Source organism: Juglans microcarpa x Juglans regia, chromosome 3D (genome assembly GCF_004785595.1).
Source record: "Juglans microcarpa x Juglans regia isolate MS1-56 chromosome 3D, Jm3101_v1.0, whole genome shotgun sequence".
Lineage (NCBI taxonomy): Eukaryota > Viridiplantae > Streptophyta > Magnoliopsida > Fagales > Juglandaceae > Juglans > Juglans microcarpa x Juglans regia.
Window position 1 is genome coordinate 10327917 of NC_054598.1, and position 71413 is coordinate 10399329.

The window sequence follows — 71413 nt, forward strand, 5'->3', positions numbered from 1 at the left end:
TGATATAAATAATTTTCCTTATTTTTATAACCGTGTAAAATGAGTTCTGTTTTCCGTGTATTCACAAAATCCAAAACTCAATAATTCAGACTCAACTTTATCATATGATTACACCGTCCTTTCTTTGTATACAAATAATTACATATCTATGAGATACATACGTTGAACTTATTTCACCAATTTCGTTCAATAATAATATTAGATACAGTTTTAAAATATATATATTTTATATATTTTTTTTAAAAAGAAATGAAAGATTTATCATAAAAAAATCAATTTTTACAGGGGTCTCAAATTTCTCGTATTTTTTTTTAAATATGCAAAATTTGTATAGTTCAAAACTGTATAAATAATTTTATTTTTAAATATAATTTGCCACATGTATCATTTTTAAATAAATTATAATTTATAAAATCATTTAAAATATTAGTAAATATAATTAATGACAACAAAACTTGGTATGAAAAGTTGCGTCTTTTCAAAATTTGCAGGTTCCACCGTACGTAATGGGATCTCTAAAACAAATAACTAATGTTGAGTGTGTAAGAATTAAGATAGCATTAATGCATTTTGTTATGACTGACGGACGGTAAAATAGGAAGCCCGAACAGAGACAACCGTTGCTGAAAGAAAACGGCACTGACTGACTGACTGATCTGGTCCGGTTCGGTTCGCTCCACAAACTTTGGCGGCTATGATCAATTTATCATTCTCTCACATGATTTTGTTACCGCCGTCAACTTCGAGTTTTTTTTTTTTTACCCTCCAAAAGAGCAAAAAACAAACGATAAGGTTTTTCAAAAAAAAAATGAGGAAAATTCAAGCCCGGCGGCGGAACTTTAGCATAAAACCCTCTTTCTTTCTAAATTAACGATGGGTAGTTCGCACTCGACTCGACGATCTGTTTATTTCTTTTTTATTTTTGGGACTTTCTTTGTAAGTACTTGAAAATACTTGAAATTGGAAACAGAGCATAGGCTAGGAAGAGGGGAGGGAGAGAGAGAGAGAGAGAGGGAGGTGCTATGCGGTACTTTATATTTGGTCAGGTTTTGGAGCATCATGTCGGGGAGAGGTTTGATTTTCTGAGAATAAAATTATTTTGTTTCCTTAGCGAGGGTGAAGGTACAGAGAGTGGTTAAGATCTCCGAGTGCGGGTGTATAAATAAATAAATATATGTACACTGCTTTTTGTGAACAGGCATACAAGCCTTTGTGTTCACAGAACCGAGAAAACTTTGGCGTAGCGGATCACAAAATCTTTTAGGATTTGTAATGGGTAGGTTCCCCATCCCCCTTCCTCTGTTTCTCGTGCCCGTTCCTTGGATTTGTGTCTCCTGTTCTGGGTGTTCCTTCATTATCTTGTGTTTGTTTCTCTGTGGTTGTAAATCCTGGTTTGCTTTTGGCCGGTTTGTGCTTGTCCCCAAGTAGGATATACAGGGATCATGTCTGTATTTTAAAGGTTTTGTTTTATGGTTTTGAGAAGGGTTGTGGGATGAATGCTTTCGTGCTTGTGCTTGTGTTTTATTTTCGGTTGGTATTTGGGAAACTTTGGGTGTTCACTGAAGTGAATTTGTCGTTTCGGGGGAGGGATTTGTTCTAGTTCCCTGTTTCTTTTTCTTTTTTTCCTCGGAATTTGTGTTCTTTTGGGGTGCTGGATTGTTTTACTCGTTTTCTCTGCAATCTAAACCAGATCCTGGCGGGTAGAATCTGTGCTCCCCCCCCCCCCCCCCCCCCCCCCCCCGCGCCGGGCGCCCCGCCGCCCGCGCGGCGGGTTTGCTCTCTCTCTCTCTCTCTATCTCTATTGCGATTCAATAGCTTGGATGGTAATGGGTTTTTCCCCACCTCACATTAGCCTCTTGGCCTACCAACAGACGCAACATTCACACACGCCGCCACAAAATTTTCGGTGGAGGTGGCTTTTCTTAATTGGCTTTCTTTGTGTTCTGGGTAATTCTAGAATTTGTTGAGCTCTTCGTGATTGGTTAGTTCTCCATTAAAGCCCCCACCGCGTCTCTGTCCTCTCTCTCTCTCTCTCTCTCTCTCTCTCTCCCCCCCCCCCCCCCCCCCCCTCCTTTCTTCAGTGAGATTCTCAAGCACTCGAGAGGATTTTGGTTTATGGCCTTTTCTTTTCCTTTTACTCTTCACAAAATCCAGTATCTTGTTTTGATTGGCTGTTGTGGCTCTCCATAGATTCCCTTTCTTCTCTGACTGGTTAAAATTTAAATCTTATTCCCACAGCTTATATTTCAGAGGTCAACACGAGCTTTTCACAAGACATGGATGATGAATACGAGAAACTCCGTCGGAGAATGAATCCACCCAGGTATCTAATCTTCTTATCTTCTTCAAAGTCTCTGAAAGTGGCCTTTATATTTGCCCCAACCCGTTCTGAGATTTTTACTCCTTCGTGCCCACTTACCTTTTTTCTCAATCTTTTTCCCCTCTCTCAGGGTTGTAATTGATAATGAGGCCTGCAAGAATGCAACCGTCATAAGGGTATAACTTTAGTTACCTTCTCTTTGTTGGGGTGTATTGGACTCTTTTTTCTCTTTAAGAATCATTTGGTACTTATTCCGTTATATGATGCAGGTTGACAGCGCAAACAAACACGGAATACTTCTCGAAGTAGTACAAGTCCTTATTGACCTTAACCTTATCATAACCAAAGCTTACATATCTTCTGATGGTGGATGGTTTATGGATGGTAAGATTCTTTTAGGGTTTTTGTAACTTGTTCTCTGATATCCCCTATGTGTCTTTGGAAGTCAAAAACTGATTTGATGAACTTTTTTTTTTCCCCCTTCAATCAGTCTTTAATGTCACCGATCAAGATGGAAATAAGGTTAAAGATGAAGGAATTTTGGACTATATTCGAAAGGTGAGTCTCGTTGGACCTTTATATGTGTTTCTCTAATCTTCTGCGAATACCCAGCTGATTATTTGTGTCCATCTTCAGTCTCTTGGTCCAGATTCATGCTTTACATCCTGTATGAGATCTGTTGGGGTTAAACCATCAATGGACCACACTGCAATTGAGCTAACTGGAAGTGACAGACCGGGACTCCTTTCTGAAGTGTCTGCTGTGCTCACGCATCTTAAATGCAATGTAGTGAGTGCAGAGGTCTGGACACACAACACCCGGGCTGCAGCCGTGATGCACGTGACTGATAAGGAAACAGGGTGTGCAATTACGAATCCAGAGAGACTATCTAGGATCAAGGAACTTCTCTTTAATGTACTTAAGGGCAGCAACAAATTCAGTGGAGCTAAGACTGTGGTTTCCTATGGGATTACACATACTGAGAGAAGGCTTCACCAGATGATGTTTGCCGATAGGGATTATGAACGAGCTGACGATGATGCCTCAGATGATAAGCAGAGACCTAATGTGAATGTTGTCAATTGGTATGATAAAGACTACTCTGTGGTCACAATCCGGAGCAAAGATAGGCCGAAGCTTCTCTTTGATACAGTTTGCACATTGACAGACATGCAATATGTGGTTTTTCATGCAAATATTGATGCCGAGGGGCCAGAAGCTTATCAGGTAATGCCAGTTCCCTCTTTGGCTTAAGTAGCCTTGTGACATTGTTGATGGGGTAGTTTTATTGGTTTCGTTATGGTTGTAGCGTTCTGACTAAATTTTGTGTGAATGTATTGTAGGAATACTATATTCGGCATATAGATGGATCCCCTGTGAAATCTGATGCTGAGAGAGAAAGAGTGATACAATGTCTTGAAGCTGCCATCGAGAGAAGAATATCTGAGGTGAGTTTTCTATGATATGATTGGGGATCTGTTTGCTTGGCTGATTGTGATATATTGTATGTATCTTGTTTATCAATGCCTCATTCTCTTGCAAGCATAGTTTTATAATCCATATCTAAGGACTAAACATTCAGTAGAACACGTTGATAATAACACTTGGAAGTCTTCTGTTGTTGCACCGTTCCTTTGATAATTGAGAGGTTCCTTCCATTATTTTAGACGCTTGACTTGTTTCTTCCTCATTCAGGGCTTGAAGCTAGAACTCTGCACTACAGACAGAGTCGGGCTGCTGTCTGATGTCACTCGCATCTTCCGTGAAAATAGCCTCACTGTCACAAGAGCAGAAGTTACAACTAAAGCGGGCAAAGCCGTTAATACATTCTATGTTCGTGATGCATCAGGGTATCCTGTCGATTCTAAGACCATAGATTCCATCCGGCAAGCGATTGGCCAGACTGTGCTTAAAGTGAAAAGCCCCGAAGACTTGAAACCTGTCTCCCAGGAGTCTACAACTAGGTTCCTCTTTGGTGGTCTCTTCAAGTCTAAATCCTTTGTTAACTTAGGCTTGGTTAGGTCCTATTCTTGAGAAACTCAAACTGATCAGACGTCTCTCCCCTCAGCCGCATACTGCATTACAAATCTCAAACCATTTTCAGTGGACATGTGACTTAATTTAGGCACATATATATTATATATATCTCAGAAGAGGTAAGGGAAGCATAGTGAGAGTCATGTCATTGTAGGTACCACCCATTTGTCCTGCTTTAACCTCTATATGTTACAACGAATCTAACCCCACGTTGGATTTATGAAATCAAAGAAAGAAGGTCTTTCGTGTAATGCGATGGAACTATCAGTTTTAACCTAACGTACATAATTTTTCTCTGCCTTACTGTTGATATTCTTGTCTGTTATTATTTTATAGATAGGCTAAAGTGTAATGTTTTGAATCTAGTTTTGGATTTTTGTCACCAATTTTAAATTTCTTAGGATAGATGCGTTGTGTTGTTATTGGAAACCCTCGTTGCAAGAATCTGCAGCGAAAGAGGCACGCAAAGTTGTTGAATTTGTGGATCAAACTACCAACCTTGACCCCCCATCTTATTCCAATCCGTCACCCATTGGACGGGTAATTGGAGTGGCGGCTCATCTTTCCATAGCCTATCTATAAAATTCAAATCCATTCTGCCTAAAATTCAATATGCGGGGATCCTGGACATCGCTCTCTGATAAAGACAGCCACTACAGACCCGAGCCTGCTTTGGGAGGCAATAATTTGGTTTGTTTCGCACTTTGACAAGTCCCATCATAGACGCTTTTCTCTTGTGGAAGAGTTCAACTTACAGCTGGGCTGGGGCAGGGCGTCTCGCTGACCCCTCTATCTCTTCACAGCCTTCCATCACGAACGTGAATCTCCCTTATTTTCAACATTTCGTCGCTAGCTTACATATCCCTTTCATGTAAAATACTACAGATTAGGATGAAGTTTTCTAACCAGTTTGGATAGTAACACTTCAGTCTTCACCCATCCTTCTTTCCCTGCAGACTTTTCTGGTCTATTCCAAATCAATTTGAAATTTCTTTTTGACCAACCGTTGAGAGGTGGGGGAGGGAGTGGTGTGAAAGCAGAAAAGAATGACTAATACGGTCTTCTTTTCTGAATTTTGTAGCCCGCACACCTTATAATTCTGCATCATCATCACCACCCTGCATGATTGGCGCAATCACGAGGGGTGCCTCCACGTGGCTTCTCTTGCTGCTCATCCAGGAGCTGCCACCTCATTAGTAAATCCAGATGGATAAGTATATACAGTAATACATACACACATTGATGATCAATACGTGCAGGTTGGAAAAATAATCTGCAATATCCTCATTGGTTCTAGTTTTCTCAAAGGAAGTCCTTATTTAAATTTTGAACTTTCAACGTGATGGTAGTGATGATGACTTGATGAGGAAAAAGGAAAGATTATCGAGTACACCTGACTAAAATCAGCACAAAAAGCTTCCCATAAAGGAGCTTTAAAACAGTGTTAATATCTTCATTGAATTTGTATGACCAGATAAATTACTTCTTCTTTTTTTTTTTCTTTTCTATATTTGTTTTGCCAAGATGTCGGTTCCGCTTGAAAGATCTAATTTCTACACCAGAGCACGTGCACCCTCCTGTGGAATGTTCGGAGCTAGCTGTTTGTGGGTAGAATTTCTCGAAAACTTTTACTAGCTGAAGTACTACATGCAGATGGCACTTGGTTTCACTGCACTTCTCTTCCAAATCAATTATTCAGCATTACCCAGTAATGTTTCTTGATAAGATCAGCCAAAAGCTAGCTAGGCTAAGCATTATAATCATCATGCATGCATCTTCCAAGGCAAAATAATTAAGAAACATACACAGACGTGCACAGAGGTGATGCATCAATATAATTATTGTTTTTGTGTTCTGCCACGACTAGTCAGCAGTATCTTTTATATATATATATATATATATAAATATATTTTCTCTCTTGTATATTTTAAGTACTGGTCAGCAGTCAATGTTGCTAACATGTCAAGCATCGGGGGTGTAATTGTAAAGAATATAGTACTAAAAGGTTTACTGGATCAGCTTGGTTGGAATGACATGATTCACAGCCTCATGAGAAAGAATATAATCAAGTTTTATTAGCGCCTTGTTCTAAATTATAAAATAATTAATGTGCATGATTCTCATGTCAAGTCCGGAAAAAAGGATTAAAGAAATTCCGAGTCACCGACCTCCCCACTTTCCAAAAGTAAATTTGAACAAGAATGATGCAGACTAATTAAAGTGTCATGTGCTTGATGATCTGGACTATGGAGTTTGCTGTCACTGAAAACTTCTGGCTTTTTCATGTGTGCATTGATTCTTGTTTCACATGGAGGCCGAGGATTGGAAATTGGAAGTTTTTTTTCTTTTTTTTTAAAGGGAACCGCAAATCAATGGGTAACCTCTCTGGCCTCCCCTCACATAAGCTGAGTCAAATCCTTTATTATTTTTATCTACTCATCATGTCGGTAAGATAAAATAATTTAACCTATGTCTACATATGACGTGCCTTTCTCCCACTGGTCACATATGGGTCATTATCATCTGATCGATGATTCCACAATGATCACTTGGAAACTTACTGAATACAGCTTCTGAATTGCATTATAGTTAGAGACCTTCATATTTTATGCCTGAGCTCTCTCTCTCTCTCTCTCTCTCTCTCTCTCTCTAGGCTACTAGTAAGAAAATACATAAGGAGGTCCAAAGAACATTAAGATCAAGAGCTAGGAACCCCCAATGGAGGAGTCTAGTACTGCTGAGTTTCCTGGCTTCCAAACATTTCATAAGGATGACTTCATATTTGGAAGATCTTTAAGCCGTTTGCAAAGGCGAGCTCCCTCCCCTCTTCAGCTTAAACCTAAAGTCCCTTCGGCATGCAATGGTGCAGCAGCGAAATCATTTGTGGGCACTTCAAATTCCTCTTCATCATCATCTTCATTGAACTCGTTCTATTACAGTAATAAAGATCCCATACCTCTACTTTCGCCTCTGGTGTTGCCTTCTTTGCTTGAATCTGCCTATGTTCAAGAGGGAAATACAACCAAATCCCATTGAATATATATTCATGAGTAGGTCTATATATTCTGTAATCTATGGCGGCATATGTTTGATCTTAAAAATGTCCTGTAAAAATTTGGCCAATGGTTAATTTCTTGTATATTTTTAGCAGAGCTGCGGTAAGGCCTTGTAATAAATTCTGAAATTATAGGGTCCATATGTTCATCTTAGAAGGTAAGTCCTGATGCAATCTTCTCCAATTTTCTACTTGCCTTTGTGAGATAACAACTATGTACGGATTTATTAGTACCACTAATATTCAAGGCCTAGCTGCAATTATTAAGTACTCTCTAATTAGCAAGTTGCTTTCTGGGGTCGTCAAAAAAGTTGCTCAAAGTCTCCTCATTGCTTTCTGGGAGAGCTTCTTTTAATTAGGAGCACCATTGAGTAAGCAAACTGAAACTGAGGTTTTTAATATAGGACTAATTTATAATATTATTGCTAGCTGCTGCTCTTTGAGTGCCATGCAGAATCGAGTGCCACATTAATTTGTTTAAGGTCCCGTTTGGATAGAGAGTTGAGTTGAGATGAAAGTTAAAAGTTAAATAAATTATTGTTAGAATATTATTTTCTAATATTATTATTATTATTTTGAGATTTGAAAATGTTGAATTGTTTGTTATATTTTGTGTAAAAATTTGAAAAAGTTATAATAATTAGATGAGATGAATTGAGATCACTCTTATATCCAAATCGGGTCAAAATCTAATTGTGATAGACCTTAATAGTCTCATTAATATATAATTAATTCGTAAGGTATTCAGGATATTAATGCACAAACCATGAGTACATCATGAGAAGTTTTTAGACAATGTCGAGATCGGAGTGATCAGAGAATATATCAAAAGAATTAACCAACAATTAATGTAGACAATCAAGCAATAGGGCTTACATCTGCAAGTTTGATATTAGACCATTGGCTAAGATACAATTCACAAATTTGAGTACTTCATCTTCGATTTGCACATGAGATCCACGCGCAGTTGTGTCGGAATTCCATTTTTGAATGGTTTCTAAATTTTTTTAGCCCTACCTATATAAACATCTTTATACACAAATTTTTTTATGATGGGAAACATTACTTCATAAATCCTTATTTGCTTTAATATAGAAAAAACCCTGCATGAGATTGTTTGCTTTTAGCCACTTTTTTTCCTCTTCTTATGTATATATATATATGGATATAGTATTATCCTTTGTTCCTATATTTGAAGAAGATTGTGTTTAAGTTCATTAGTTTGTTGGAAGTTCTGATGAATTAGAAGATTTTGTTTGTGAATTAAGTTACATGTTAAAGTTCTAAAACTATTGTGATGCAAAGATCAAGTAGGTTATTTGTGATTATTACAAGTTGGATATATATAAATTTAACAAATACTTTGAGAGTGTCAAGACTAATTGTAACTAAGACCACCAAGCATAGTTGGCGATCACGTCGTATACATCAAAAAGATCTTTCCGAATTGAGATTTTATGTGTGATTCTGATATCCGTAACCAAAGTTATGGCCAAAATATTGACGCTTATGCAACATTACTCATTTTTTTTCTCACCCAACTAAGGAATGTTGACCTTTCCTCGCCGAATTGATGAATATTCATCTTTTCTTGCCAGATTTGCATTAATCTGTATTCTTGAGATAGTCCAGTGCTATTAACGTTAAATCTTTTATCTTTGCATCATCAGACTCGGATCCACTGCATCACTATGTGTATTTCAAATATATCCTAAGAGATTTCTCAAATACATATAGATCCTTATAGTAAATTTATTAAGGAGATTATTATTAAAAAAATACTGTTTAACTCAAGACACTAAAAAACAGTTCGATTCAAGTCTATCAGAAACCGAATCAATCTTAGACTGATTTATGCTGATTTCAACACGATCAAATTTTTATTTATTTTTTAAACTGTGTTTCATAAATGAGTTTTTTTTTCTTATCCGAGAATATGATAAAATTGAATATGTATTAGCTTCTTCTATTATTGTATTTAATAAGGATCGTAAAAAAAAAAAAATTAAAAGATAACATAATATTATTTACTTTCTTTACTTGAATTGAAAGTATTAGAAGATGAATGCGTAATTAAACTTCTAATTATGTAAAAAATATTACTATTTTCGTATGCTTATAACTTAACGATATTTATCTTATTTGAATATGAAAATGTTCAAGGCAAAAGCACATGATCAATTGAAGTTAAAAATACATGAATTACATGTATATTAAGACTATCTAGATTTATAACATATTTTTATTCGAACTAGTCAATGAATTCATATCTTTAACTTTTTTTTAGTGTAAAGTTACCTACCATAATTTTTATGATTATTCTCACACGATATTAAATGATTATAGTCGATTTTCTATGTTCTGCCTAGACCCAAGAATGTTGAGATGATTAATATAATTTTTTTTTATTTAATTTATAATATTAAATGTTTGTATTATATATGATTTTTAATATATTTTTTTAATAATACTGAATAATCGATTTAAACGAGAGAGCACCTATTTCCCAAATTTATGCTAAAATAAGTTTTCCCTCCTCCTGAACAACACACGCCTTGGAATTTCCCGCTCGCAAACTTTTCTGTCCGTGCTCTTGGTCTCAGCACTCAACAGGCTATGGGCTAACAGTAGGGGTGGGCAGCGGGGTCGGAGCTGCCCCGCCCAGCTTCCGCCCCGCCCCCGCATGGGCGGGCGGGCTAACCCGCTTCGCCCATGCGGGGGTGGGGTCCCCCGCCCCGCATAGAGAGGGTATAGCGGGGGCGGGGGGCAGGATGACCCCAGCGGGGCCCCGCCCCGCCCCCGCCCCCGCCCCACATTAAAAAATTTTATTTATTTATATATATTAAATAAATATATTGTATATAGATATACACAATTTATAAAAGACTTAAAATTATATTCAAGTCATTGGATTGTTTTGGCCTCCTAGGCCAATCTTTATATAAGTCCCACATTGCTTAAGGATGACTATTGTATTGCCTTGGCCTCCTATATAAAGATTGGCCTAGGAGGCCAAATCAATCCAAAATCTAACTCTAATGAGTTTAAATTTTTTTTATATTTATAAATTTTAATTTATTATTTAAAATATATTATAATTTTGGTCTAAAAAAATATTTTTAGACCAAAATTTTTTTTTTTTTTAACATAATAGCGGGGGGCCGGGCGGATGGGGGTTTTTCCCCCGCCCCCCGGCACCGGGGCGGGGGACCCCGCCTCCCGGGGGCGGGGGGGGGGGGGGAAATCCCCAACCCCGCATGGTGCGGGGCGGGGTGCGGGGAAGGGCATCCCCTGCCCCGCACCATGCGGGTAGCAGGCCTAGCTAACAGCTAACGATTGAATCATTGATAGACAATTTTAAATATAATAATATCTTTTTTTATATTTAAACACATCAAATAAAAAAAAAAAATAAAGTAAAATTTAAAATAATATTATTTTATTATTTATTAGAAATTATATCTATTCATCATCTCAATTCTCATCATTCTCCTATCATTTTATGATGTGATATTAGATAGTTTGAAATTATTTATTATATTTTACATGTGAATTTATCATCTATTATCATATTATGAGATGATAATAAGATAATAAAAAAAGAGACGATGAATAGATTTTTATTTTTCTTAAATTATAAACGGATCATTGTTTTTTTCTAATTTTTTAAGCGAAGGATCAATTCTTATTAATCATGGCCTAATAATTATTATTGTTTTATTTTTGGTGAAAAATGAAAATAATTATCCTTTACGTCAAGAGTACTATTTTGGGAATTAGGTTTTGGCTTTCCCCTTTTAGTACCAAAAATTTTCAATTTTGAAAGTCCTTATTACGTACTCGTACCCGGCTTGCCTCCTCTAATTTCGGTCACTTTCGGATGCCAAGAGTTTCAGGTTTTTCCTTGGGAGAGGTATGCTTCTTTACTCGTTGTTACTTCTGCAATTGTTCCCTGGATGCGGAATCTCTATTTCCTTTTCAGCGTCTGATGTTCGTAATCTCACTTCTGGTTGTGTTTTTTCCCCTTGGAAAATGTGGTCAATTTGAATGATTGAGAATCCGGATAACTATGAAGCTGCCTTGTATTTGATTCAGAGTTTGCGTTTATAGTTAGGATTGTCATTTCTCAATTCGCGAAACTTCTTCCTCGTAATATGTTCGGAGGAGACGATTACTCTTTCTCATCTTTCCTTAGGTCTGTTTTGGGTGTTTCGATTTGAATGCTATTTCTAGGGTTCAGAAAATTCAACAAACCCAACCTCAAAAAATAAAAAAAAAAACCTGAATTTCCACATTGCTAGTGAAGTCCAATCTCCTCCCTATCTCTCAGTTGGAAAATAGGTCGTACTTAACCTGTGTTAATTCTTGAAATGCGCCATTAAAAAAATGGGTACTTTCTTTCGTTTTTCATATTCCCCTTGAAATGGGATTGACATACCATCATTATTGGACACGCATAGCACACATTGAGTACCAGTCTTACATGTTTTGTTTCCAGGAAGAAGTAAATGAGAGGAAAAGGAGTATCAAGAGGTCATTCTCAGGCCGGGACTTCTGGGAACAAAAGACTAAAAAGTGGCAATGGTAAAGGAACTCTCGACGATGTTGTTCTCATTGATGTTGACAGTGATATGTCTTGTAACGTTGTTATTATTGATGTTCCCGAGCCACCCATACATCGGAGGTTAAGAGGTTCTAGTGTACAGAGAAAAGAGAAAAAGTCTCATCATCAGGATGTTATTAGCCTTGATGATGATGAAAGTGATGTTTTGGACCATCCTGGACTTGGTGAGAAAGGTGGTGGGGAGTTGGATAGTGATGCTACCTCAAGCAAAAGATCTTGTCCCACATCTAGGAATATGCAGAATTCTGTAGATGTAGATGGTGATGAATGCTTGGTTGTGGATGAACAAAGATACTCGTTCAGGTTGTCAAAGTGCAAGCAAACATACTCTAATAAAGCTGCCTGTGGGAACCGCCATGGTTTGTATCTCGAGTCTGAGAGTGGGTCATCTGAAAGTGATTGCTCTGATTCTGAGCTTATGGAAGGTTCTTTTGGAAAACTTCATGAACAGTGGAAAAAAGCTTCGTTGAAGAGAAAGCGTGATCTTCACAATGGTCAATCAGGTTTAGATGATCAGAGTGGTATCCCTGTTTGTCCCAGTTCAAGTATTACAGATTGTGAAAAAGAAAATTTGTCTACCTTCTATGCCAGTGCTGATGGATACATGGGGGTATTTCTTTCAATCCTCATATGGAAAGACCTTGTGTAAAAGATCAGAGAGGTCACCAGACATTTGCAGAAGATCCTCCTCTCAGCCATGAGTGGCAGAGTTGTAATCATGTTAATGGCCACGGTGATGATTTTTGTTGCAGTGAGCAAAGTCCTCAAAGGCCACGTTTGTCGACTGATAAAGAACATGGTGATAAACAACCTAAACGTGCAAGGTCCAATCAAGAAGGTGAAACACATGCTGATCTTGACGGGGCTGTATTGAGGAACAAAGATGATGAGTTTCCTGAGGCACCTTCTAGTTGCTACACTTCTGATGAAACAAATGTAAATCCTAAAAGAGTTGTCTCAAATGAAGCTGTTGGCAATGAAGAACAGGTTAATGGTGTTGGCAATGGTTTTTGCAACAAAGAAGCACGCAGTCCCCGTGGTTCTTTTTTGTTGTCCAATCAAGATCAAGGTTTTAAACGATCTAAATGTGAAAGGTATAATAAAGATGGTGGAATACATGCTAATCTCGATGGTGTTGTATTGAGGCAAAAAGATGAGGAGTGTCACCGGGCATCCAGTTGTAATAATAGTGATGAGAAAGACAGATTTGTATTAAATTCTCCATTATCTGATGAAATGCAGGTTGACTGTGGTGGTGCCCATCCAGAATACAAAGAAGGAACTGGTCTTGGAGAATCCTTTTGCAACAACCCTTTGGAGGGCAAGTCTGGAGTCAACAATGAAAAAGTTCTTTTTGAGGACAAGGTGATAACAGATTCTGAGCAATTATTTTTTAGCAACAGTCGACGTAATGAAACACATTTGGTGGAAGCAAAGGCCGCATACGATGTAAGGGATCCAATACTTGCTCAAGATGGTGATGCTACTCACTTGAGTCAAAAGGATATAATTAATGAACGAGAAAAGCTCAAGGAGACTGATGAATACAAGCGAGCAATAGAAGAAGAATGGGCATCCAGGCAGCACCAGTTGCAAATTCAGGTTTGGCATGTTTTTTAATAGCTGGTGAAGTTTCTTCATAATGCTGTTCTATTCTCTCCCATGCTCTAATTACCTCTTGCAATTGAATATGCTACCATGTATTTGCATAGTTAAATAACCTTTTTTCCTTGTCTCACGTTTGCTCATTTTCTTAATCTCTTAATAGAATAGGATCTAATCGGTAGTTTAGGGTGCAGTAGACATTTTTGTTAGTTCATGGTGCAAATTGAAAAGATAGTGGTAGTTTAAGGGAGGTTTACTTGGAGAGTTTTTACTGATAAGGTGGCCCACCTTATTGGGAAAAAGCTGATGATTTACCCTATTCGTGTGATGTGGTTGCATTTGTGATTTGACTTGGTAAAATACATGTTGCATTTGCAGTCTCCACGGTTCCTCATCATTAAAAAAATTAAGATGTAATCGTTCAAATTGAAAAAAAAAAAAAATAGAATGTGCAGTACATTTTTAATGGTCAGATCATTTTTTGCATATTTCTTAATGGCCAGATCCTATTTTACATATTTTACCATACACAAGCAGATAATCATTAAAAAACACAAAAGCTGCTTTTTACATATTTTCACCCCTTTTTTTCACTTATAGAAGAGGGTGAAAATATGTAAAAAGCAGCTTTTGTTTTTTTAAACGATTATCTGCTTGCGTATGGTATGGGGCCTTTCCTTTTTACCATATTTTCTTGAGTTGCTTTACAGTTCTCATTCAAATTCAGAGGCAAAGTTCTGTCAAATTTCTTTTGGCCTCCTATTAATTATAAGGAGATGACTTGGCTCGGTCCCAAAGTATGCCAATGATATATATATATATATATATATATATCTATATATAGAGCTCACAAACACACTAAAAATATGTGTTTTGATTTGGGGGCTATTTATGCCATGAGGTCAAACAATAAACTTTGTGTTAGTATGTGTGGTGGCTCAGAGGAATTATATATTGCATAAAATGCCGAGATTTTTTTTGCATGATATATGCAACCTTGGAGAGTGCGGGGATGCTTGGGGAATGAGATGAGTTGAGAATTTTATGAATAATAGTGAAATAGTTTGTGAATAGTAGTGAGATGGTTATGCCTATTTCTATGAATATATTATCTTTGATTACCGATAAAAAAAAAGGTTATGATGTTTTATTGGATTTTGAGAAATGAGAGAGAAAAAGTTGAATAAAAATATTATAAAGCTAAAATATTATTAGAATATAATTTTTTAATATTAATTTAGTTTTGTGATTTGAAAAAGTTGAATTATTTTTTGAGTTTTGTTTGGAAGCTTGGGAAAGTTGTAATGATTAGGTAATGATTAGATGAAAAAGTTGAAGATTTGAAATTGAAAAATGTTTGTCTTTGAGTGATGTTTGGGAAGGTTAATATGATAAATTTTGAGATGAGATGAAATCTATTTCCAAACAACCCCTAAAACATTTTTGCAAGTAATCATTAACTTTGACTGAGACTAAATTATTTCCTGTAATTCAAGATTGTAGTCGTAAATGTTATTGTATATGATGGATGCATCTATCTATATACTCCCTGGACTCTACCACTTACGTGACACTCCCATGAGTGGAAAATGTTCATAAATTTGACCTGATCAACCAACCCAATCAGGAAAAAAATCGAGATTGGTCGGTTTTGATGCTAGTTGCCCCAAGTAGAAAAAAAAGAACCAATGGGATTAGGTCAATGGTTGGTCATGGGTCTTGGGAAATCAATCTTTATGACTTGGCAAAATGTAGTTCACATAAAATATTTTTTAGGGTCGCGTCTTTCCCAGTAATCTCTCCATGATGACCACAAGATCCTCACTCACCTTGTAAGACATCATTTTGTTGTTTGTTATGTCTAGGATCACCGTTGGGCGTTGAGGTCCCTTGCCTTTTCCTTTCTCTCCACCGTTTTATTTGAGGCTGGTGATGTTGATGGACCAACCAGCAAATTGACCCTGGTAGCCATTGCTGTTGCTTTGGCCGGTGGGTTTTGGGGTGACTTCCAATGATTGACACCTGTTAGTTTGGCTATTGAAATGGCTGGCAACTGACTTGATGGGTTGGAGTGCCTAGTCCTAGACACTACTTGGACGGGATGACAATTTCTTGCTGTCCACAGATCTTGTAATATTTGTGTTTCTTGTACACTTCCTTGACAGTCTGCGAATGTGCAATGAGTACATTGACATTGTTATAATTTCAGTTCAATGCTGAAGAGCTGAAATTGTAGAGAGAGAAACAGTTGTAAAAAGGGTCAATACGAGAACCATAACAAGTTTCAGCCAACCTCGAACGATTCATCATTGTGGTATCATGTCTCCCCCCTCTTCTCCCTTTTATTTGAATTAGTTTTTTTTTCAGTATCTCTTGCGTCATATGCATGTTCGTATCCTTGTTATTTTATGACTCTGTTTACCATACCTCCATGTGGCATGCATAACTATAAGACAGTTGCAGTGGTTATGCAGTGCATTGCAAAGATGTTTTGTCGGCAAGGGGTTGTATCATCCAAAGCTTAATGTAGTTTCCCTTTTACAGGCAGAAGAGGCACGTAGGTTACGAAAGGAAAGAAGAGTTGAAAGGCATTTATTGGACATGCAGAGAAGGCAAAAGCAACGTGTGGAAGAAGTGAGAGAGACTCAGAAGAAGGTTTGGATTTAGTATCATAGAATTATTTTTGACTCGTATTAAAAAAAAGGAAAGTATAGTAGGATTATTACCCTTCATTTTGCAAAACTATTTATCTTTCATCTTTGGTTTGCCTTTTTTTTAACCGACCCTGTCATATATTTGGTTGTCTATATATATCCTTCTCAAGTTTAGCAAGATATGACTTGCTGTTTCCAATGCTCGTACTTATTATGTTTTTCCCACCATCTATTAACTGATGCCAAAACCAGGATGAGGAAAATATGAACCTGAAAGAGCAGCTTCGTGTTAACATAAGAGAGGAGCTTAATAAATTGGAAAGTACGTGCATTGACATGGCCTCATTGCTTCGTGGCTTAGGAATCCAAGTTGGAGGTAGCGTTTATTCGTTGTCACATGAGGTTAGTTAGTTGCATTCACATCATTATACATATACACATACAAGTGCAATATGCTGCTTGTAGATGTGGATGGAGATATATTGTTGGCTGACTGGTTATTTATTGTAGTTATATACTTTAGGAGTTTTGTGTGCATGCAAGGGTTTTTTTATTTTTTGTAACTAGCAGAAGCATAAAGACCGACCGCATACCCCCCAAGTGGAATTCTGGTATTTCATTGCTGGTTTTGTAATTGATCATTTCAGGTGCACGCGGCATATAGACGAGCTTTGTTAATGTTTCACCCAGATCGGGCATTAAAAGCTGACATACGCCAGCAGGTCGAAGCAGAAGAAAAATTTAAGCTTATTTCTCGCATGAAGGAGAAATTTTTGGCGACTTGATGTCACTGAATGCTCACACAAGGCTTTGTTTTTTGTTTTTCGTTTCAAAAAAGAATAAAGAAAAAGAACTTGGTGGTATTTGATTGTAGGTTATAGTGATGGTTGTCTCGGAGCTCTTTGGTCTGGTACCCGATGTCCCTTAGAGCATTGGCATTGTATTAACCAAATGCTAGTGAAAATCATATTTTAGAGAATGTTCATTGAATTGATTCTACATTGGATACTAAATACAATTCATCTCAAATATTAGCTACAGTAAATTCATCTCACTTTTTATATACGAAGACTGTAGCACCTTCATGTTAATATTTTCTTGTAAACCAGTTGAGCAGACGAAGCGAGATTTGAATACATTTGACTTTTGTGTACACCATGCATCGGATGTAGAGGCCGATCGAGATAGGTGCCGGGTGCAGATCTCCATGCTGAAACCCACCTCCCCACTCAATCTCCCACTCGAGCTTCCATATTTCCAACGCCTCTTCATATTCAAATTATTTCTCTTTCGGTTTATGATTACCTTAAAGCTTTTCATGCTATAAGTGACGTTACACTGACCGAAACATCGAAAATAAACGTAGAAGATTGACCGGCTTGCCTCGTTCGCGCCAACTCCAAGTTCCCAGAGAGAGTGCCCTTTGCTATAAATTCTCCGTAAGCTCTCTCTTCTTTGCACATCTGAAGAGAGAAGATAGGAGTGAAGAACACACCTGGGCCTTAATGGGTAGCAGCGAAAGCACGCAGAACAAGAAGAACAACGGTTGGGAGGACAATTAATAGATGATGATGAGTCTGTAGATGATGATGCGTCTGAAAAAGCGATGGTGGTTGGTGGTGCGATAGTTGCAGCAGGTCTGATAGTCTGTGGTTTAACGGCTCTACTGTCAGGTTCTGGAACAACATCAAACAGGAAGACTATGAAAACTCCCGGAAGGAATGCTCGCATATTCAGGGATGACTTTGAGAATAACCCGGCTGCCTACTTTCGCGACTTGCGCAAATAACATGTTTTCTATATATGTGTATGGAAATATGCACTACTGCTTTCATTATGAAATAAGATCTTTACTTTGATCTTGTTATCTTAATTAATGGGATATTGGAAATACTAGTGGTTGAATTTTTATCTTTCAATGGAGTAGGTGGGTTGCATTGTCATCTGAATTTTTATCTTTCATGGCCCGTGGAATGGACCACAAACCGTGGCTTCAAATCTGCAAACTGAGGTACATAAAGTTCAGGCCCAAATTGATTTTTGACGGAGTGGCTGTCTCAGAAAAGCATTTGTTAAACTCAACAGGGGCCCCAAGTGAATGTAAGTTAACAGCAGTCCACCAGCAACTAGCAGTATTAAATAAACACTTGTCATTCTGATGATAAACTTTGCTCTTTGATAAACTTAGCTTATGAATTGATCCAATTTTCACGCACAAATAGTTGCTATGGTGAAAGCGATTGGAATTCCATGAACATTCCAAGCTCCATAGTGATTAAAAGATTCTTTTACTAAGACATAGCAGCAGCAGTCCTAGAACAACCATAGATGCTCTTTTCTCGCAAACTGAGAGTCTTACAAATTGGTTCGCTTTGGTTAAAACAATGTGGAAAACATCATAAAGTTGGTGACAACCAAGGACAGTTCCAGTTCCAGTTCCAGTTCCAGGTGGATCCAAAGTGTCCCCCAGACCTATCAAATTTTGGTTCCATGTGCCATCAAGCAAAATTGTAGCATCCGGAAGAGACCCTAAAGAAACCAAAGGGACCCCATCGTCTCTCCCTAAGCCATAATAGCCAAATGGCCTGAATAATGACACCACACGCCTTTTCACTCACACCCAATTCTCTTCTCCCTTCTTTTTTTTTTTTTTTTTCATTTTCTGAATATGGTTTATCATTTACAGACAATACGGAAACAATCATACAGTTTCATGTGGTAAGATTAGACTACACTTTTTTTTTTTTAATGATCACAAGACAAGGACAAATTAATATGCACTTATAATATGCACAGCTTAAACGCTTAAGCCAAGAGCCAGAAATCTTTCTGACGCTTGGTGGTGATCAAATACCCTCCAAGCTTCTTACTTTTCCTCCTCACTGCAATTGCCATGCAATCTGCATTTTGGATGCAGTACTCCACCACTCCCCCGGCGACCCGGTTGCCTGCCCACATCATCAGAAGACGCCATGTCGTGGAGCGTTTCTTCTGTCCTAACACCAGCATTGACACCCCCTGTTTTCTTGCTTCTTCCACTATTGTAGGTCCTTTGTCCTTCCCTTCCACAACTGCAACCTCAAGTTCCACCTACAAGGACCATTCACCACCAGCCACATGTCGTCATCAGATAAACGATGAAAATGTAAAAAGTACCATATGACTGGAAAAACAGTAAAGATAAAGCTGAATTTTGTTAGTCCATGGATAGAGCTTAATTACATGTATGCTACAAAAGTTCAGAATATCACAAGAGTTTTAGATTTATACCCACCTCAGGTTTCTTCGACTGACACATTTTTTTCAAAGAGTCGATAAATTCACAGGCCCTGGGAACAGTCTTCATGTTGGAACCTTGACTGGTGCCTGTTAGAAATATATCAAAACCATAATAATTTAATTTAGGTAATTAAATCAATCAACTTATATGGAATAACGAAAACTAATAAGAATAAGAAGACTCCTGCCTTGCTTAGAAGGCTTAGTTACACAGAGAAGAATTACTGTGTCCTGGCTCTGAACAGTATGAGAGAATGCCCACTGCAAAGCTCCCTTAGCTTCAAGGCTGGAATCAACCACAACCATTATTCTCCTGCTAATTACCAACCCGGGTTTCGCCCCATCACCAGATTTTTCTTCTTTGACATTGCCAGGACTCTCAATTTTTGTATCTGCTTTACCAGAACTGACAGTCTCAGGCTTGGATTGTGCTAGAGGGGAACGAACTCTAGCATGAGGCCTAATTCTGTTTAGGCAGAAACCAGGCAACCTAGTGCCTATTTTGGCCATCTTCTGGAGATGTGATCTTAAGTGAGGCACCAATAATTATAAGAAACAGAAGAACAGAATAGCAAATTTCTAGGTGTTTGGTCTGGTCCATGGTTTGATAGCTTTTATCTTTTACTTTCTTTAGCTCATAATCATGTCAGTTCTTTTGTTTCTTTTTTTTAATGTTCCCCTTGTGTGGGGGCTTGTTATTCCAGAACGTGCTTGTCATGAAGCCGTAGGCCCATCCCTCTTAATTCCAGCTGTGGAGTTGAGCAGCAGGGGGAATCTGGAATGCTTCTCTGATCAATTATATTGCTAAGTTACTTTTACTCTAATCGCTTAGTCGCCAAATGGTAATTATCTCTGACCACTATTCACAATTTCTGATATTTTTCTGCCTTTTTTTTTTTTTTTTTAACGGATAAGTGTCATAGCTCCAATTTTGACAATAACATATACGTTTGATGTCTTCTCTTCTCTTCCTCTTCTTCAAATGTGCCCACTAAAAATTAAAATAAATTAAGGAGATTATCAAGCAGATGCTGCCCATCCACTTTCGAATAGAATTCTGACCTATATATGTAAAACTTAGCTGTATCTGTTCGGCATTTGTTTTCACAAGTTGCCGTTTTTCTTTTTCTTTTTATTTATTTATTAATCTACTAGTTTCAGATTTTGGTGCATATACTAGAGTGTTAGTATATATGTTATGTGAGTCTCACATTGGTTGAGTAAGGCTCTTGTATATATAGTCTTTGACCTTGTATATATAGGCCACCTTATATAGCTCAATTAATATACAAAATTGATTAATACAATTCTAACATAGAGAGATCTTTATAACACTTTCCGGACACTAGGCGAATAAGAGGAGTTGAGATTTATTGCATTGTATTACTTTAGAAAAATAATTTTATTTGAAAACCTTTACATCAAATACCATCCATGTAATTGCTTGAGTCGGACCACCCGACCAAGTAATTGCCGGGCTTTGGGCCCTTTACTTCTGGAGGAGGCCCAAATCAATAATGTTTTGATGGATGGGGTTTGTAATGCCTATCATCAGTCATTATACCCCATATAAGAGATCAAAGTAGTAGGCAGGTACACTCAGCATGCTGTAAGGAAAGAAGCTCTAGTGTACATGCGGGGATTTAATTGCTAGGTGAACTAATAATTTCTTATTTCCTGCATGCAGGGCTTTTTACTTCATTGTTTAGTACAATAATCAATCCGGCCCATTTTTATTTTATTTAATTATATGAATTGTTTAAACTAGCGTGGCTCAAACGCTACATAGTCATCATTTCCAAATCGTAATGGAACCAAACACACAAATGTAATGATGTTTGGAACAGGACATGAGAATATATAAAGTGAGTAAGTTAACATATAAAAAGAACTAAAATTATGACAACTCGATCAAGAGCATTGAATATTATTGGTACTGATCAGCAGATTGCAGTCTATGGTAGCTGATAATTGCATGGCTCGGGGGCCCCTAATTGCTGTTTTTAGTTTGGAATCTGTAATGATCTCTATATGTTTTGATTCTTGAAGTAGAAATTGTCAAGCTGTCATCTAAGATATATCTTCATGATAATGTTGATGGGTAAGATGTCATCTCAGTCTCTCTCTCTCTCTCTCTCTCTCTCTCTCTCTCTCTCTCTCTCTCTCTCTCTCTCTCTCTCTCCAACCCTTTTTACTGCACGTTTTCTCATGTCAATATCGGTTTCCCCGTTGACAAAGGCTTTGTTTTGCATTGTCTTTCAAAACCCCATATAGTTGGGATGCCATTATTCTGTCTTCCTAACAGATGGTCCGATAACAAAATGTTTTAACCATAAATAATATTTTTTTATAAAAATAAATTTATAAATTAACGTAAGTTTGTAATAATTAAGTAGTAAGAATTGATAAACTTCACTTCGAGGGAAGGACCTCAAAAAAAAAAAAAAAATGGGAGAAGAAGAAGATTTAGAAAAATTCTTAATATCATGCATAGTACGTAAAACGGTTACTTTTCCTATATAAAGGGTATCAGTAACAAACTTAAGATATTTCTATTACAACTTGTGATAACATGGTCTCTAAACAACAGCCAATAAGAAAATGACTTCACTTACTCTATGACTACTACTTGAAATAAGCAACTACTACTAAATTAGCCTAGCGCACTTATTATTCTTCCGGCCCAGTCTTCCTCATCTCGTCCACAATACTTCAAGGTCCATGTCCAGAGTTCAAAGTCCATGTTCCATATATCCTGAACAACTTCACCCTTAACTCCTCTTAGTTTTGCTAATTGTTCAAAACTCTTGTCACATGTAACAGAGCCCCCTTCGTTTCAAACGCCTTGCCCACAAGGTGTGGGTAGGAGTTTTTTAACTGATGAAACCCTTCCCAAGTGGCGTCTTCATCCCTTTGCCCCTGTCATTGAACCAACATCTTCACTACAGGGAAACTCCCTTTCTTCTTGAGCCTCCTGTCTAAAATGGCTTCAGGCTTGAGTTTCAAAATCCCTAAGGCGTCCACCGGCAGCAGTGTGGGGATCGTTTGAACCAGATGCCCAACCTTCTTCTTTAGCAAGCTAACATGGAACATGGGGTGAACATGGGTTGACTCGGGAAGCCCTAGACGATATGCGACCTCCCCAACCCTCTCTGTGACTTGGTATGGGTCGTAAAATCGTGGTGACAGCTTGACATTCCTCCTCTGCGCTAGGAATTGCTGTTGGTAAGGCTGTAACCTCACGTACACCCAGTCCCCTACACTGAAAGTTCTCTCCTTTTGCTTCAAATTAGTATAACGTTTCATCCTCTCCTAGGCTTTTTGTAGGTTTTGCCTTAACAGTTGAAGAATTTGCTCACGTGATCTCAAGTTAGCATCCACTGCATCTACCAATCAAACTCCTTCTTGATAGCTAAGTAATTTTGGGTAGGGATAGCCGTAAAGGACTTCAAAAGGGGTGAGTTGGATTGACGAATGTTTGGTGGTATTGTACTACCATTCGGCTAAGGGAATCTAGAGGGCCCAATCTTTGGGTCTGTCTCCCATAAAGAATCGAGGGTAATTTTCTAAGGTTTTGTTGACAGCCTCCGTCTGACCATCGGATTGAGGGTGGTAGGCTGAACTGAAAGCCAACTGGACCCCTAACTGTTTGAACATCTCTCCCCAAAATTTGCTTGTGAAGGACTTATCTCTATCAGAGACTATAGAAGTAGGCATCCCATGCAGTTTGAAAACATGTTTGATGAATTTTTGGGCTAGGATAGAGGCTGTGTATTGGTGGGATAAGGGAATGAAGTGGTTTAATTTGGTTAAACGGTCAACTACTACTCGCAAGCAGTTGAATCCTTAGGAGGTAGGAAGTTCTTTGATAAAATCCATCGTAATGTTAGTCCAGGGTCTAAAAGGGATGGAAAGGGGCTGTAGTAACCCTCAAGAAGGTGTTCTCAGTTTTCACACACTGGCATGTGTCACAGCTACAAATAAATTCCTTCACTTTTGACCTTAGACCAGGCCAATAGAACTCTTCTAAACCTGTGGAGGGTTTTTTCAAAGCCTGAATGTCCTTCCACTGGACTGTTGTTCAGTAACTTCATTTTAAAGGGTTTGTCTTGGGCCACATAGAACATGTGTTTATAGTACAACAAGCCTTCCCTGAGTGAATAATGAGGACCCAGAGTCCCTTCCTTCCACCTTTTCAGCAAGGCTTGTAGGGTTGGGTTTGAGAGATACAACAACTGAAGTTCCTCTAGCAGCTCAAGAGATAGGGCTTTCACCTCTTAATTGCTGAAACTAAGGCTAGCAACTCATTTTCATAGGTCGACATGGCTAGAGCCCATCCTTTCAAGGCCTGGTTGAAATATGCTATAGGGTGTCCCTGCTGTGATAACACTGCTTCCACTGCTTTGCCTGATGCATCACATTCAATACAAAATGGTTGGCTACAATCAGGGAGAGCCAACACTGGGGGCTTCATTATAGTTGCCTTCAAACTCCGAAATGCCTCATCAGCCCGTGGGTTCCATTGAAACCCATTCTTTTTTAGAAGCTCGGTCAAAGGTGCTGTTATTCCACCATAACCTTTGATGAACCGTCTATAATACCCCGTGAGGCCTAAAAAGCCTCTTAGTGCCTTTTGTGTATTTGGTGATGGCCACTCCAACATTGCTCTGATCTTCTTAGGATCAGCTTTGACTCCTTGTGCTGAAATAAAATGCCCCAAATAGGCCACCTCCCGAGTTCCAAACTTGCACTTGGACATCTTGGCAAAAAGTTGGTGTTGCCTCAAGGTTTCCAAGGTAAGTTTGAGGTGCTGGAGGTGTTGTTATTCGTTTGAGCTGTACACTAAAATATTATAAAAAAAAAACCAAGATAAGCTTCTCGCTAAAATATACGACTGGTCATCCATGAAGTTCATTAGACTTTAAAATGTTGAGGGACCGTTACTCAAACCAAAAGGCATGACCAAGAACTCGTCATGGCCTTCATGAGTCCTAAAGGTTGTTTTGGGAATATCCTCTGGTTTGACACAAATCTGGTGGTAACTAGATCTCAAATCCAGCTTGAAAAAAAATGCTAGAGCCGCCCAAGTCATCTAAAAGTTCCCCAATCATAGGTATAAGGTATTTATCCTTAACCGTGGCACTGTTAAGGGCCCTATAATCCACACACAAATGCATGAACCATAAGCTTTTCTCACCAAAAGGGTAGGGGGAGAGTAAGGGCTATGGCTGGGCTATATCACACCAGTGGCCAAAAGTTCTTTGACAATTTTCTTCATCTTTTTTTTTTAAAAAGGGTAACGGTAACGTCTCACAGAAATAGGTTTAGTTCCAGGATGGAGGATTATTGAATGGTCATGGTTTCTATATGGGGTAGTGTTTTAGGTTCAGAAAATATGTCTTGGAACTGTTTGAGAAGTTTTTGGATGGTTGATTGAGGTGGTTGGTCTTAATTCCTTCCACTGTTTTGCAGAAACTAGAGCAGCACCCCTTTGTTTTCCAAGCTATTGGCAGCAGTTAAACTTCCTTTCTCAATCAATTTTGAATTTTCCAACCCTTTTAATAATATCTTCTATTATTCCAACACTAATTGCATAGTTAACTCCTGAAAATTCTAAAGTATGGAGCCTAATGTTTGAAGCCAAGCCGCCCCTAAGACCATATCGCACCCTGCCAAGCCTAGAACATAAGCCTCGGTTAAAAACTGAGTTCCCTATAGTTAATGGAACTTGTGTGACCTTTCCCTCACTTCCCACTATTTCTCCATTAGCTACATTCACTTGAACCCTAGCTGTCTCATCCAACTGTAGCACAGTTCTTTCCAAAACCCCCAGATCTAGAAAATCATGTGTGCTGCCCGTGCTGATCAACACAACCACTTCCACCCTACCAATAGTAGCCAAATCCTCATAGTTCTTGGGTTAACAAACCCCATGATGGCATGGAGTGAAATCTCTGGGTTGTCTTTAAGGACACTTAGATCTAGTTTCAGGCCTTCTTGAGTTCTCTCAACAACCTCCAACTCTGTAGGCACTTCTTATTGGTAAGAAAACGATTGTCCTAAACAACAACCAATAAGAAAACGATTTCACTTGACTTTATGACTACTACTTGAAATGAGCAACTACTACTATATTAGACTGACCCACTTATTATTCTCTAGGCCTAGTTTTCCTCATCCCGTCCACAATACTTTAAGGCCCATGTCGAAAGTTCAAAGCCTACATTCCATATATCCTGAACCACTTCACCCTTAGCTCCCCTCAGTTCTGCTAATTGTTCGAAATCCTTGTCACCTGTAATAGAATTATCGTGGTATATAAAATTATAAATTTATTTTTATTATAAAGTAAATTTAACGTATTACATCAAATCAAATCAATTTTTGAATTTATTTTTATAATATTTGTTTGTGACTGTAAAACTGAATTAGTAAAGACCAACATGCATGGCCAGCATGAACAAGAGATTGGTGATTGCCCTTACCGTTAACGCTTATCATTGCAGTAATAATGAAAAGGTGAAAATAGCACCTATGATATATATCAGATATGTCTTCAAGTCTCATAGAATGAATAGAATGTTAAGAGTACACAACAATGATATTTTCTTAATTGGATTAGTCATGCACAACATGGCTAGGCTGAATCTCGGCTCTTTGAAGGCCTCAGCTAGCCCAAATTACATCTGATGATATTCTTCAATTTATAGTACTGTCACGTGATGCTTGGCCATTCGGGTTTTGTTAGTATGTATATATATGCTACTTGCAAGGCAGTGGTTGTAAAAGTGCTTCATTCTACATAAAAAGGGAAATGAAACATATAGATATTTTTAAATATGCTGCTTTCAAACTATTTTTAAATATTTTTGTATCACATTCTTCATCCACTTAAAGAGAGAAACATACAGATATTTTTGGAAATAAATTATGAAACTAATTGTTATATTGGCTTTTGATCCGGCCTGACCTACTTACTAAGGTTTACTATATTTTGTAATATGGTTCAATGTACAGTTGTTGTAGTACCACTACATTGTATCTTCAATTATTATTTGATTAAAATCTTTTGACGTAAATCTTGTGTGATGTGTGATTGATTCCACTTTTTAGTTTATTTTTTTCTCTTACTGTTCCTAACAAATATTGCATATGAAGGTTTAAAACATTGAGTCTTCGAGATATCAATGGTCGTGATCTTCGAGATGATGAGGATTAGGCTTATTGAAAGGGCGGTCTTGGGGCCGACAAGTCTCTGAATGCCAATAACATTGAGTCTAGGGATCAGAGAGAGTTTCTCGTACCTGGAAGTTCCTATTTATACCAGTAGTCTGGGGGGCACAGATCATGTCTGCCCTCGTGGAGTTTATGTCTTTTGTACTGTTCTTTTTGTCAGAATCTTTTAATACGACGTGTCTCTGCGACAACGTCATTAATGTGGCATGTAGCTCGGGTAGTGGTGCTATTAATGCTGCGTGGTTCTCCGATTTACTTTACTTTTGGTGGTCCATCGATGTCCTCATGTCAGAGGATTAAGGGTTCTCCATCTTTCCCGTTTTGCCCTGTACAAGTCCATATAAGCGGAGTGTGGTCTGGCGACATCAGGCCTGTCCATCCCATCAACCATCATTGTTTACTTTTCCTTGTAGGCGACTTACTTTATGAGCAAGTTTGGGCCTTGGGGCGGGTATTGGGTCGAAGCCCAGTGGACTTGTGAAGTGGGGGGAATCCCTTTACAACTACAGTTTGAGGATGTTCTGCATTGAATTTACTAAGAGCATTAGTATTGGATTGGCTATCCAATTCTTCAAATTTTGATTAATATGTAACTTTTTCATTTTTAGCTAATCATTTAAAACTTGAAGTCTACATTGGATTAGTCATCACACTCTCAATCATAATAAAATATTATTATTTTTTTATTATTTATATTTTTTTAATTAATTTATATTTTATTTTTATAATCTTCAATAACCTCCAACAATCATATTCATTTTCATTTTCACAATCTAACAATCTATAATATAATAATCTCATATGTATATAGATGATAAAATCTCATATGAATAAAAATCTCATATTTATAATATAATAATCTCAAAAAATACTTTTAGACTTGCTATAGTTCTTTTCATATTTGAAAAGAAGAATGGATTTACTATAACTTATAGTTTGGATGAAAACAATTTAGCTAATTCAATGTGGAGCAAATATGGATGATATTTGCTAAATTTGAAGATGAAAAGGCATTTGGCTAATTCAATGCCAATGCTCTAAGTGAAGAGGACCTAGCTGTTATGCGTAGTCCATGAGCCAAATGTGTATATTCAGAAAGAAAAAATCTATTCATCATCTTAATTTTCATTATTCTCTCATCATTCCGTAATGTGACATTAGATCATGATAGGTCTGAATGTAGGATTATGAAGTTGCCTTAAAGCTTTCGCTTCTTTCTAATTTTATGGCATGAGAATCGTGTTGCTCCGTTATTTGGCAAGAGAGTCGTAGAGAAATTTCAAGAATGAGAAAATCTGGGTTACTTTATACATAATATTTCAGCTTCAAATTAAGAGGTGCACAAGTACTAGTATATATAATTAACATTTTGAAACATGATCATCATGCACGCATGCATGCACGCGGTTGGGAAATGAGAATCCATGAAACGGCCAGCTAGCTGCTATCCAACAGAATATTGCACGTATCTGCAGCTAGCTAGCTTCAAGTACTAGAACTACATATCCCATTTAATATATATAGTCCAAAATATTATAAGGTTTTCATATGATTATAAAATTCAATTCTACCAGCTTTTGGCAGAAAAGAATAAATATATAATAAGTGTATGTGCTACGAAAACACACAAATTAAAGAATAAAATGGGGAACCATATCGAGGTTTATGGTCTCCTCGATCAACGTTGGTTGCAGTACGTCTCAACGAGAGGGATACAATTTCATTAATTTAGCTCATATTATAATGAGTTTAATTAATGTCTCGAAACGGGGATAATATATTAGGTGGCAAGATCAGGATTCGGAACCACCTTACAAATTATATCTTTGTTCCCTGATCAGTTCACGAGGCAAAGCATCCGTGGTGACAGGAATAAATTGGTTCAAGAGACAGAGATCGAGCTCGTTCCTCATTTCTGACCGATCTTCCTGGTAATTAGTGCCACTGCATCAGACATCCCAAATATAACATCAATATGATGTTTTATATACCATTCTCTGACAGTAATAACGTCATGTGATCGATTAGGTTTTCCATACCCAAATGATGGAAGCCTACTAATTGAAACTGAAAGCATAAGAGATGACCCAGCTCGAGCTAGCAGGATGTTTTCATATGAGTTTTGGATGCAAGACAAGCATATGGAAGAGTGAAGTGCTGATGAAATAAGTTAAAGACTAACTGTTTTAATTATATGACAAACTGTTTGATTATTTTTGTACACAAATAAGTTAAAGACATTTGTGCTATGGAATAAAGCCTTAAATTATGTCAGAGAAGCTTACCCGATGTTCAAACAGGGAAGTGGCTGTGGTAGCAGGAACGTCGATGATGATCCATCAGGGCCATGCAGGTTTGGCTGCTCCCAGTGCGCCTGCTGCGCCACAGTAATTTTCTCCTTTTCTTTGATCTATTGAGAGAGAGAGAGAGAGAGAGAGATTAAGCAATTCCTATTATTAATTTGACTAAATCCCCTTTCAGTAGCAGCTAAAATGAAATTTGCTTGCATGAAAACATAACCGGCGGGTCACCTTCTTCGCTAGGATGCTATTCTGCTCCTGTATTGCCTTCTCCTGCATACAGTAAATTAGCACAATGCAGAGAGTCAGACTTTTGACAAATTTATACAGTGAAAAGTAGGTATGTAGGTCACGTAATTACAAGAATAATATCCCCAACATGGGACGTATATAAAAATTCAAAAAGTTCTTGGGTGATTTATAACCAACTGTGCTAAAGAGCCTTCAAGTAAAAAGGTGTGCAAAAATGCCAAGTGTTCTTGGTGATTTATAATGACCAAGATATGCCAAAAGTGCCTTGCCTTTCTCTGAAGATCGGATATGGACTTATTCATAAGTTGATTCTGTACGACAGAAGAGATTTCAGTACACCAAGCAGATAAAAATGCAGTATCATAAGTAGACTACATGCATCCATGGGAGGACGTAAAAAAATCAATATAGCATACTTTTTTTGATCGAATGTGTTTAAGCGCAACATCAAGCTGTTGCTCCAAGCTTTGTAGCTCTTTGAAACTTAACGATTCCAGATCATCTCCCAGATAACGCCTGAAGATTTTTACATAATTAACAACACCGTCGTTTAATATCTAATTAAGATGAAAAAAGGCTAAAAGGTACAAAATTCGGAGATCCGAAGTATAAATTTCTCTGACGTTTAAGAAAACGGAGACAAAGACAGGCGTGTAATCATCCTAGTACCTGTGGTTTCTTTGCAGAAGTTCGATCTTAGCCTTAAGTCTAGAAAACTCCATTGTCCAGTTGCCCTGCACGTACATGGAATTCAATACATGCAACAGCTCACAAAGTTCAATCTGACTAACATGCCAAAGATATATAATGTTATATATGCATTGAGAACTACGTACGTACACACCTTAAAAATGGACAGAAACAGCCGATTCTCAGACAGAGATATGACTAAATGTATAATTTTTTCTTTTTTTTTTTTTGGTGATAAGTAGATCAGATGAGTACTGCTTGTACATAAATGGCATGACAAACCTGAAATTCGGAATCAGTACTTCCGTCTACCTGTCTCTCCGCATAAGAGTAGCTCTCATAACGCTCAAGTATATTCTCCATGCTATTACCAAAATGAATAAGATGTTAATATCCAGAACTATTAATATTACTCAAACAAAAACCTCCGGTAACTGATCATGATTTGGGAACATTTGGTTATAAGTCACAACAAAAAAGGTTGCATGGGAGACTTGGAAATTAAGCATTCAAGAGACACATTTATTCTAGGTGAAATATCAGCTCAGCAGTTTCTTTTAACGTTAATTAAGAAGCTAATTCATATATATATATATATATATATATGCATAAAAATGCAACCTTTACAATTCCGCATATATAGCCATTTCCAAGATGAAGTTTCTCGAGGCCACCAATATCAAGTAGCATATAATGTCAGTAAAACCATTTAATTAAGCTAGCCAATTTTCACTTGCCAAAGTGCTGCTATATTAGGATTCGATCCCAAGACATGACCACTGTGTCTTACATACAGTAAGATCAAAATCATATGGTCATCATGTATGTTAACCTAAGAGAAGAAAAACAAAAGTTGCAACATTTGTGTTTGATTAATGTTCATCAACCACTTGATGTTAGAAAATTCTTTGAGTAAAAAAACTGGCAAGAGAGATCACGATAACCTAATCACTATGCCTAATCACTATGTCCACAAGCCCATGTGTGATATGGCAGGAGTCACAATGCCGGGGTGCTAGCAACTTGGGTTACACACGCCCAACATAATCATGTGCAAGTGTGTGTACGAGCATGCAATATATGTGTACAATTATAATGCAGCAAAAAATAAAAAGGCAGTATGAAATACTAAAAGTACTAGAAATCTAAATTACAACCCAACAAGGAAATATATCATAAAGTTAATATAGTCGAGTTGAGCGTGCGGTCCTTAACGAGCTTTAGTCGAGTCGAGTCGAGTTTTGTTAGGTATGAGTTATTTACTAATTGAGCGAATATATGCTTTTATGGGTGAGCTTTTTTTTTACACTGGTTGAGTTCGATTCGAGTTTAACCGGGCGACTACCGAGCGGACTATCAAACAGATTGGTTAATTTACTGCCCTACCTCTAGCCCCCACTAGCATAGGGGCCACAGAGTCGTACAGAGAGCGTTACTGTCTTGGCCGAGCCTGTTGTCGCCCGGTGATAGCCCAGGGGGCGTCACTCAGTTTTATATGCTCCAAAGGGACCAAATAAGCTTCTCTGAGATAATGTCCATCTCGGGTTGGGGTCGTGATACACACACATCCGCAAAATACACCCTCTAATCATTTGACACAAAAACTTAATTTTCCAATTCACGACACAAATACAAGCAGGGCACAATAATAATAATGACAGATAATAGTGAAAATGTAACTATGCAATAGACACTTATTGGATGGCATGGCATGGCATAATACAATATAACAAACAAGACACATATTTCATAGTTTTCACAGTTTCATAGAGTCTGGTTTTCCACAACTACATGCAATTTCTAACACTCCACCCAGCCCTAGGCCAACAATCCACACCAACTACAAATGTGTTTCCTAACACCTCTCAGGCTCGAGCCACTTAACCAATCACATTTACACTACAACAAACACAAGACCAACATTTCCATTGTCATTATTTCTAGGGTCAGTCCAAATTTTACTTACTATGTAGTATGGAAAACTCGCATAGTACGAAAAACTTTGGATGATCCAGCGTGTCGTCGAAGGGATCTCGCAAGTGTTTGTGCGTGCGCATGCGCATGCGCATTGAATGGTAGTAGCGGCAGTGGCTGTGCATGGTAGTGGAGATGAGCTGGGCAGAATAGTGGGGCTAATGGCTATGTTACTTTAAGGGGTGACAGATCTGATGTGGTAGAGATGAAGGAAAATTTCCTCCTAGTGGAGGGTGGCGGTGGAGCAAAACCCATAAATGGGTTTTAGCCCACGGGTTGTAGTGAAACTAAGGGAGGAGGAGGAGGGGAAATGAGAGGGGTGGTCGAATGACCATTGAGATGTGGTTGGAAGCAGGAGCTTGCGAAGGTGCATGGCAGCGCTAGGGGAAAAATTGCCTAAAACCTACGGGAAGGTAGATCGGAGGGAGAGGAAGATAAATGGAGGAGGTTTTGAGGCAGGATGAAAGGCTTGGAGGTTGTGTTTTCAAATGAGGGAGGTCCGACCTATTTATAGGCTGTGGGTTGGGGCTTAGGGAATGTGGTTGTGACTGCGATTGGTGGTGCGGGACTATGGGAGGAAGTCAAGCATCACACACGTGGCAGGAGACGGTTGGCGTGCAACTGCTATGGCCGAAGCTTCACGTGTTGATAGAGAAGAGAGGCGCGGGCTGGGCGAAAGGAATGGTGGTGGCAGACAGGAGAGAGGGGCTACTACTTGGAGGACACGTGGTGATGGCATGGTGGTGACACTGACGGCAATACACATGGGTTGCAGTAAGGGTTGGGCTTCCTCTTCACACTTCATGGGCTAGGCCCGAATTCTAATACCACCCAACACAAAATATTTCAGCCCAATGCACACAAGTTAAAGAATCCACTTCACAACCATCTTGGGCTCCATCTCCACCAAAGAAAAACACACAAAGGAAAGGGAAAGAAGTAAAAATAAAGTAAAAAGTCTTTTGGGCTACACATATCTAATTCGGGAGGAAGAAGGGACATTAATTACTGGCAGTGGCTGAATCAGTGGTCACAAAAACCATCAGTGTATGTATATAGCAGCAGAAAAAAACAAAAAAAAACCACCACTATTAGTAATTCTATAAGGTACTTATATAATACATTTATATGCATTTATATAACACATGATATGCATCTCTCTCTCTCTCTCTCTATATATATATATATGCAAAATATATTCATAGAATAATTAATATGGTCATACACAAAATAATTAACGACGATTAATAAGTAAGTGATAATGTCTACTCCCATTCCTTTAGAAATGCGAATGCCATGTATATACCCATGCATCCACCCATAAGAAGTTTTAAATATTTTGAATACTTTTGTTTTTAATATTTCTAGTTTTGTGTCTAATTTTAATCATTTAATATTTATTTTGCTTGAAAATACTTTAAGGCGCATTAAATATTTTGTATTATTCCTGATCTACACAAAGAATAGCTATTGGTCATCAGGAATAGCTAGCTATTCCTCAAATAAAGAATGACTAATAGCTAATGATCCTCATAAAAATATTTAATGTTATTAAAAACAAATGAATGTTAAGTAAGCTGATAAACTAAAGTACTCTTTTATATATGGTATTCAATACTAGTATATATATATATATATATATATATATATATATATATATATATATATTACTTGCCAAACTATCATATATATGCACTGCGTATATGATCAGTTTCTAGAGCGTTGTTATAGACATACCCCAACAATCTTCCTGAATAATGACACTCAATCCCATGACCTCTTGCTATATATGATATATATTACTTGCCAAACTATGAGTTACCAATTAATTATCTTGGCCTATAGGCATGTTTTTAGAGCATGCAGTTGTGAGAGCAATTTTGTAGATACCGAAACAAGTAAGAGTAGCCGTTTCAATCTAGGGGTCTATTTTACTAATAATCAAGTAATTGTTCCCTATCCATGTCATTTTTCAAGCCTCTAACGACATCATTTGATTTAGAGATCAGACCTACGTACTAGACTAGATCTCCTATTTCAGATCATTTCATTGCATTCTTCTTTCCCTTGCACCAATATAATCTTGTCAAAGTGCTCTTATAACCTCTCAAATATTAGTTTGTCATTTGATCTCCTATGATCACCATCCCAGCTAATTGTCACATCAAAAAGTGAAGACTTTGCAATACTTGAAAAGAAAGTCCATAGCATCATGCTTTAATTGTTTCTTTCAAATTGTCATGTTTAAGAGGTTTTGGGGCCAAATGATTCTTGAACTCAAATTACTTTACGCAATCAATGTGATAACCCTTGATTTTGGAGCATATCAGGTATTGGGAAGATCCATAGTGTTAGGCTTGATTATGTATCATGTTCTTCGTAAGAATCTATGGAAAATGGATTGAACCTCTTATCTAACCCAAATTACCACCAACTTTTCAAGTTGCCCTCTAAAATAACAAAATCAACAATATGGTACAAAAATTACCAACATGTTTAAATTTGCATCCTCAGTCAATGCAAATTGATGCAAATTGAGCCCTTTATAAGTATAATGAAAACCTAAATTGCTAGTGAATTGTCTAAAATACTCTATTAAAATTTAACAATTAAAAATAAAGAATAACAAAAAACAAGAAAAAGGCTAACCACAAGAAGTAACCCTCTGTGACAATGGCTAGGGTATGTCCTCATTGACCTGCATCCTGTTAGGCTTTAGTGGCTTCTTCCCCCTTAGTGGCCAAGATTGGTGGACCAACCTAGGCCATCCATGGGATAGCCAACAAAATCCACCCAATTTGAGTGATATATTTTCTCAAAATAAAATTTGTATTATTTTAATTAGTCTTTATTATTGTATTATTGCTTTTGTTTATGTTAAACCTCAACTAGGGCATTCTAGATGATTCACTAGAAAAACTAGGATTTTGTGGATAAATGGATCAATTGTATTATCCTAGCCCCTCATATATTTGTGTCTCATTACACACAAATTGCTCGTTTGCATTCCTTTATCCTATTAAGAAACCTTATAAAGTTCCCTATCTACCAATGCACATAAAATTCTACTCAACTTAAGGATCCCCTAAACGCAAATATGATAAAATCTTCAAGCGACTTAACACTGAATTATTTATCAAAACAAAGAGTTGCACCGTAAAGATCACTTTACCACAAGTCACATCTTCTCAACAAATATAACAAAAATCTCCAAATTGACTTGTTCATAAACCTTATCTAAATCCGCATTACATAACCTAGATAGGACTAAGAGTACGGGACGCATGGGCCCCGTTGCTTGGCACATTTGGCTACCCTTAGTGATAACAGGCACACAACTCGTGCTCCCACCCCTAATGTTAGGTTGGGTGAAAGGTGGGAGGTACCTCACCCACCTACCCACATAAAAAATAATATGTATATAAACCTTAAACAAAAAACCCTAATCATTTTACAATTTCTTCTCCCTTCCCCCTTTCTATCTATCTCTCTTATTCTTCCTCCCTTTCCCTTCTTCGTTTCTTCCACTCTCTGTGTTCTATCTTCTTTCTACACACTTCTCTTCTTTGTTTTCTTCTTCTTTTTCCCTTTCCTCTAGGGGTACTACCCTCACCCCTCAGATGGGTGGCCTCCGAACCCACCCCCATCCTCAGCACGGGTGGCGGCGAGGGGGGTGAGTTCGGGTAATGGGCCCCGGCTCCACCCCAGTGGGCAGGTGCTCTCATCTGGATGTCGGGGGCAAATTGAAACCACCACTGTCGCCCAACACTATATCTTTTACAAAAAAATCCAACAAAACCACACAAAGCAAACTTATAGATCTTACAAATCCAAAAAAAAAAAAAAAAAAAAAACTTACAGATCATCAAACAAAACAAACTTCCATATCAGAAAAATCTCACAAATCCAACAAAAAATCAAAACAAACTTATAAAATTAAAAATCAAACAAACAAATAAACAAAACGAAGTAGTAATTGGCGTATAGTATCTTCATATATGTGCACATACCATCTATGCATAGACCCATGGGCCATGATCGCGGGATGGGTTATTAAGATCTTTAGAGATATGCGGATAGATCCATATGGCCCATGGTTCCGATCGTGGGTCACTAAACTCGCAGACCCAATCGGGGATCCCTAACAAAATATCATCCACGACAATGTAAAGCTATATAGAACTCGCAGTTGCTAGTCGTGGCCCACGACAACGGAGAGAAGTTTTATGCTAGCTTAAAGGAGGAGGAGAAGAAGAAGGAGTGAAGATGGATGAGAAGAGAAATGAGAGAGAAAAGAGGATGGTGGCCACTGGCACTGTGGCGTGAAAGTATAAAAGGAAGGTGGAGAAGAGAAGAGGGGAAAATTGAGGACAATGACTGAGAAGTGAGAATGAGAGAAGTGAGAGAGGAGAGAGAAAAAGACAGAGAGAGTAATATTTATAGGTAGGGTTTTTTTTTCCCTTAACATATATGATATTATGATTTATATTATTAATGAAGTCATTTCATTATAGACCTAATTATATATAATGGACCAAGAGGACAGGGGAAAGCCAGGGGGCCTGGGCCTTGTCCTTATCCCCTGGCCCTTAACACTGTGCAGGTGGATTCCCTTGCCTATTGGTGGAGGGGGCCGGATGGGGCCCCACCCACCACCCTTACTAGTTTCTTCTCCTCTTTGTTCTTATATCACCTCCAACGCAAGGCTCATCACCTCTAACAATTGTGTGGCCAATATGGATCATTTCATCTCCATACACTTGACAACATTATGGACTCTCATACTTAGACCCATGACACTATTGTGAGTTTATGATTCGTATATACCAATTCTTTAGGTCTAGTTTATTCTAATCATATTTGTGTATTTTTAGATGGTTTTTGTAAATTGTGTTTGGTGTGTTGGATTGTTGATTTTTTTTTAACTTGTGGATTGTGCATTGTGGCTTGGTAAGTTTGCCAACCAAAGTAGTGAGAGCAGATAGATAGTGGGTATGAATAAGGCAAAAGTTGATGGCAGAATAGCCACTCCTACCTAGGCAGGAGTGGGTGGGGAGGGTTTTTACCCTCCCACTTAGCACTCTTACCTAGGATCTCTAAACGAACTTTTCTACTTACACACTCATTGACAATCATGTCCAAACCTACATCTATCTCTACCTAATGAATACTTTCTTGGCTATAGGGTTTTTCTTCTCTGGCATTGCTTTTATCCTGTTTGCTAAGACACTTGAAAATGATCATGTAAACAATTCCCACAAGACTAATGGGCAAAACATACTTAATCTTCACGATCTTTGTTTTTGTGGAAATAAGTGCTATAAACATAGCATTAAGGCTTCTCTCAAACTTACCCGAGACATGAAACTTATGGGAAATACTGATTAAGTCTACCTTGGTTCCTACCCAATTCTTTTGAAAATGTAGACAAGCCATCTAGAGTAGGTGCCTTCTGATCATTTAAGGCTTGCAATATTTGATCAAGGACCTCTTTTTCCTTAAACTCTCATTTCATCCACATGGTTTTCTTCACCACAAAATTAGAATCGAAATTGAGACCATCCAACATACCATGCCAGCTAAACTGTTCAAAATAAAGATAAGAGGTAATATTGTACGCTAAGCTCTCTTAATTTCTTGTGTAGGGCTTGAAGATATTGTGTTAATTATTTATTACCAGGGATTCAATGAAATTATTCCTTCTGTTTGAACTTGTCCATCCATGGATAACTTAGAGGATGCTAGAGGAATGAGATGAGATGATGATTTTGTGAATAGTAATAAGATGGTTTGTGAGTAGTAGTGATATAGTTTGAATTAAATATTTATTGGGTGTTGGGAAAAGAGAACGAAAAAGTTGAATAAAGAATATTATAAAATTATAATATTATTAGAATATAATTATTTAATATTATTTTTATTTTAAAATTTGAAAAAGTTGAATTGTATTGTGTATTTTGTTTGGAAGTTTAGGAAAGTTGTAATGATTAACTTGAAAAAATTGTCATGACTATTTTGAAAGTATTTGTAAAAAAAATAAGATGAGATGAGATGAGAAGATATGAAAATTATTTCCGAACAACCTCTTAGTATTTATGTCACCTTCCCTCGATTATGGTGTACTTGGGATTTGTGTCCAACGACTTACTCCATATACAAGGGTCGTCTCATCTAGTTCTTTACTGACACCCTTCTTTGATCATGACCCTTCTCTAATATAATGCTCTTTGTTTAGAAATTGAGTCAAGGGATCGATGAAGGGTTGAATATTTACTGCTGTTTTATAGGTGAAGACCCCTCTAGTTCTACAATGATTTTACATCTCTTTTGGATTTATCTTCACATACATGTTATTAAATAAACACATATCGAGATATCATTCCAAATTTAGAAGACACCTAAAAAAGCATAATCAAAACGACATTTTTCTGTCCAAATCTTCAAATTTTCTGATTAAAATGGAATATATATGATCATAAACTACTCTAGTATGCCATTTCTCTTTATTAATTATTGAAGACACCTATCACGAATACTTCAACTCTCTCGATAATTAAGGAAGTGTCACATGATTATATATATATATATATATTCCAATGAAGCAGCCTTGCATTAATTAATCGTGCTATGATAAAGTGGAGTGGGGATTCATACAATCTGTTATGGAGGTCATGGGATTTCATCAAAAATTTATTGCCTTGATCATGTGTTGTGTACAGTCAGTGTCATTTTCAGTGTTGATAAATGGGGAAGCTAAGGGCCCTATAGTTCCTTCTAGGGGTTTAAGACAAGGGAACCCACTGTCCCTTATCTTTTTCTCCTTTATACTGAGGGTTTGATTTCTCTTTTGAGAAATGTTCAGCTGAGGAAGGATATTTCTGAAATTTAAATATGCAGAGGGGCTCCCAATATAAACCATTTGCTTTTTGTGGATGATAGCCTTATTTTTTGTTGAGCTGATGTGGAGGAGAATAAAAGAATCCAAGATTTGTTGGCAAAGTATGAAGCTGTTTCTGGGCAGAAAATAAATAAGGATAAGACTACTATTGTTTTTAGCAGGAATCTAAGTGTGGATATAAAGACTAAGATCAAATTCTTGTGGAGTAACTGTGAGATCCAACAATATGAGAAATATCTTGGGCTTCCACCTGTCATTAGGAGGTCTAAGAGTAGGGCTTTTCAATCTATAAAATAGAGAGTGTGGCATAAACTTCAATCTTGGAAAGAAAAATTATTGTCACAAGGGGGAAATGAGATCTCATTAAAAGTTGTAGCTCTTTCTATTCCTACATATACAATGAGTTATTTCCTTCTTCCTTCTAGTTTGTGTGTTGAGTTGGAAAGTATGATGTCCAGATTTTGGTGGGGCCAAAAGGGTAATGAGAGAAAGATTCATTGAGGTAGTTGGGCTAAGATGTGTCAGAGGAAGGCTCTGGGTGGGATGGGGTTTAAGGATCTTAGGAGTTTCAATTTAACACTATTTGCAAAACAAGGTTGGCGGATGTCTCAAGATGAGAGTTCTCTACTGCACAGGGTACTAAAGGCAAAATATTTTCCTCATAGTAGCTTCATGAAAGAAGGGTTGGGTAGAAGTCCCTCTTACACTTGGAGGGGCATTTGGGAGGCTCGAAAATGGCTTGGGGCAGGGTGTAAGTGGAGTATTGGAAATGGCAAGTCAGTGAGTATTTGGCACGATCAATGGATTCCAGGACATCTCTCTTTATTGTAGGAAGGGATTGGGATGGTGGAAGGCTCAAGGGCTGATACGGTTGACTCACTCTTTGTGGATAATGAGAAGGTGTGGGATATCAACAAACTTAGATCTCTCTTCAATCCAAGTATAGTGGCTGACATTCTGAAAGTGTTCTTATGCCCTACTGATATGTAAGATAAAATGGTTTGGTCTAATGAAAGGAGTGGTCAGTTCAGTGTAAGAAGTTGCTACAGATATATTTACTCTGGGCTTGGTACCCAGATTGCAGAAGCTTCTAATCGACAAACTCAGCACGTATTTTGGAAGTGTTTGTGGAAGATGAGAGTTTCCAATAAGGTTAAAATTTTTGCTTGGTGTGCCTGTAAAGATGGTTTACCAACTGGGCAGAAGTTAGTGAAAAAACATGTTTTATCTGATGGCATATGTAGTCTTGGTCTCTTAGAAGTTGAAACACTTACACATGCTGTGATGAGTTGCAGCTCCATTCAACATATCTGGGGGATGTATTTACCAGAAGTTTCTATTGATCCTTAATAGTCTGTTCTGGACATGGCCTTGCGGATATGTGATAGAAAACTACATGATAAGTTGGCACTTTTCTTTGTTCTGATGTGGAGTTTCTGGTTTCACAGAAATAAGTTTGTGCATGAGAAGATGCTCCTAACTCCAAAGCAGGTTGCAAGAAATGCTTTGACTTTGCTACACAGTTTTGATAAAGTACGTCAGAAAAATTGCTCCCAACTTCAGACACATTACAAATAGCAACACCCTCCTATGGATTGGCTGGAGCTTAATGTTGATGGTGCAGTATTTACTGAGCTGGGGCGGACTAGAGTTGGTGCTATTCTACGGGATGCAACAGGAAAGGTTCTAATGGCAGCATGCAGATCTGAGTATGAGGTTGAAGGCATAGAGGCTATAGAACTTTTGGCTATATTCCGAGGTATGCAATTATGTGCTACAATGGGGATTTCAAAACTTGTGGTGGAGAGTGATTGCTTGATCATTGTTGAAGCTCTACAGAATGATAGTATGAATAACTCTATGCTGGGTGTGTTATACCAGGAAATTAAAAAACTGTCTTCTTGTTTTGGATCTTGTAGCTTTTCACTTGTATATCGGGAGGGGAATATGGTAGCTCATAAGTTGGCTAGGAATGCTTTCAATGTTGAAAGTATTAATATATGGTGGGATTGTATTCCAGACTGTATTTCTCAAGTCGTATGGTTTGATAATTGTCTATAATCAGGTTTCCAGTTGATTAATGAAATTATCTTTTCTATCAAAAAAAAATTAATCGTGCTATTTCCCATAACACGAGATGGTTAGGACTCTGTAAAATCACCACTTGTTCCAAAAGCTTAAGCTGATTGAAAGATGTAGATTTTATCATTTATTTTATATCTTAATACTCTCCTCACGTGTGGGCTAGACTCTCCCTCAATGAGTGGCCCAACACGTGAAATATTTAATTAAATGAGATATAGTGTAGAGTCAGGGTTCGAACTCAGGACTTCTGCTCTGATACCATGTGAAATCACCACTTGTTCCAAAAGCTTAAGCTGATAGAAAGATGTAGATTTTATTATTTATTTTATATCTTAATAGACTCGACGTCCCAAGCAAGATGTCAACTTACTATGTCGAATTAGTAGCTCTAAGAAGTCATTAAATCTGGAATAATCATATTCTTTTTTTAATGTAATATTCTTTTTTGGGTTGCATTAAAAATACCAGGAAATTTCACCTATCTAGCTACTTTGAGTCGTGCATGTACTCGTACTCATGAACTTAAATATATGTATATTTGTATGATGCATATGCATATTATATTATATATTCACAGATACGTACAAAATATATGAATCTCCAGGCCATGTGTTGCACCAATTAGGTATTATAAATTACTTACCACTTTCTTTTTATTGTTTTTAGTGTGTGTGTGTATATATATATATAGCACTGTACATTGATATTTGTGAAACCAAAAATAGACTTGCTCTAAGTCCCGGAGACGTTCAAGGTCTCCTCTAGTCAGTTAGAATAATTAAGGCTTCAGAATCCGGCCAAGCTAGCTAGTGCTTGTGAACTGTATATATTATTATTATAATATAAATTTTCAAGTAATAAAACGATTTAACTGCGATCTGCAGCTAACTCCGCAGGAAAAACCAGCATGCATAAGCGAGTAGTACTGCAATAACTGTTAGCATCAAACACCGTAAGAAATCAGTCTAATATCTTTTACACACCAAACCAAAAGTAATATTCTAGCATATATATATACTATCTTAATTACCTAAATGGTCTACATGAGAGAGATAAGGGCACGAAATAGAAACATTCTTCACAGCAGAAAAAGACAATATAGCTACAGATCAGTTCAAGAGCTTTCTAGCTAGTAGTACTGAAGATAAAGCTGACACAAAAAGTACGAAGAAAATGGACTATCATGCTAAGGGGAAGGAAGGACAAATGAAACAGGAAAACCACAAAGGAAGAAGCGAGCATGACCGACTGCATGCAGGCAGGGTATCTATTTTTCATTTTTTGTTTGGTTCTTTTCGAAAGCACATGAGAAAATGGCCGGACGAGTGCTATTATTTATGAGGAAAAAAGTCTAAAAAGAAGTAGAAGTAGAATCGAACGTACCAAGAACCAGTGGCGTACTCAGAAAGCTTCCCCTTGTGGGAGAAGACAATCAAACCAACCTCAGCATCACACAACACAGAGATCTCATGTGCTTTCTTCAGCAGCCCACCTCGCCTTTTGGAAAAAGTAACCTGGCGGTTGATTTTGTTCTCTATCAGCTTCATCTGAACCCTACCCTCCCCATCTGATCTATCTCTTTCTCAAGCAAAGGAAAACAACAACCAAGAAATTCCCAGAAAAGGATGGAAACTGAAACTAGAAGAGAGAGAGAGAATCAAGGGCTTTCCATCTTGCCAAATGTGAAAGGTTTAAGAAAACCATGTTGCATATATATAGAAGAAAGAGAAGCGTCAATGGAACAAAGCAGAAAAGCGAGTCGAGGTGTGGATACCAAGTGGTTTTGAAAAAACCAGTACTGTAGTTTTTAGGGATACGTTGTCGACTTGCGATTGGTGGAGTGTACTGGAGTCGTTAAGTGACTGGTGTCGGGACCTCACTCTTTAAATAAAGTAGAAGTCTTTGTCCACCCAATTGAAGCCTCACAGTAGATGCTGTTGACGGCGCCCCCCGTGTTAAACTTTCTAAAATATGAACTTTTTTATTTCAGAAACTTATTTTTACAATGAAAGAATTGGTAAATATATAGATACATGAGGCAATGCTTGCTACAGTAACAAATAAAATATGGAAAGAATGTACAATGGCTAATTTTCTGAAATCATGGTGTTGTTGATGTTGTGCTAGTTGTGATCCGTGTGATCCTATTAATACTCCCCTCAAGTTGGCACATGGAGATCCGTAATGCCCAAACTTCCATGAAAAATGATGAAAGAGTTCCCGTCCTAATGCTTTGGTAAGTGTATCGGCAATTTGCCGATGTGAGGAGGTATGAACGGCTGTAAGGAGGCCTGACCAGATCTTGTCATGAACAATGTTACAGTCAATCTCAATAGGTTTGGTGCATTCATGAAACACAAGATTGTGAGTGATGTGGAGAGTAGATTGATTGTCATAATGTAAGCTGATGGGCTTAGAATGAGGAACATCAAGATCAGTGAGGAGCTGCTTCAACCAGGTGAGTTCGTAAATGGTGACAGCCATGGCGTGGTATTCAACTTCAGCAAAAGAAAGTGTCATTGTCATCTGTTTCTTTGTGCGCCAGGAAATAGGGCTCGTGCCTAGCTGAATAAAGTATCCTGTAGTGGAGCGACAAGTGGTGGGACAACTGGCCCAATCCAAATCAGTGTAGGCAGTAACATGTAAACCACTGGAGGAGGAAAAAAGAATGCCTTGTCCCATATTGCCTTTGATGTAACAAAGAATACGAGTAGCAGCTTGCAGGTGGGGAACACGGGGAGCATGCATAAACTGACTGAGAATGTTCACTGCAAATACAATATCAGGGTGTGTGATAGTCAGGTAGATGAGAGTCCAACAAGTCGTTGATAGGTACAAGGATTGGGAAGAAGAGGGTCGTCACGATTGATGAGCTTCAAGTTTTGTTTCATGGGAAAATGGGTGATCCGAGCACCAAGTTGCCCACGGTCAGATAAAATATCAAGAGCATATTTTTGTTGATTGAGTAAGATGCCTTGCGGAGAAAGACCAACTTCGAGACCAAGCAAATATTTACGAGGACTGAGATCTTTAGTTTTGAAGTGTGTAGAGAGAACGCCTTTGAAAAACTCAATTTGTGAGAGATCATTGCTAGCAACCAGAATATCATCAATATAGACGAGAACAATAGTGACACTGGTCGAAGTGACCAAGGTGAATAAAGAATGATCGGCCTGAGATTGAGAAAAACCTGTTGTAAGAAGCACAATGGTTAGTTTAAAAAACTAGTTGCGGGATGCTTGTTTGAGATTGTAAAGAGATTTGCGGAGACGGCAGAAATAGGTCTCCCACTTAGGACAGTAATCGAGAGGAGCTGTCACGTATACTTTCTCATCAAGATCACCATGTAAAAAAATATTGTTGACGTTAAGTTGATGGATGATCCATTATTGATAGCCAACAAACGTCGAACAGTGGTCATTTTGGCAACAAGGGCAAAAGTCTCATGATAGCCGAGGCCTTCAATTTGAGCGTAGCCTTTTGCTACTAACCAAGCTTTGTATATTTTGATGGAGCCATCCGCTTTGATCTTAGTTTAACAGACTCATTTGCAACGAATGTGTTTCTTACCAGGAAGTAGTGGCTCAAGTGTCCAAGTTGAATTGTCTTTAAGAGCATAAAGTTTAACAGACATAGCTTCACGCTAATGGGAATGACGAAAAACAGTAGAATAGTAGGAATGTTCAACAGAAATAGTGAGGGTAGTTAAAAAATTAAGGTGAGAATGTGAGAAACGAGAGTATGAAAGAAAAGCAGATAAAAGATGAGTAGTACTTGAGGGATGAGCAGCAGGTGAGGATGTTGTGGGCTCCGTGTAGGGCCGGGCAGGCATAATCTTGAAGGTATGCTAGTCGGGTAGTTGTGCGGTGAGGGTGAAGAGAAATAGGAGGAGGGGGTCGATCGGGGTTGCTAATGGAAGAAGTGGGAGAAGGGGATGGCAATTTAGGCTCAGGGACATGGAGAGTGAGGACAGGGAGGGAGGTGTGTGTAAGATCAGGAATTTTCTGAAAGGGAAACTGTTGTTCATGTAAAGTGACATCACAAGAATAAAAGATGGTTTGAGTGTCGAGATTATAAAATTTGTAGGCTTTATGAGTGTTAGGATAGCCGAGAAAGACATTTTTAGAGGCACGAGGGGAAAATGAGAAGGTAATCATAGGTTGAACATGCGAAAGTGATCATAGGTGGGGAGAAGTGTTAAAGAGAAGTTCAAAATGAGATTTATTTTGGAGAATATGGCTTGGTATACGGTTGATGAGATTGGCCATGAAGAGAATACATTCACCCCAAAATGTCTAAGGTAAGTGAGCTTGAAAATGGAGACTGCGAGTGACATTCAGGAGGTGCTTGTGTTTCCGTTTCGCTATACTATTTTGTTGCGGAGTTTCAATGCAAATACGTTCATGAATGATGCCGTGATCATGGAGATATGTTTGAAATTTTTATGAAATAAATTCTTATCCATTATCAGTTCTAATTATTTTAATCATGGTGTTGAACTGATTTTGGATAAGTGCAAAAAAATGCATGAGATGGGTATAAGCCTCAAATTTATAATGCATAAGATAGATCCAAGTAGTGCATGAAAAATCGCCAACTATTGTAAGAAAATAATGAGCACCATATAATGAAGAAGTATGATAACCACCCCATATATCATAGAAAATGCGATTAAAAGCTAAAGTACTTTTATTAGCACGAGAAGGAAAATGTAGTCTTGTGTGAATCAGATATAATACAGGGATTATCAAAAAGACTAGGAATGACTAAGCGGAAATGATGACCTAGACGTTGGTGCCATAAGATCTTATTTGCAGTAGTTTGCAGGGAGAGGGCCATAATGGGTTTGGGCTGGTATGCATAAAGCCCATTGCAAAACACACTCGCTCCAATCAGCCTCGTCGAGTGTGGATCCTGAAAAAAAACAATTGGTAGAGGAAAAAGAAACAATGCAAGAATGATTAATAGTAAGCTACGGGATTGAGAGGAGATTAAAAGTAAAGTGAGGGATATAAAAGACATTTTGCAAAATTAGGTTTGGGGTCAAAACACATGTGCTGACACCTTCTATGCAAAGAGAGTGGTCTATGGGTAACCTAACATGCCTATCTGGAGGAGAAGTAGAAATGGAGTTGAAGAGGGTCCGGTCGTGGCACATGTGGTTGCTGGCACCACTGTCCATAACCCAGGAGACAGACCAGGCACCTGCGACGAGGTAGAGGAGATGCTGGCATTGTGCATGGCAGATGACAAACTTGAGAGAGGTTTGCCAACGAGAGAAGGTTGCAGCTTGGATCGTGGTTCTCAGCCTAGAGGGTAGCCGATAAGATGCCAGCAGCGGTCACACAGGTGGTCGGATTTTCCACATTCTGAGCAATGGAGGGTGAGCTTCATAGGATGGTGGCCATGGGCGGCGAAGGCTAGCGAATCCGATAATGGTGGCCAAAGGTGGAGGAGATGCTGTTGCTCTTCCTAAAAAAGAAAAGAAAAGAAAAGATTTTGGTGATGGGGGGAAAAAGGGTTCCATTGCAAGGATCTGTGTTCTGAGTTGGGAGAAAGAGCCATTGAGGCCAAGTAGAAATTGGTAAACACGTTCATCCTCTACTTATTGTTGAAATTCTTTGAGATCATTGCTTTGTTGCAAATGGCTAAATTCATCCCAGATTTGTTTAATCTGGTTGTAATACTCATGAGCAAAATGAGTGTTTTGGTTCAGGGATGACAATTCACATTTGAGATGGTAGATATGTGCATTGTTGCTATGACAAGAAAGGGATTGAAGATCGAGCCAGACTTCACGAGGGTTGGTGTGAAATTTAAGGGAATTAGCGATGAAGGGACTGATGGAGTTTAGAAGCCAGGTAAGAACCATATCTTTTGTTTGGTTCTATTGGGTGTAGTCGGCAGAATTGGGATCTGGGGTTGGGAGAGTGCCATCAACGAAACTTAATTTGTTCTTGACGTTAATATCATGGGCCATGGCTTTTTGCCATTTGGAAAAATTATCCCCTGTAAGAAGTCCAGAAACAAGGATAAGCCTAGGAGAATCAGGGGGATGAAGGAGGTATGGGGAGGAAGGAGGGTGATGAGGGTTTGAAGAAGAAGCCATAGAGGCGGTAGAGAGAGAATAATGGTTAGGCTGATACCATGTTAACTTTCTAAAACATGAACTTTTTTTTTTCTTTTTATTTATTTTTATTTCTGGAACTTATTTTTACAATGAAAGAATTGGTAAATATATAGAAACATGAGGCTATGCTTTCTATGGTAACAAATAAATTCTGGAAATGATGTACAATGGCTAATTTCCTAAAATCATGGTGATGATGATGTTGTGCTAATTGTGATCCATGTGATCCTGTCAATGTCCAGCGTGTTTATTTTTCCATCGAGTTTTCTTTTGCACATAGCCGCATTTTTTTTACTCCCTTGCCTCTGAAAGTACTACAAGAGATTTGAATATTTCCAAACTTGTTTTTATCCCTTTTGATGATTTTTTATTTTATTTTAATGTCGGAGAACCTCTCCAAAGTAGGGTTATTCAGACTCACCTCTACAGAGTAAATTCTGATCCCGTACACCGCACTTTCAAAAGTTTCTTTACACGAAACTGGTTAAATTGTTAATTTTTCACTAAGTGATGTGACTCCAAATGATTGTTTGCACCTATGAGATGTTGAACCTTAGACTTTCAAGAGGATATCCCAAGATTCTACTTGAGCCAACCCTTAGAGTTCTCTTTAAGATCATCATGATATTCATAAGATATTTGATTATGCCCTTTAACTATTTCTTAATTATTGTTTTTATTATCCAAATTAAATTGTATTTTAAGTAATTTAAAAAATAATAGTAAAATAATGAAGCTCTTTGCGATGAATGTTGATAACGCGACGATCGTCGAACCAATATCGGATCCGACACACAGCGACACATTAATTTTCTGACTAAACTGTTGATTTCAAAAAATCTGAAGTACGTACGTACGTAATGAATTTTGTCCGACGACTTCAGAACCCAGATCAACTTCGTTTAATTGAGTATTAAAAAATAACAGAAAATTATAATTTGTTACATCCCAACTTTTCTTGTTTCTCTCTCTCTCTCTCTCTCTTTTTTATTATTATTTTTCTAATTAAGTTTTTGCCAAGCAAGTAAGCCGCTAGCTAGCTAATTTCATTCCACAAAATTATCACATATTGTAACTGAAAATTAAGGCATGCAAGCTAGCCATAAGAATTAATACAAGCAGCAGGACATTCGAAACTAATTAATTAATTAACCACAGTCTAACTATATATGGAGGTCGTGGGTGTACAGTTCCGTACTAGGGTCGGGTGTCATTGAGGTAGTATTGGAGATCATAGGTTTGATCATCATGTAGATCAATAGCCTAGCTACCAGGTACAGTTCTAGTACTTGGAAAAGGCATTCATACAACCAGCAAATTAACTGCAAATTAATAAGGTGGTCCATATATAAACATATATATTCATGAGATATGAAGCCTTGTGAAGTAGGACATGAACGTACACTTCAACAATATCATGCACAATATTAACAGGTATGATCAAAACATGATCACAGCTTATTAATAGACGTTACCACACCTTAATTTTATTTGGCTGACAGATTACATCTGAATAGATTGAATGCCAACTGATCTCAATATCTTTGATCAGTCAGCTATATATATATATATATATATATATATATATATATATAGGGATGATTACTTGCGTGCATGAACCTGGTTATTGATAATCATGAGTTGCAGCATTTTCCTGATTTGTCACCAAAGGATCGACATTGTAACTGCAGCAAAAGAAAAAAAAAAAAAAAAAAAGGAAAAAAATACCAAAATATAAATTAGATCATGGGAACAAACTATATAGACCAGCCTATCTTTGAACAGAACTTATAAAACATCAAAACTATATTAATTACCACAGCTGCAATGTACAACATTGTAAAGCAGGCTGGAAAACTTCCTGAGCTTGTCTTGGATGGCCACTATATTGCATAGTTATTTGTTCCCTAGCTTCCCATGATGATTGAAGGGCTGCATTACTTTCCTCCAACTATATGTATATATATCCAACATTAAAATTAAAAGCCCTGAAGCTGATAGCTAGCTACTAGAAAAGTTCAGTAAATGATGATCAGCTAGTAGAATTCTTAATTAATCGTACGTCCTGTATATAAGATAGGAAAAAAAAAAAAAAAAAAGATATAGAAATAACAACGTACGTAATATACACATGAGTCTTATGAAAGCTAAGATCAGGTGAACAACATAGAATTCCAATAAGAAAACCAGGCAACAAGATGAAAAGAAGAGATCAATCAAATCCTCCATTTTTTTATATATAATTTCAATAGTGCTCCACTTTAATTCAAAAGCTGGAGAGCAACAAAATATTTATAATGTTACATATATAAATGAATGATGCTAATTATGTCATGTTACATTATTGAAGTTAGAAGAGGAATATTATCAAACACATACAAGACCACCAGATTGATGAGTCATGAAGAGATTAATTTTATTTGATGAGTTGTAAATACACATTGTTTATTTTTATATTTCATTTACCAATCCTATATAGCTATAAATAAACGTTGTACATGACAGATCAATACACGAGATTTATTCTCCCAACTGCTGAGTACGTCTCTGTTGTGCGCCTATGCATTCTATTATTTTCATTCCGTCTGCATGCGTACGAGTCAGTTGCGTCGTCTCCTCCCTTGCTTCAGCTCCTTCCTCTTGCTTCTGCATCATTCTTAATATGGTACCAGAGCAATGATCGAAGATTCTGACCCCAACATGACATCCCGAGCTCAGAATAACCTACAAAATCTTGCTAGCCCATTTTTTATCCAACCAGGCGAAGGCGCTTCTTCTTCATTAGTCCCTGATCTGCTGACTACCGAAAGCTATGTCACATGGGCGAGAACGATGCGCCGCGCTCTCAACATAAAAAACAAGCTTGGATTCATCGATGGAACCATCACCAAGCCACCAAACTCTTATGATCCTCTCTATGCTCCATGGGAACGCTGCAACGACATGATCATAGCATGGATTCAACATTCGGTTAGCTCATACCTTAGATCGAGCATTGCACATGCCGATATAGCTGAGAGCGTGTGGAATGATCTTAAGGAGCGTTTCTCCATACAAAATGCTCCTCGGATTTTTCAACTTGCTAAATCTATTTCCTCTTCCACTCAAGACTCTGATTCTATTAGCCAATACCACAACAAACTCAAAACATTTTGGGATGAACTGGAAATTTATGAGCCCATGCCCACCTGCACTTGTGGTGCGGTCAAAACCTTGCTGGACTATACCCACACTCATAAGGTGATGCAATTTCTTATTGGTTTGGATGATTCTTATGACTCTGTTCGTGTCCAAATTTTACTTCAGGATCCTCTTCCACCTCTTAATCGGGTTCTATCACTTGTCCAACAAGAGGCGAGGCGACGACAACTACACTCTGTCCCAACTCCACTTGCCATGGCCAGCAAGACCTCCGAAATTCGAAACCTACGTCGTGAACGTTTGTTCTGTTCTCACTGCAATATTCATGGACATTCGTTAGAGCGTTGCTTCAAAGCAAATCTACATTTACCAGTCTGCTCCCATTGTCACATACCTGGACACACGCGGGAAAAATGCTACAAGTTGAATGGGTTTCCTCCAGGACACAAGAACAATTCAAAATACAAATCCAGTGCTAATCAATCTTCTCTTGTGCAGGAAGAAATTAACCATGGTCCATCTCTCACTCCAGAGCAGTACTCGCAACTCATTACTTTACTAAATCCTACCCACAACAACGCCAACACTCCTGCTGCAAACAACGCCAATGCTACCTCACTTCCCGTGTCTGGTATATCTTCCTCTTTTTATAAACACACACCAGCATGCACCACAACCACTCAAACACCTTGGATCATAGACACCGATGCTACAGATCACATGATTTGTAGCCTAAAATTTTTCACACATAACATCACTCCAACATCTCGCATCATCAAGTTGCCCAACGGATCCACTACCACTGCTTCTCATGTTGGTGATGTCCATTTAATGCCTCACTTAATCCTTCGTCATGTTTTATGTGTTCCTGATTTTACCTTCAATTTAATTTTTGCCAAATCCTTAACCCAACATTCTAATTGCTGCCTAATTGTTTTCTCCAATTCTTGATATATTCAGGGCCTTTCATCTTGGATGACGATTGGAGTGGGGACGGTGTGTAACAACTTGTATCACCTGATATTGTTCAGACCAGAGCCTTCTCGCTTGCAATATTTTTTTCACAATTTATTTCCTTCAATATCTGTCAATCATACCACCACTTCAAAATTTACTCAGTTTATGTTATGGCATTATAGGCTTGGACATAGCTCCATGACTAAGCATATTTTATATGATGTTAATCTTAATCTCAAATGCTCAGATCATTCTCACCTTCCCTGTACTGTTTGTCCACTAGCAAAACAACACAAAATTTCCTTTCCCGAATCAGAATCCAAAGCCACCAAACCTTTTGATATTGTTTCTGTTGATATTTGGGGGCCCAACTCAACACAAGCTTACAATGGTGCAAAATATTTTCTCACCCTTGTCGATAAATTCACAAGATGCACTTGGATCTATCTTCTTAAAAACAAAGCTGAAGCTTGAACATCTTTAATCAATTTTTTCACACTCATTGAGACCCAATTCGGCAGCCATATTAAAACTCTTCGATCAGATAATGGCGCTGAATTTAACATGCCACATTTTTACAATTCCAAAGGCGTCATCCACCAATTAACATGTGTCGCCACACCTTAACAAAATGTCATTGCCGAACGTAAGCACCAACACATCCTCAACGTGGCACGTGCTCTCAAATTTCAATTCGGTTTACCCTTGCAATATTGGTCTGATATTATCACAACCGCGGTCTACCTAATCAACAGAACATCAACACCAATCCTTCATAATAAAACCCCTTTTGAAATCCTTTATCAAACCAAGCCTTCTTACTCACATCTAAAAGTTTTCGGGTGCTTGTGCTTTGCCTCTACTCTATCACATTCCCGAACAAAATTTGACCCTCGCGCCAAAATATGTCTCTTCCTTGGATACCCATACGGAGTCAAAGGATATAAATTGCTTGATCTCACCACAAAACAAATTTTTATCTCTCGCGACGTCATCTTCCATGAAGAAATTTTTCCACTAAAAACTCAAACACCTTTTTCCACCGAAATCATTTCGTCAACACCCAAAAATTCTTCTTCCACCGACACCCCTTCTATCCCCCTTCATTCTCTCAATTCACCCATTCATAAAAATGAACACGTGGACTCATTTCCTTTGATTCCCAAAAATTGGACTCACGTGGACTCAATTCACTCATTCATAACAATGGTGCAAAAATTTGCTAATTATGTCATGTTACATAATATTAATTGAGTAATTTCAGATAACGCAGAACAATGAATAGCAAAGTGAATTTTACGTATTTCACCATAAGCTAAACCAGCGCGCAGCTAGGGATTCAAACAATACTCCAGTACTTCAAGTATCCAAAGAACCCCATTAAATATTGCACCTGGCCACCCTCTCCAAAAGGATGGAAGAAATTAGAAGTACCAAAACCTTGGATATATAGATACTAGTGTTTTATGGGAGAGAACTCCCGTAAGTAATAAAGAAAAATATTTTACATGAAAAGTACTGATCGATGCAGGAAAGCATTTAATTACCTCAAACCAAGGAAGGCGCAGGGCATGTTGAAAGGTATCAACAGTACCAGCTTGTTGAATGCCAAGAATTGGGGAAACAAAGAAGCCTTAACCGCTGATGTGCCTAGCTAACGGCTGGTATGAAAATATAACACTACAAGAAAAGTGGCTTCTGCGGCTAAAATTATTTCCGGCGACTAAGATTTGGCCGCAAAAAGTATAGTTTTATTGTTTCAAAATTTTGCTTCTATCGACTCAAAAAATCGCCAAGAAAAGCCACATTTTTCGGCGAAAATAGTATTACCATAATTGATATAGACAGAAACAGCTTATTACGGCGATGTAGACTATTTTACGGTGATAGTATTCTGATGCTAAAAAATTATTTCCGACAATTCCAAAATCTCATCGAAAATAGGCGGTTAGCGCGCAACATTTGCGGCTACGATATAGTGATCATTTTATCCTTGAAAATGTTCTATTCCAGCTAATTTAGGGCTTTTTTTGGCTACTTCTTATCACCAAAAAAATGCATATTTCTTGCAGTGTAAGAAACCTTATATAACCTAAGGCGTCCTAACATAAATACAATTAATTATAAAAAAAAAATTACTAACTGAAGCGTGTTTGAATTTCTACTCAAATGGCGATTCGAGTTAGAGATATATTTCACTCAAACATAGCTTCAAATGATCGAGGCTTGTACGATGCACGTTGTTAGTGTAGATACACAGACAACAAATCAAGAGAATAAAGATAAATCTCCTACCAATTCTCAAGTAACAGATCATGATCAATATCAATTCAAGATGACAGCAGATGATAATAGGAGTAGGAGCTTTAGTCTTTATCTTGTATATTCAATATTCAAATATGTAACAAACAGATAAGCGTGCACTCAACAAGTAGATATGAAATCTGTTGCAAACTCTACAATGTAACTCTGAAATATGTTGCCTATTTATTAATGATAACTTGCACATGTTTGGTCATCTTGGCCAATCCATTCACTTAATTTCCTTTCATGGTATGTGGCTGCAGCTTCCTCTGTTCCTACTCTCAATATTCCCGACTTTAACCAAGTTATCTCCATTAAACTAGATGGACACAACTACCTCCTATGACTATATTAGTTTCTTCTTGTGTTACGAAGTCATGATCTGCTGGGCATAGTTAATGGTTCTGAGCCTTGCCTAACACAGTACCTCGTGGATGCTGAAGGTAGCAAAACTATCAATCCATAATTTCTCATATGGACTAAGAAAGATCAATACATCCTTAGTTGGATTAATGCTACCCTCTATGAGAAGGTTCTTTCAACTGTATATGGTTTAAAACATAGCCAATCAAGTTTGGATAGCTCTTGGCAACAGGTTTACCTCTTAGTCTCAATCTCGCATTGCTCATCTCAAAGTCCAATTCCAAACTATACGCCAAGGCTCCAAGGCTTGCTTAGAATATCTTCAAATTGCTAAGGTTTGGTCTGATCAATTAGTACATAATAGCTGGTAAACCAATAGATAATGAAGGTTACGTTTTGGTAGTGAGGTATTCTCAAATATTCTGTGAATAATAGTAAAAAAGTAATGATAGAATATTGAATAGTAGGTGAAAAGTAATAATAAAATAATAAATAGTAGTGAGGTATTCTCAGTACTCAAACTAGGCCATTCTTATCATCAGTGGACTCAACCCCTAATTCAATTCCTTTGATACTTCATTCTCTTTTGCTACTCGTGAAAATAGCTTTACATTTGATGATTTTCAAGATGAGTTACTGAGCCATGAAATGTTGTTGAATCAATAGTACACAGTTGCTACTGATGCCTTTTCCTTTGCCTTATTTACTAACAAGTCAGAGTCTTGATACTTTAAAGGAAAATCACCGCATCACAAAGGTTCTCCTACTCACTTCCCTCTGAAACTAACCTCTACTAATGGTGCTCGCTCCAAGTCCAAGTTTGCACCTCTTGCAAATTCTGGTTCACCATTTCAGCAATCCACCCCTTGTCCAATATGTGGATGTACTAATCATCAAGCATTAGGTTGCTTCCACAGGATGGACTATTCCTTCCAAGAGCAACACCCTCCTCCTCAGCTTGCTGCGATGGTGGCCCAAACCAATGCTACCTATGAAGATCAATGATATACTGACAGTGGGGCAAATGCCCATATCACCAATGACTTGGTCAAACTCACACTTTAGCAACCATTTGAGACCAATGAGACTGTAGCTGTCAGCAATGGATTAGGCCTAGCTATTGAAGACTCTAGTTCTACTCTCTTGCAGCACTCACCTACCTCTACTTTATCTCTTAACAATGTCCTTCACTATCCTAAAGTCTCCACAAATCTACTCTCTATTCAATGATTTTGTACTATAACAACTGTTATTTTAAACTAATATCTACCCATTTTTATATGAAGGACATGCAAACCAAGGCAATCCTCCTGGAGGGCAAGAGTGAAAAGGGTCTTTATCCTTTGTGGTTTCAAGAGAACATTCAAAAGAGTAGGCATGGCTTGGTGGCTTTACTTGGCATCAAGACTTCTTCAAAAATCCAACACTCTAGATTAGTACATTTCATTGAATGTAGTCTCTCAAGTTATCAAGCAAAATAAGCTCCCTCTTTCAAGCAACGATATTAATAAAAGCGCTCTTTGTAATTCTTGTCAATTAGGCAAAGGAAAAAGGTTACCATTTTTTGTTTATTCTTGCATCTGTATTACTCCTCTACAATTAATACATACAGACATTTGAGCGCCAACGACCCTGGCCAACTCGGGTCATGAGTGCCCTTGTACATTCCACCATTTATGATTCCGGGCACTCACACTAGGATTTGGGTTGCAAGTGGTGGCTCGATCTACCTTTCTAGAGTTGATCTATGTCACCCTTTGGTGGGGTCTATTAGGGGTCGTTCAGTCTTTCCTCTTTAGGGGTGGGTCGACATAAGAGAATCATGAGCCACCCCAAGACAAGGCATTCCACCCCTAAGAGCATTGTCATTGGACTCATCAAGTAAGTGTCATATTTTAAATTTGATGAATTTGTGTTTAAAATCATTGCATTGGATTAAACATACACTAAAATGTTTTAACTTTGAGCTACAGTACATTTAAGTTAATCTCCAAATTTGAAGACTAACTATTCACTCTATAATCATTATTTTATTTACTTAAAAAATATTATTGTTTTCCAATTTTGAGACACATTATATTTAAGTTGGGAAACAATAATTTAAGTATTAAATTAGATTATTAATTAACATATAGTTAGTGTAATTGTAAAATATGAAAAAAATAAATTAAAAATATTATTATTAAAAAAATATTATTATATTATTATTTTGACTAATTTAATAGTTAATCCAATGTGGGATCATGACTATGGAGGTTTTGGATTTATGAAAAATATGTATTTTTCATCAAATTTTAAAGATAAATCTGGTGAAACCGATGTCAATGCTCTAAGGTGGCTAATGCTCACCCACGGTGGTGGTTTATTAGGGGTCGATTAGTCTTCCCCTTGGAGCTAGGGTGCGGTCATGAGTGAATTGTGATCCAAGGCATTCCATCCCTAAGGTGGCCAATGCTCACCCATGGTGGTGGTTCACTGTTCTAGGGGGCTAGTTGATTAAGGTCTTCCATTTATTTTGAGTTATTTAGGGTTTTTAAATTCATTTCTGGGTGTTTCCATTTTTCTTATTTCTTAGTTCTGGCATGTTATTTCAAACACGTGATCAACTGTTAAGTCAGTTTATTAGTGTCATGTGGCATTGACACATGATCAATCTGTATTGCCTTTACAGTAATAACGTTGGTACCTTTTGTTGTTTTCCTTGGTGATAGATCTGATCAACTTTTCTTTAATATTCGAGAAATACTCGAGAAATTTGTGTCCCATTTAATAAACTAGGAAAGATGAGATCGACCATGCATGTATTTGGTTGTGCATGCAGAACTTCTTCCTACCATGCATATTTCTTATGCTAGAACAACTTGAACTTTTACTATATAGGCATAGTACCTTCCTCCTCAAGGCTTTGTTGGTTTCCAGCAGCATGGTTTCCTGCACACCATAAAAGCCTGGATAATATATTATTGGATAGTCCATAAATACAATGATTAAGTTTTCTAGGCAAATATATAAGATACCTTCTTTTGAAGGTCAAAAATCTGATCGAGCATGAACTGCAACTGCCAAAAAATGGATAGCGGAATAAGATCAACTATCAGAAGATCTAGGATAATGATCTTCAACCAGATATTCAGAAGATCTAGGATAATCTTCAACCAGATATATGTCTTGCTACAAAACATAGTTGAAAACCTATTTCAAAACCCTTTAAAAGACATTACAAGAGACACTACATAAAACTAACAAAACAAAAATGAACAAGCCTGAGAGTACTTGGCACCCATCATGGGAGCTAGCTTACAGTGGAGGGTTGCCCTCGTTGTGCGGTGGCCATCACACATAGATCTTAATTTTCGGACATATATTCTACAATATTTATTATATATCGTCCATGCATGTGAAAAAACAGCATGCATATCTGGTTTTGGAACATTTCCAAAACAAGATATATGTATATATATATATATATATATATATATATATATATACATATATATATGCACTAGATCGTCACATGATAAATATGCAGGGAAATACAAGAAACTTCGATCCCATATGTAAGTTATCACCTAGCTAGCTGGTTTACATGCATAGATTGATGACAATTACGACACTAATTAATATTTGAGCAAAAATAATTTTTTATTCTGAATTATAAAATTTTGAAAATACCTTTCTTGATCTTATTTGCTTCAATGATGCGTCCAGCTGATGCTCATGCCGATCGAGCTCTTTTATACCCAAATTCTCTAAATCTTCCCCAAGAAGATTTCTACAGAATGCAGTCAAGTATATATGTATATATTGAGGTGAACATTAATGTCTTAGTAGCTGCATTAATGTTGTTAATTAGTCTAGAAAGCATAACGCATGCAAGCAGCTTAATTATTAATTTGGCACAATCAATGGAAAAAGTAATTTTTTTATTCTTAATTATATAATTGATCAGACAAATATATATATATATATATATATGGAAAAGTACGTAATTATTAATTCACAAGCGTTTAGGTGATCAGCTGCATATGGAAACATATATATAGAACTATATGTTGAATTAATTACCTCTGTGTGCGTTGTAGCACCTCAACTTTAGCCTTTAGCATAATATATTCTTGGTAGCTCCTCTGCATGAGTAGTTATTATGTACAATAAAACGACCTATTAATTATAGGGAAAATAAGGCCAAGTGAAATAAAGAAATATATAAAGGGGACTACTAGGGCCACCTAGAAGTCATGGTCCCGAGAGTTTCTATCGAGAAGTGTAAAATACACTTTTTTATTATGTGTTTTTTAAGCATTTTTTTAAATCACTTTAAACATTTAAAAAAAATTTACAAACTTATTTAAAAACACTTCGTTAACAACTAATATAAAGAAAAAAAAAAAAAAAGAAATCGGTAGCTTTTATCGGCCGGGATGCGTCGATCCTTGATGGATGCATCATTTTCCATATATAAAATAAATATAAATACAAGATATTAATTAATTCTAAACTAGAGTATTTACATCAACAAATTATAACCAGCAAATTAAGATCAAATCGTTTTCTTTCTCTTTGTTAATAACGTGCCATTAATATTATTGTGTAAGGGGGGGCCGGGATCAGAGCGTGCAAGATCAGATTGAAGTACTACCTGATGCGCTGCGGGTTGGCTTGCGGCCTGTGGTGTCCCGTAACTGCAACTTCGATACCTCTCAAGCGTCTTAGTCATGCTGGAATCAAGGCAAGAGCAAGTAGATCATCGAACGTGAGGATATTGCCAAATTTCATGAAGAAATTAGCTAAATTGATCTAGAGATGCATCCTAAACTACAAAACAATATATAGCCAGCTAGGCTCTACTTATAATTTTTCCATTTGCACCATCGATCAGGACTAGTCTAGCTTCCATGGTGATTCAGCTCCATGGTAGTAAGAGGTTTTGTATTCAACATTTGGATGCATTTTTCAAGATGGAATTTAGTTGTAGGTAATTTGCAAACATCAAGATCATTAGCCGTACTACGTACTTGTAGTACTAGATCAGAGTCTCCTTAATTTCTGATCTCTTCATATTTATATCAAAAAAGAACTTAGATCTACACGGTTAAATGTACTGATCATTTCAACTGCACCTCTGAATTAAGATCCAGATCAAGGCCAAGCATTAGGGCCGGGCAAGCTAGCCCTCGATCGATCTTCATTTTTTCTTATTAAATCCAACCCCTCTTGAATCTCTGGTAGGTATATATACCTCATTTTATAAAGAAACAGAGGCTACAAAACGATGCAAAATTTATATAGATTACGAAAGAGATCAGATTATCATTGGAAACCTTAAACTACATACCACACAGATTAGTTCTTTTTCTTTTTTCTTTTTTTTTTTTTTGGTGCAAGAATATATAAGATCAGCGTCCCGTCGGAACCGATCGAGAGGGATAAAAAATTATTTGAAAACAGTCTATATATTGAACTCTTTAAAATAAAAAATCATAAACTGATTCCCATGATAATATTAATTAACAAAATTAAGAACTTTCAGATCTAACATAACTTAGAAAAACAGAAAGAAATTATCCTCAGGAGCAAGCGAATTCGTCCCAGCTTTAATTGGGCACGTGCGTACGGTACAGAACTCCATCCATGGATGGCCATGACCAGATCCTAATCAACCCACATCTCTTACTAATTATATCATAACAGTCACCACAGTTATAGATAATATATATAGATCAGGAAAACGTACGTACGTACCTAGAGCTGCTGCAAAACTCATAGAGCTTCGCACCGCCGGAGAAGATGATGAGGGCAACCTCAGCGTCACAGAGAACTGAGAGCTCATACGCCTTCTTTAGCAGCCCATTCCTTCTCTTGGCGAATGTCACTTGCCGATTTATCTTGTTCTCAATCCTCTTGAGCTCCACTCTCCCCCTCCCCATTGTTTAACTATTTTGATGGGAAAAAAAATATGTTGATGTGAAGAATATGTATGCAGTATGTAGATTTAAGTAGTCTTACTTTAATTTAATTTATTCTCTTTGGACGGTTTTAGCTAGCCAGGTTTCATCTTCTTTTCTTTTCCTTTAGGCTATGACCAGTGAACTGAACTATCCATCTTTGTCGGGATGAATAGGTAATAGGTTTTGATTTTTCTGCTTTATAGAATCACATAAAGTACTACTGCATGGAGAGAGAAAGAGAGAGAGAGAGAGAGAGAGAGAGAGAGAGAGAGAGAGAGAGTTTTATAGTCGTTTTCATGGTTTTTCCCAAGCTAATTTACTAAAAATACGAGGAAAAATATAATAAGTTGTAGTATTCCTGCTGGTAACATGAGCTTCTTCCCTCATGTGGTACTGCTCCCTTTAATTTATTAAGCTCCATATATACCAATTTGACAGTCGAAGAAAAAAGAAATATAATATACAATAAACTAAATATGATAGAGATTAGTCTCATTTGTTTTTACAATTTCTTTTAACTCATTTCATCTCATCTAATTATTATAACTTTTTTAAATTTTAAAACAAAAATAATATTAAAAAAATAATATTCTAACAATATTTTATTCAACTTTTAATTTTAATATCAATTCATTTCATCTCATTGTGAAACAAATGAGGCCTAAATACTCATATTATCATACACATGTTAAAATATTATAAATATATTCTATTATAAGTACGGTAATATTTTAACAATTTCATCCAACAAATCAACGTCTAATTATAATCAGAATTCTCAGTTCCTTACATGTTAGAACATCATGAGAAATTCAGGAAGACATGATAGCAATTAGGAGATCATATGCATAAGTTCCAATATTAGAGAATCGTCTTGATCTCAGGACGGATATGGGCATAATATTTTTGGACCATCAAATATTGGGGGATAGAGAATCACTTTGGAGGGAGGGTTTTCATGAAGATATGACAATCATGTCATCCAGGTAGACCTCCAGTAGCTCTGGTCATGAGTCGAATACTACTGTCACCAATTAACGTTGAGTAAGGTGCTTCAGCATTATTTAGTAATCTGGAGTCTGGATCGAATGACATGACTCGGTGTGCAAGCGTGCCCTGCCCTGCCCTACCCTGCCCATGCATGCGTGACCAACGTTGTCTAATCTTTGCAGTCCTCCTCTGCCATCTTCATCTGGTTGTACATGGAATGAAATTCATGAAAATCATCCTTCTTGCTTCACCTGGGAACGATGATCGACAATATTCCAGCTAGCTGCCAGTGTCCGATCAGAGTACAAGAACATCTTCATATATAAGGCCAAGCAAACACATGAACATGACCCCAGTCTTGAGTACCTCTTTGGTTTATGTACGTGCTGTTATTCTTGGTTCAAGTTCACAACTTATTCAAATATTGTCAGAGGGGCTCAGGGCTAGGCACCTGATCTTCTCTCATTATTCCATCTTAAGTTTTTAAAGGATATACACATCGATCGAGGTTATAAGTCAGTAACTTCATTCGAACCTTAATTAGAGTGTTTCCATTGGGTTTCCAAATTCGAAACTTCGTTTCCGTCGTGAATGTCCATGCATGCTCGATCGTTTTAAAATAGTACTATAATATCTCTAGATTCCAGGTCTTTTCATAAAACAAGGTTATTCTTTAGTTTAGATTTTATCACATCTTGTCGTATTTATTAGCATAAAATATTTTAAATGAATATCATTGAAAATATGAAACACTAACAAATGTGATTAGCATGAAGTGAGCCCTACATGAACACCAACGATGATAGGGTACTACTGCATGCTCGACCTCCCATCTGTATTGGTGGCATGCCTAATATTGTTATCAAGGTCCTTTTAAGTTCTTAACCAAAGTTAAAGTGTCAAGTATGAGAGAAATAGGCAATTAAAATGAATTCTACAATATTTATTATTCATTTAATATTGTATGAAATATTTATATGCACAGAAATAAATGTCGTATGGTACTCCACTTCTATGTGTTTTTTTTTTTTTTTTTTTTTTTTCAACTTGATACTCTCAAGTTCAAATAAGAACTTGAAGATATTTCTCTAGTCTAACGTCAAGCGTGACAACATGTAAAATTTTGGCTATATTTGTCAATCAAAACATTTGTTTATTTTCCCTTTACCTAATTTCAAGTAGGCCTATGCATCCTAGCCAGATATTTTTCCACTCTAATCCTGAACTCGAAAAATCCGGTTCATCCGGTATATATCCACCGAGATTTTACCCGAGCCGGTATCTAGATTTTGTACCCACCCCCTATTCGGATGTGGGTACAGTTATGTAATCCAGGTTCCAAATTAATACCCAGTACTCGTGATTACCAAATTTTATATTTTAAAAAAATTGCCTAAACTGTGTGGTTGTTTTATTATTCAAAACGAAGTCTTTTTGTATTTGTAACCATTCTCTTTAAAATGGTTATTTTACAAATCCGAATATTCAGTACCAACTCGAATACCCTGATTTTTTACAATTGGATACCTGCCTACACTACAATAGAAAGAGTTATGGGGATGATTTTTCTTTGAAACAAAATGAAAATCACCCCACCAAGAAATCAGAATTTTTCCAGCGCTTAAAATCATCGCAAACATCCCATATAATTGCTGCATTTGATCATTTTTGGCAATTTTTAGTTCGCTATATTTTTGACGAAATTAAGTGTTCACTTTTGATCAATTTCAGCGAATGAAAAAAATCGTCGCATAAAGCTACTATTACCGACGATTTTAGTCCGTCGCAAATATCCCAAAAGAAGACGGAAAAGGCATTTCCGTTTATCATTAAATCGTTGAGAAAAGTCAATTGCAGCGATATATATTGTCGCAAAAGGTTAATAAATCGCCGAAAATAACTCCTCTTTTTTCCAGTAATATAGAATTATCGCCGCTATTATGTATTCTCAGTGGGTAATTGTCACCGAAAAAGAGCTTTTGCAGCAATCAGTGATCATCGTAAATAAGTTTATTAGACGAAATAATATTTCTGACGAATTTTACTAGCCGAAAAAGTTTTTCACAAAATAAAAAAATGCACAAAAACAGAATATATATAAAAAATATAATACACATCCAGATTATAGGGTCTTGCTGAAAAAAGCAATTGCACAAGCACGAAATTGAAACAAATTGACTTCTAACTACAATATACTACACCCATATAATGTAATACACATCCAAATTATAGGTTCTTGTCATATGCCTGCATGTTACAAAAAATGAAATATTATGAGAAATAAAGAGATAAAGCAACGAACAATGCACTATAAGTTCAAAGAGGATTTCAAAACCACCAAGTTTTGTAGGCTTCACAATTTTACTTTACACTATGGATTGCACTAATATTCTTTTTACATACTAAAAAAAATCTAAAGTTATGAGCTACTAATATGACCAAAACACATGATCTCCTTAACTCAAATGACAACCCATTAGCTCCAACAGATATATATAATGATGCCCTAAAAAAACTATTAACCAGTTCAATATTCAAAGACAAAGGTCACTTACCTATAATTAGGATTAGAATACGGATGTCCACCATCCCTTTAAGTTTCAAAAATATAAAGTAGAACTTTGGCATCATTTTGAAGATACAAAGTTCTGGCTTGATACTGCAGCAAAACAAACAGATACAGTTGTTTAACTCTCCTTCATGAAGTCTTGGAACATAAGATATATTCCATGATAGAATTTCAAAAGAATGTGAAATTGGGAGGTAAATAGGACACAAATATGAATGAAGCACTAACTCATGAATCGGGATTCTTTCCAAATGTTTTGAACAATGTTATATTACTCAAACTGCTCATGATACTAGTTCATCTAGTCTATAGAGTGAGGTTAGAGTTGATTCAACAGTCCTCCTATTTGAGATTTTTTTTCCTTTCTCTCCTTGGGTAAGGAATATTTTGCTCACGCTTCTAAATACACATGGTAATAAAGCAACAAATAACTAGAGCAGCATGTTTGTCATTCTACCGCGTATAATTTATTAAAATGGAGTCAACAATTCATCTCAAAAACGTCTTTTAGTGAGACTTCACTATTATTTCTAAAATGTGTTAAGGCAAACAAACAAAAATTCATCTTCAGTACAAACCAGGTTTGACTCTAAACATGTACAAGGCAAGCTTGTCATACACTTTCCCAACATTCCTTGCAGCAATGGTCAATATCATTGCATATAACATTTGAGGCCATCAATGTATAGGTTGTATTTGGTGCTAATTGATTATCAGGATCTTTGTTTTCTTTTTCAATGATATATGCATCTCTATTTCCTCAAATGCATTTAAGATTTAAAAAAAAAAAATTGTAAAAGTTGTGTGGAAAGTTCTTGATGTAAGAAATCTTTGTTTGTTAGATCATGTGATTATACTAGTGAGTGAGGCATTATTCTTTAATGGGAGCAGTAGGAACCAAGTGAAAAGTCATTTGGTTCTTAGTGACTATATACAAGAGGCCTTAATCAGTATGGACTATAGAACCAAATGTGAATTATAAATGTAAAAATAATAGCTGCAGCCTTTAAAGTAAGATGACAGCACCTAAGTCAACTCCATATTAATAGAACATTCAGTAGCTTAAAAGAATGAAAGCATCTAGCAATATCAACTCATACTAAAAGAAAACATCAAGTGAAAACAAGTACATTGCATTTTAGCCGATTAATATGAACTTCAATTTCTAAACCCCACTTCTATAAAATTCTATCACGATCAAGACTTCAGTTTCTCCAACCTCATCAAGAAATTACAGCGAACCATTTGAAGGCTTTTGCAAATTTGTTAATTGGGTGCACAATGAACCATTTGAATGTTGCATCTTGATTTTACTAATCTTGAAGTGTGTGTAGATTGCATTAAAGGAAAGTAAACCAAACATACTAAGAAATATGCCACAAGAAGTTTTGGTAGAGAAAAGTATATACGAACCATTTTCCACTGAATGTTTTGGTGGAGAAAAGTATTTTATCACCTTTATAGATGATTTTCACGGTTTGGATATAACTATCTGCTGCATGAGAAATCTTAAGCTATTTTAGTACTTGAGGTATTTCTCATGGAGTTGGAAAGACAATTAGATATAAATGTGAAAATCATCAGGTCAGATTAAGGTAGAGAATACTATGGAAAATTTGATGAATCAGGCCATAACCCTGGCCCATTCACCAAACTTCTTGAATAGCGTGACATTGTTGCACAAAACACGATGCCCTGGACGCCACAGTAGAACAGTGATGCAGAAAGGCGTAATTAGACCTTATTGGATATGGTCAGAAGTATGGTAAGTTATTCTACCTTACCCAAATCATTGTGAGATGAAACTATTAAGACGAAAATGTATATCTTAAACCGAGATCCTAGTAAGTCAGTTCCAAAAACTCTGTTCGAGCTATGGACTGGTAGGACACCAAGTTTAAGGCACATGCATGTTTGGGTTGCCCAGCTGAAGCGAGACTTTATAATCCACATAAAAGGAAATTAGATCTTAGAAAAGTAAGTTGGTACTTTATTGAGTATCCAGAGAGATCCAAAGGGTATAGGTTTTACTGTCCTAATCACAGTCTGAGAATGGTGGAAACAGTAAATGCCAAATTCATTGAACTTGGCTAGATCAGTGGGAGAATTGAACCCATAGATGTGATCATTGAGGAAGTACGGGTAGATGTCCCTATACCTACATCCTCAGAAAATATAATGATTCCTTTAATTGATCATCACAATGATACATTAGAACAAGTAAATGATCACCCATCTCAGAATGATAATACCACTGATGAACCAAGTTCGAAGTCACCATAACAAGTTGTATTATGCAGATCTTAGAGAGATCAGAGACCTGTTATTTCAGCAGACTATGTGGTGTATTTTCAGGAATCTGAATTTGATATTGAGACAAGTAAAGATCTACTAACGTTTTCACAAGCCATAGAGGGAAGTGATTCTAGTAAATGGATTGATGCCATGAAAGAAGAGTTGAAATCCATTGATCATAATCAAGTCTGGAATCTCGTTGAATTGCCTAAAAGGAGTAAAAGAGTCAGGTGTAAATGGGTCTTTAAGACCAAACGCAACTCAAAATGCAATATTGAACGATATAAGGCCAGACTTGTTGCCAAGGATTTCACTCAGAAAGAATGCATTGATACAAAAAGACCTTTTCTCCAGTATCTAAAAAGGACTCTTTCAGAATCATTATAGCATTGGTGGCTCATTATGATTTAGACCAGATGAATATGAAAACGATATTTTTAAATGGAAGTTTGGATGAAGAGGTCTACATGGAGCAGCTAGAAGGCTACTGGGCAAAGATCACCTAGTATGTAGGCTTAAGAAATTGATATATGGACTTAAGCAAGCTTCCCGACAATGGAACTTAAAGTTCAATGATACCATTAATGCCTTTGGATTTAAAGAAAATATCGTTGATTGATGTATATACCAAAAGCTCAGTGGGAGTAAGTTTATAATTTTGATCTTGTATGTTGATGATATCTTGTTAGCTAGTAGTAATCTTGGCTTACTTTATGAAACCAAGGGTTTTCTCTCTAAGAACTTTGACATGAAAGATATGGGTGAGGCATCCTTTGTGATCGAAATCGAAATTTTTTGAGATTGAAAACAAGGACTGTTGGGATTGTCTTAGAAAAGTTACATAGAAAGAGTCTTGGAGAGATTTAGCATGAAAAATTGTTTATCGCTAGACATTTCAATATCAAAAGGTGATAAGTTTAGCCAATCACAATGTCCTAAAACTTAGTGGGAGCATATAGACATGGCAAAAATCCCCTATGCTTCGATTGTGGGGAGCTTGATATATGCACAGATTTACAGGAAGCCGGATATTAGTTTTGCAGTTGGCATGCTTGGGTGTAATCAAAATAACCGAGGGATGTCTCATTGGAAAGTAGTAAAGAGGGTATTGCAATACCTACAAGAAACTAAGGATTACCAGCTTAGCTTCAAAAGAACTAACAATTTGGAGGTAACTGGATACTCAAACTTTGACTTTGCTAGTTGCTCTGATAGCAGGAAATCTACTTCAGGTTATATTTTCCTGTTGGTTGGTGGAACGATCTCATGGAGAAGTATGAAGCAAACAATCACTACTTCCTGTACAATGGAGACTGAGTTTGTGGCGTGTTTTGAGGCCACAGTGCTTGGTTTATAGTTGAGGAACTTTATCTCAAGACTTGGAGTTGTTGACTCTATTGCCAGGCCAATGAGAATTTAATGTGATAATTCCTCTGCAGTATTTTTCTCCTAAAACGATAGGTATTCTAAAGGTGCTAAGCACATGGAGCTCAATTACCTAAGCGTTAAGGAGGAAGTACATAAACAAACAATGTCCATATAACATATTAGTACTATGCTTATGATAGCAGACCCATTGAAAAAGGGTCTAGTAGCGAAGCAGTTTAAAGAACATGTTGATAGAATGGGTCTTATGATGTGAACATGTTAATGAGCTCATAAATGTTTTTGAATTCTATTTGGACACTTAATGATATCTATTATGGTTGTTTTATTTCTATTTTCTTGTCTTTCCACTTTATATGTACATAAAATGGTGTGAATGAATGATGACAAGATAATGTTGACAATGTACATGAATTGAAACCCAATGTATTACAATATTAGCCTTAATTGTCACAATTAAAGATCGTGTTAAATTAAGTTACTGGTGTTGTGGTACATGGAAGGGAATTTGTTAATTATATAACATAAGACCGCCATAACTCGCACTAGTAGTTGGTTTAACATTGATATTACGGAACTCATGAAATGTATTTTGAGTTATGAAGATTTCAGGAAATGAATTTGCGCAGTATGATTAATTTCCTGTAATAAACTCATAAACGGAAAATATTATTTTATGGGTGTATGGGCCAAGTGGGAGAGTGTAAGAGTTTTATTTAAACTCTATGTTTCACACACCCATTTTGATAGAGTTTGGAATAGTTCAAAACTTATCAGTTAATAGATGAGTTATAATGTGATAAAAAAACTCTTAAGTGATAAGATTAACTTTATATCTTTAATTACAGTCAAACACAAAGTCTTAGATTTCTTGATGGCCATAAGTATTGAGGGGTTAAGGGTTTTCACCTACAATATTAGAGTGCCTCTAGGCATTAGGAGACACTTAAATTGCTAGGGTGATCATTCTCTCATAGTCAAATTAATTTTTTCATCAAACAGATTGAAAAGAATTCATATTTAATTATTATTATTTTATTACCGTGGATTATAAAATACCAAAAATCTGATTATTAATGTTCTGCAAAAGAAATTAATTAGACATGAATAGTAATTAACATTAGAAAATATGATTCTATTGAAGTAAGTACTGCAGGTGGCCCAGCTAGCTGATATATATCCCCTAAAAATCTGCTTTTGACTGATAAAACCCTAAAGTTATAGGCAAGAGTACTCTAATCTCAGGCTTCGTTTGGAAGTATAAGTCATCTCAACTCATCTCAATTCATCATTATAACTTTTTCAAATCTCAATACAAAATATAATAAATAATTCAACTTTCTCAAATCTCAAAATAATAATAATATTAAAAAATAATATTCTAACAATATTTTATCATCTCAACTCAACTCAACTCAACTCACTTCAACATCCAAACACAACCTCAATCCTATCTAGCTAATTGTCCGACATGATCTTTGTTTCTTTTACTGAAATGACGAGTCACTAACTTCCAAGAGAATCAAAATTTGATCGGATCATCATGTCTATGGCCTTATAATTCTGGAACCATTCTGCCACATATATGTTCTGTTTTCAGATTTGTATGTATTCAAGGCCGACAGATCGAACATGGTCGTGAGAAACCCAAATTTATATATGAGATAGACGGATCGTCATATATTGAATGATACGATTAAGCTGCACATGCATTTGCCACACCCATCGATCTACCATATATGCATGTCATGTGGGTGCATGTCCTGTTGTTTACCCTACTACGTACGTTTCTCATCACTGAAAGTACCCTACGTATATATGCACTATGCAGCCCACCACTAATCCTAACAAAGCAATATCCCTGTCATATTTGAAGATAGATGCCTTGTAGGCTAGTCTACAGTGGCCATTTATAATATGGGACTCCAGAAGACCAGAGGTCAGGACATCATGTTTTACTGTTGAAAAACCTGATCCCTTTTACCGGTACTGCAAGCGCAAAGAAGTTGAGACCACCTTTTAAAGCTTTCGATTAAGAATATTATGGTACGTACGAGCTGGCGAAAGAGCTCAGTGCATGCCATCAAGCTTTGAGAGGACTTGTTCCAGTACTTTCAGACTGGTTTGATCAGTTGAAACAAACAATGTTGTATGCAGGGTGCTATTACTACCGCTGGGCTCCCGTAATTACTTGTTTTATTTTTATTTTTATATTTTTAATATTTTTTTATATGTATCTTTTAAAAATAAAAAAGTCATAACAGAGCCACTTCTCGCTGGGAGTTACCGCGGGTTCTAGTATATATTTTTTTATGTATTTTTTTTAATTTTTATTTTATATAAATTTTTTTAAAATTTAAAAAATTTTAAAAAATAAAAAAAATCACAATATTATTAAAAAATACTACTTTAATCACGAAGTAAGTATTTTCTTTAAAAAATTTTACTTCGTGATTAAGAAAGTATTTTTTAATGATTTCTTTTTTTACTTTAAGATTAAGAAAATGTTTTTTTAATAATATTTTAAATTTATTTTATTTTTTAAAATATTTAAAATTATTAAAAAAATTTCTATAAAAAATAACTAAAAAAATATATAAAAAAACACATATTAGAACCAGCGGTAGCTCCAACGGTGGCCCTAGTAGTACTCAAACAAACAATATTGTCTGGGTGCTACTACCGCCGCTGGGAGCCCCCAGCAGGAGCTCCCGTTAGTTATTTTTCGATGGGTGTTTTTTTTTTTTTAAATATTCTTTTAGATGTATTTTTTAATATTTTTAAAAATAAAAAAATCATTATATTATTAAAAAATACTTAATCATTAAATAATAAAAAAAAAAGTCTCAACAATAACTTCCAGCGAAAAAAGTAACATTTTTCATATTATATACGAGAAAGAAAAGTGATGTACTGAGCCAGAGGTTTTTTATTTGAAAAATGTTAGTACATCGATTGAGTTTGTCTTCTTATTTTTATCGTTTATGTATTTTATTTTTAATTTTTTTCTTTCATTTTTATTGATCATGTATTTTGTTTTATTTTTAATTTTTTTACTTAATAATTAAGAAAGTGATTTTTAATATATTAATGTATTTTTTTATTTTTTTAAAAATAAAGAAATAAAAAGACAAATTTATGCACCGAGACGCTAGCTGTCATTGTTAACAGCAGCCTACCACTATTTTTTTATTTCTTTTATTCAAGAAATGGATGGTAAAATAAATATTGGAATAATTCCATGGGGACACAGCTAGAAGAGACAACGTGGTATTAATTATACGAACTGCATGCAAGAGCTTACAAGGCGAGCAGTCTGTCCCGACTCCGGCACAAGGCAGAGGGAGTGTCTAAAAAGAAAGAAAAACAATCGCTTTCGAAGAAAAGCACCGCACAGAGTATCAAATGCGTGTCGAGATAAGATTGGTAAGCTTGCTCCCGAGGTCTGATGCTTTCGAATGGAGCTCTCTCTGTATTTACATTTAATAAAGATAGGTTGCTACTATTTATTTATTATTATTTTTATATTTATTTTAATTAAAAAAGTATGTATTAATAAAGTTTTATTTTTTTAACTTCTTTTTATTCTTTTTACGATTAAAGAAGTTAAAAAAATATTTAATGACTAATTTTTTTCTTATGAAAATAATTATTTCTTCTAAAATGAGAATAGTCGCGATGCAGATGGGCCAGGGGAAAAAACTTAAAAGGACAATGTTAGGTTGCATGTTAAATGTGCACTCCACTCCAAATATCTATATCAATACAAATGATTTTTTTTTCCTTTTAAGTATTTTTTAAACATCCTCAATTATTAAAAAAATAAAATATAAATTTATTAATAGTCATTTTCTTAATTATTAAAAAAATTTTAAAAATTAAAATATATGAGTAGGCATATAGTAGGTACATTTGAGAGTCATACTGACATTTTTCAAACTTAAAATGCTAGAGAAGTGCATACTAAGAGTTAATTGTATATACTTTTTAAATAAATCTGCACTATGTATATATATTTCTTCTCTGATCTGTTCCTTTCACATTTTTCTCGACAAATATTAAATTAGATAACCAGTAGTAGTACTAGATCATCTTGTGATTTACGTTGAATAATCATATGTATATATATATATATGCATAAAATTCTTGTCATGATCTTTGATATTGTTCCATCCTCTCTCTCTCTCTCTCTCTCTCTCTCTCTCTCTCTCTCTCTCTCTCTCTCTCTCTCTCATATGTCAATTAATATTATTGCATTTTGTATATTTAAAAGGTCAGAAAAGTAAATTAATATTGGATGTGGATAGCTAGCCTACCCCCC

General features: G+C 36.8%; 6 protein-coding genes across 9 annotated transcripts; 3 read left to right on the forward strand and 3 right to left on the reverse strand.

Annotated features, from left to right (window-relative positions):
• Positions 1-873: 873 nt before the first annotated feature.
• LOC121256485 (ACT domain-containing protein ACR4-like) lies at positions 874-4636 on the forward strand. Of its 3 annotated transcripts, none has more exons than XM_041157298.1 (8): positions 874-1276; positions 2239-2323; positions 2451-2496; positions 2590-2704; positions 2811-2878; positions 2957-3547; positions 3664-3768; positions 4016-4636. In XM_041157298.1, the coding sequence occupies exons 1-8, from the start codon at positions 1273-1275 to the stop codon at positions 4352-4354; spliced, it is 1353 nt and encodes a 450-aa protein (XP_041013232.1). In that variant the 5' UTR covers positions 874-1272; the 3' UTR covers positions 4355-4636. The 3 variants fall into 3 exon arrangements, with proteins under 3 accessions (XP_041013232.1, XP_041013234.1, XP_041013233.1); XM_041157300.1 differs by lacking the exon at positions 874-1276 and adding an exon at positions 1802-1981; XM_041157299.1 differs by lacking the exon at positions 874-1276 and adding an exon at positions 2069-2111.
• Positions 4637-11168: 6532 nt separating this feature from the next.
• LOC121256486 lies at positions 11169-17118 on the forward strand. The gene is made up of 5 exons (XM_041157301.1): positions 11169-11325; positions 11911-13638; positions 16186-16296; positions 16548-16697; positions 16943-17118. The coding sequence occupies exons 2-5, from the start codon at positions 12667-12669 to the stop codon at positions 17078-17080; spliced, it is 1371 nt and encodes a 456-aa protein (XP_041013235.1). The 5' UTR covers positions 11169-11325; positions 11911-12666; the 3' UTR covers positions 17081-17118.
• A 1939-nt stretch (positions 17119-19057) lies between these two features.
• LOC121256488 (universal stress protein PHOS32-like) lies at positions 19058-20125 on the reverse strand. Its single transcript, XM_041157302.1, has 3 exons — positions 19763-20125; positions 19570-19661; positions 19058-19385 (listed from the first exon to the last, which is right to left on the reverse strand). The coding sequence occupies exons 1-3, from the start codon at positions 20082-20084 to the stop codon at positions 19101-19103; spliced, it is 699 nt and encodes a 232-aa protein (XP_041013236.1). The 5' UTR covers positions 20085-20125; the 3' UTR covers positions 19058-19100.
• Positions 20126-28359: 8234 nt separating this feature from the next.
• On the reverse strand, positions 28360-42745 carry LOC121256489 (agamous-like MADS-box protein AP1). Of its 2 annotated transcripts, none has more exons than XM_041157304.1 (8): positions 42393-42745; positions 30335-30416; positions 30032-30096; positions 29779-29878; positions 29632-29673; positions 29342-29383; positions 29096-29220; positions 28360-28738 (listed from the first exon to the last, which is right to left on the reverse strand). In XM_041157304.1, exons 1-8 carry the CDS (start codon positions 42554-42556, stop codon positions 28720-28722), a joined length of 639 nt encoding a protein of 212 aa, XP_041013238.1. In that variant the 5' UTR covers positions 42557-42745; the 3' UTR covers positions 28360-28719. The 2 variants fall into 2 exon arrangements, with proteins under 2 accessions (XP_041013238.1, XP_041013237.1); XM_041157303.1 differs by having other exon boundaries at positions 28360-28754; positions 42393-42741.
• Positions 42746-48643: 5898 nt separating this feature from the next.
• Positions 48644-60069, reverse strand: LOC121256490 (agamous-like MADS-box protein MADS2). Its single transcript, XM_041157305.1, has 9 exons — positions 59647-60069; positions 58544-58622; positions 57970-58031; positions 57577-57676; positions 56922-56963; positions 56794-56835; positions 48957-49090; positions 48734-48824; positions 48644-48701 (listed from the first exon to the last, which is right to left on the reverse strand). The coding sequence occupies exons 1-8, from the start codon at positions 59829-59831 to the stop codon at positions 48764-48766; spliced, it is 705 nt and encodes a 234-aa protein (XP_041013239.1). The 5' UTR covers positions 59832-60069; the 3' UTR covers positions 48644-48701; positions 48734-48763.
• Positions 60070-66667: 6598 nt separating this feature from the next.
• Positions 66668-67063, forward strand: LOC121255021 (secreted RxLR effector protein 161-like). The gene has a single exon (XM_041155317.1). The coding sequence runs from the start codon at positions 66668-66670 to the stop codon at positions 67061-67063; it is 396 nt and encodes a 131-aa protein (XP_041011251.1).
• The last annotated feature ends 4350 nt before the right edge of the window (positions 67064-71413 follow it).

Excerpts from the sequence above, each read along its gene's own strand:
- LOC121256485 (XM_041157298.1), top strand. Across the intron at positions 2,705-2,810 it reads TGGTGGATGGTTTATGGATG|TCTTTAATGTCACCGATCAA; the intron begins GTAAGATTCTTT and ends CCCTTCAATCAG. Across the intron at positions 2,879-2,956 it reads TTTTGGACTATATTCGAAAG|TCTCTTGGTCCAGATTCATG; the intron begins GTGAGTCTCGTT and ends GTCCATCTTCAG.
- LOC121256486 (XM_041157301.1), top strand. The coding sequence starts at position 12,667 with ATGGAAAGACCTTGTGTAAAAGATCAGAGAGGTCACCAGACATTTGCA. Across the intron at positions 13,639-16,185 it reads AGCACCAGTTGCAAATTCAG|GCAGAAGAGGCACGTAGGTT; the intron begins GTTTGGCATGTT and ends TCCCTTTTACAG. Across the intron at positions 16,698-16,942 it reads TTTATTCGTTGTCACATGAG|GTGCACGCGGCATATAGACG; the intron begins GTTAGTTAGTTG and ends TGATCATTTCAG.
- LOC121256488 (XM_041157302.1), bottom strand. The coding sequence starts at position 20,084 with ATGGCCAAAATAGGCACTAGGTTGCCTGGTTTCTGCCTAAACAGAATT. Across the intron at positions 19,662-19,762 it reads AACTAAGCCTTCTAAGCAAG|GCACCAGTCAAGGTTCCAAC; the intron begins GCAGGAGTCTTC and ends TATTTCTAACAG. Across the intron at positions 19,386-19,569 it reads GTCAGTCGAAGAAACCTGAG|GTGGAACTTGAGGTTGCAGT; the intron begins GTGGGTATAAAT and ends TGGTCCTTGTAG.
- LOC121256489 (XM_041157303.1), bottom strand. The coding sequence starts at position 42,556 with ATGAAGCTGATAGAGAACAAAATCAACCGCCAGGTTACTTTTTCCAAA. Across the intron at positions 29,879-30,031 it reads CTTCTGCAAAGAAACCACAG|GCGTTATCTGGGAGATGATC; the intron begins GTACTAGGATGA and ends AAAAATCTTCAG. Across the intron at positions 29,221-29,341 it reads ATAGCATCCTAGCGAAGAAG|ATCAAAGAAAAGGAGAAAAT; the intron begins GTGACCCGCCGG and ends CTCTCTCAATAG.
- LOC121256490 (XM_041157305.1), bottom strand. The coding sequence starts at position 59,831 with ATGGGGAGGGGGAGAGTGGAGCTCAAGAGGATTGAGAACAAGATAAAT. Across the intron at positions 58,623-59,646 it reads GAGTTTTGCAGCAGCTCTAG|CATGACTAAGACGCTTGAGA; the intron begins GTACGTACGTAC and ends CCTTGATTCCAG. Across the intron at positions 58,032-58,543 it reads GCCAACCCGCAGCGCATCAG|AGGAGCTACCAAGAATATAT; the intron begins GTAGTACTTCAA and ends CTACTCATGCAG.
- LOC121255021 (XM_041155317.1), top strand. The coding sequence starts at position 66,668 with ATGGCAAAAATCCCCTATGCTTCGATTGTGGGGAGCTTGATATATGCA.